At 33.5% G+C, this 72,089-nt stretch overlaps 2 protein-coding genes and 2 long non-coding RNA genes across 4 annotated transcripts; 1 reads left to right on the top strand and 3 right to left on the bottom strand.

The window, feature by feature from the left end:
* Positions 1–31,432: 31,432 nt before the first annotated feature.
* LOC128222246 (uncharacterized) lies at positions 31,433–35,153 on the bottom strand. Its single transcript, XR_008259108.1, has 3 exons — positions 35,029–35,153; positions 33,026–33,228; positions 31,433–31,594 (listed from the first exon to the last, which is right to left on the bottom strand). It is a non-coding gene; the product is annotated as an uncharacterized LOC128222246 (long non-coding RNA).
* A 3,241-nt stretch (positions 35,154–38,394) lies between these two features.
* On the bottom strand, positions 38,395–45,371 carry LOC128222247 (uncharacterized). The gene is made up of 3 exons (XR_008259109.1): positions 45,329–45,371; positions 38,824–38,946; positions 38,395–38,424 (listed from the first exon to the last, which is right to left on the bottom strand). It is a non-coding gene; the product is annotated as an uncharacterized LOC128222247 (long non-coding RNA).
* A 499-nt stretch (positions 45,372–45,870) lies between these two features.
* Positions 45,871–48,639, top strand: LOC128222346 (putative nuclease HARBI1). Its single transcript, XM_052931324.1, has 6 exons — positions 45,871–46,086; positions 46,617–46,756; positions 47,040–47,234; positions 47,695–47,767; positions 48,025–48,206; positions 48,414–48,639. Exons 1-6 carry the CDS (start codon positions 45,871–45,873, stop codon positions 48,637–48,639), a joined length of 1,032 nt encoding a protein of 343 aa, XP_052787284.1.
* Positions 48,640–50,787: 2,148 nt separating this feature from the next.
* Positions 50,788–53,357, bottom strand: LOC128222345 (uncharacterized). The gene is made up of 7 exons (XM_052931323.1): positions 53,236–53,357; positions 52,883–52,946; positions 52,404–52,499; positions 52,037–52,100; positions 51,681–51,767; positions 51,360–51,410; positions 50,788–50,963 (listed from the first exon to the last, which is right to left on the bottom strand). The coding sequence occupies exons 1-7, from the start codon at positions 53,355–53,357 to the stop codon at positions 50,788–50,790; spliced, it is 660 nt and encodes a 219-aa protein (XP_052787283.1).
* Between the last annotated feature and the right edge of the window lie 18,732 nt (positions 53,358–72,089).

Raw genomic sequence — 72,089 nt, 5'->3', positions numbered from 1 at the left:
GGTTGAGATACTACACAACGCTAGCTTGTCTGAGGTTGATATACTAAACTATTCTACCTCGTTTGAGGTTGAGCTACTTAACTAGTCTACCTCGTCTGTTCTGAGGTTCTACATAGGCTACCTTGCCTGGTCTGAGGTTGTGCTACTTCACTTGGCTATCTTGTCTAGTCTGAGGTTGAGCTACTACACAAGTCTACCTTGTATGTGGTTGAGCTATTACACAAGGCTACCTCGTCTTGCCTGGGGTTCAGCTACTTCACTAGGCTACCTCTTCTGATCTGAGGTTCGGCTACTTCACTAGGCTACCTCATCTGGTCAGAGTTTGAGCTACTACACTAGGCTACCTCGTCTGATCTGAGGTTCGGCTTCTTCACTAGGCTACCTCGTCTGGTCAGAGTTTGAGCTACTTCACTAGGCTACCTTGTCTGGTCTGAGGTTGAGGAACTGCACTTGGCTACCTCGTCTGGTCTGACGTTGAAGTACTGCACTTGGCTACCTCGTCTGGTCTGAGGTTCAGCTACTTCACTAGGCTACCTTGTCTGGTCTGAGGTTGAGGAACTGCACTTGGCTACCTCGTCTGGTCTGACGTTGAAGTACTGCACTTGGCTACCTCGTCTGGTCTGAGGTTGAGGTACTACACTAGGCTACCTCGTCTGGTCTGAGGTTGAGGTACTACACTAGGCTACCTAGTCTGGTCTGAGGTTGAGGTACTACACTAGGCTACCTCGTCTGGTCTGAGGTTGAGGTACTACACTAGGCTACCTCGTCTGATCTGAGGTTGAGGTACTACACTAGGCTACCTCGTCTGGTCTGAGGTTGAGGTACTACACTAGGCTACCTCGTCTGGTCTGAGGTTGAGGTACTAAACTAGGCTAACTCGTCTGGTCTGAGGTTGAGGTACTACACTAGGCTACCTCGTCTGGTCTGAGGTTGATGTACTACACTAGGCTACCTCGTCTGGTCTGAGGTTGAGGTACTACACTAGGCTACCTCGTCTGGTCTGAGGTTGTGGTACTACACTAGGCTACCTCGTCTGGTCTGAGGTTGAGGTACTACACTAGGCTACCTCGTCTGGTCTGAGGTTGAGGTACTACACTAGGCTACCTCGTCTGGTCTGAGGTTGAAGTACTGCACTTGGCCACCTCGTCTGGTCTGAGGTTGAGCTACTCCTTTGTGTCTGCTTAGCATATGACCTCCATGTCATGTTTGTAGAAAAAACAACTACGTTATGATTATAATTAATGTAAACGGTTGGAAAATACCTTCTAAATGATTTGTCTTTATTGAAAGATTACCTCATACAGGTGATATGTGATAATTGGTCTTATCAGTTAATTCTGACTACATGTAAAACATTTCAAAGTGATTAATCAATGATTATTATGTTTGTATTGAATGCCTTTTGTTCGCAGCTGCAATTTCAGTCCAGGTTTTGAAATCAAACATAATGATTTATTTTAATTAGATTTGAACTTTGCCCAGACATTTTAAATGTTTGATACTTATAATCTAAATTTGATATAGACTTAGTTCAAACCGGCTCCACTCGGGTCAATATTCTTAACGCATAATTATTTTCAAAAACTGAAATGCAGAAGCGACGTGGCTTAAATAGACATGTACGCTTGGTTTGTGAAAACCAAGCCGTACAAGTGTTTTTTTTTTTAATTTCCATATCTGAAAACGAACCTTAAACACAAAAACTTAAGTTTACAAAAGTAATTTCAAACAAGTCATGTGAAAATATTAAAACGTACAATAATGACTTCCAAAAGTTCCAAAAATATCTACACTGATCTGGTTACTTTTGAACGGCAGCCAAGATCAAATCCAAATGAAGAATCTAGCACGTGATATTATAAATAATTTAATTATACAACTATTTTATGCTAAACGCAAGAAATTTGCTTGTGAAATGTTCCACTACATTCTGCAATAATGCACTGGGACTTTCTTTCAAGTTCTGTTTCTCTATATATGGTTTATTTTAAAACTTCCAAACATGGAATAAATAAAATAGTATAGAACATTCTAATTAATCCAAAGAAAATCTTTCTTCAATGATACAAGGGGAAAGCAAAGATTTTTTCCCTGAATTTAGGTCACCGTGCAGATGAAACTAGATCATTATATGAATACACAATTGTATAGAACAATGAACAATAAAAAAAGTATTAAAACTAAACAGCTAAACATTGACCTCCATTTAAATTATAGTTTATTTTTTGCATAACAATTGTCAGTTGGACAATTTGAAGGTGTCAATGCGTTGAGTTAGGAGTGGCGGTCAACAGGCGGCCCTTAACTCACTTCGATTCGAGTCAGAGACAATAGAAATAATTGGTTGAATATTTTAACAAACATTGTCGTATTTCGCTTTTTAGGATATGCATACATAATGTAATATTTCAGTAATTTTGAAAACATATCGTTGTTTAAGTCTGACGTGCGTGTGGTTCAAAATAACTTGTAAAGATATTAACATATTCCTATACATTCAAACAAACAGAATATAACTAAATCTGGCACGCGATCTTATTCAAACACTAAGGTACCCGATACTTAAACAATGGAATGATATTTGCAAATGTTAACACCTGCCATGCCCATACTTTGGATATTAATGTGGCATTCAAAAAATCAAGATCTTTGACTGATCTTTACAACAATCTTTTGTTTTTAAATATACGAATTGAAATAGTGATAATGCCTTTCAGGCATTCCTGCGTAAAATACCCCCAAACAATTTAAGAAGGGAAACACTTAACAATTTATTTAAATTGAATTCGAAAGTGTACCCAAACACTTACTTATACGGCTATATTGATATTTTTTGTTAAGTGAGTGTTGTCATGTGTCGCTATTTTAGATTGTTGGTTAAAGTGTCTGTAATGTAGTGTCGCTATTTTGTATATTTGTGTTAAGTGTCTGTTGTCATGTGTCGCTATTTTGTATATTTGTGTTAAGTGTCTGTTGTCATGTGTCGCTATTTCAGATGTTTGTGTTAAGTGTTTGTTGCGCTGTGCTGCTATTTTGGATATTTGTGTTAAGTGTGTGTTGTCATGTGTCGCTATTTTAGATTTTTGTGTTAAGTGTCTGTTGTGTTGTGCTGCTATTTTGGATATTTGTGCTAAGTGTCTGTTGTCATGTGTCGCTATTTTGTATATTTGTCTTAAGTCTGTTGTCATGTGACGTTATTTCAGATTTTTGTGTTAAGTGTCTGTTGTCATGTATCGCTATTTCAAATATTGTGTGAAGTGTCTGTTGTCACCTGTCGCTATTTTGGATATTTGTGTTAAGTGTCTGTTGTCATGTGCCGCTATTTTGGTTATTTGTGTGAAGTGTCTGTTGTCATGTCTCGCTATTTTGGTTATTTGTGTGAGGTGTCTGTTGTCTTTTCCCACTTTTTTGGTTTTTGTGTTAAGTGGCTTTATTAATGCCACTATACTGATATGTGTGCTGGGTGGTTGTTGTTTAATGCCGCTATTTTGATGTTTGTGTTAAGTGCCTGTTGTCTTCTGTCTTCTGCCACTATTTGATATTTGTATGAAGTGTATTTTTTCTTGTTCCGCCATTTTGATTTTCCTGTAAAGTGGCTGTTGTTTAATGCCACTCATCTGATATTAGTGTTAAGTGCCTTTTGTTTAATGCCGCTTTTTATTTTTGTGTATAGTGCCTGTTTGAAAATTTAAATGTACGCAAATATACATCTTATAAATTCGTTAGTTTTAAATCGCATTTAGAACGTCATATCAGGTTATTTAGGTTTAGAATTGCAAAATGGTTTCATTATCCTCTTTTCCAATTAGATACGGAATTAATTAAGATACTTAAACTTTATCACATTGATTTCACATTGGTAGCGATAAATTGTTCTAGCAAAATTAATGTAAACAGTATACCCTAATCACATTTAACATTGCACAACACCATGTACATAACAGATTTACCATACACGGCACTTAAAACAGCATACACATGCAACATAGCTTTGTTGAACGGCTGATGACTGCTTGTGTGCTGTTGGTATTTTTTGCAAAAATGTAGATGTATTTTTCTGACCTACTTAAACGTAATATTGTTTATGAACTAATTAAATTGAAGAACAATCGATAACACTGGGCAGCTTATTTGATACTTCTTAAAGGGCAATACTGAAGTCATTAGTAACACCGACAACACACCGGTGTTCCATAACAGAGCTCATTTGGTATTTAACAGCAAACACAATTGAAGTCAGTAGTCGCCTGAGGCACTGGAAAAGCGGTTGTTATTCGAAAAATAGTATAGTTTATAGTCAATTAATAACTGATTTTTAATTGGAGTAGCATAGCATTTTATGTGACAACATTTGAAAACGTTATCAGTGCAAATGAAAATGTCGGATTATTGAAGGCGATTTGAGATATAATCTTTTATATAATTAGGTTCATTGATTTTAATACTGTTGGGAAAGACATCAAAGTAGTCAATACACGGGTTCTAATAATATTTCCTACGCAACACATTCATTTAAAATAAAGTACGAAAAAAAGTAATACTTTAAATCGTTGGTCACTGAATATGAACCGGATATATTGCTTAACCCGTTAAATGTTTTAATGTAAATAAGAATACAAATGAAAACATTAACCGGAAGGTATAAATAAAGGTAAAATGGAAGACATTTCTTGACTTAAATGCGTTCCTTTTGCTTACTTGGCTAATACGACAAGTCAAGATGGAAGATAAGAAAACACGACAATCGAACTGGCTTTGTCTGGTATGGGGTATATCCGAGAGGGACTAAAGACATTTATCGAAGTGAAATCCAAAGACCAATACCACCATTTCGCTACCAATGTTCAGCAACATTGCACTAATGGACAACCCGTCAACTGTAATCAATGCATAGTTAACCAAAACTTATTGTCCACCGCTCATGTTCAATCTTTAAGCAGAAACCAAGGGAAGCGACTGTGTCCTTCAAATGGTACTTGTAGTGACATTTATGACCTAATTGTGGACAACCATTCAAAACTTAACCCGATAATTCACTGGAAGAACACAGATTCTACTAAATGGTGGGATCAAGCCGTCGGCCATTGGGAGGTGACAAAGTGTTATTTTAGCTCCGCTGGTTATGACGACAAAAAGGGGCCTACAGAGGTGGACGCCTCAGGACTGCTTAGTCTATGCATCTTCAGCAAATATTTTCAGAGACACATTGCGCAGATACAAAACTTTGAAAAGATTAGTTGTTATTATCACGCTTTATTTGTTTTTGAGTATTCATGTTACAATCTTGTACCATCGTTATTTGTTACATACTTAAGTTTCCGCCTTTACGAGGATTTATCAAAATTGTATTCGTAGAATGCAAACAAAGAACATCTATAATAGAAGAGGCCTTAATCAAAATAATAACTACTGCAATTTAATATTAAACGAATTAGAAAGTGAGCGAAATAGCCTCTAAGAGACAAAAAAATAAAGCAATATAGCATAATAAATGAAAATCAAACTTATTACGAAACCTCATTAACACCCATTTCGGCTTAAAAATGTCTATAAAAACGCCATGTTTACATATACAATCCAGAGAAGAGACGGAGAAAGTATACAGCAAATATACCATGTTTTGGAATAAAATTTCCCTGATAATTGTATTGTTTTCTTTTCCGTTTGAAGCTGCATTTTTCGAAATTGAACCCAAAGTGTATTTTCTTGTCACATTATATTTTTAATGAGTCATGAAATCATGTTATCGTCTTACGTTGCTTTTTCTCTTTATACTGACTTTAAATCTGTGATTCTCTTATTGGATAAAATCAAATGATGTTTATTTCCGTTCCATGTGAAATATTTAACTTTAATCAGTGCAAACATTTCAGCATAATTAATAACACTTTAAATCAGGTACGAGACATACGCAACACAACATTACACGCTGCCAATTATGAGATGGACACCCAAACTGCCAATGATTGCCTAGACGCCATGATTGCCGTGCTGTCTGACACTAAGGAACTACATATAGATAAGGACGCTCAGATGGCGTGCGCAAATATTAAAAAGGTGATGACAACTTTTAAACGTTTTAAAATGATTTATTCTATAAGTATTAAATGAATATATTCCCCCGGCAACTTATTTTAAATTGACGAAATTTGAAGAGGAATAGAAATCTGTATAAGGCTTGAAGAAGGTGGGCATTAAAACTTGCAAAAAGTAAATCATTATTATATATAGGCCACATTGTTTTTTAAATTGAGTTGAGATTTCTTTTATCTGGGATGAAAACATTCCATATAAAATAAAACTTTAAGCACTCGAACCATTTTCTGTTTCATTTTGATATGGAAAGCTACAGAAACAAGCTCAGTAGCCAAAAGTTTAAACATAAATCCCGTTTAATGGCAGGAACACACAACAAACAATAACAAACAAGCAACAAAGGAATAACAGCACTAAACTCTTTTTAAAACAAAACTGACTTAAAACATTCTTTCGTATAAAATAAGAAGGCGAATAGCCGCGTCAAGCTCAATCATATTCATGATATAATGCGAAAATCTAAAACACACAAAACGTCATTCTTTTGCTCAGATCAAATCAGAATAAAGATTTCTTCTTAATTAACACCGCTCTTACAAACACTTATTATTGAGTATGAGTTTGATAAAATATCCATTATAAGAATTTGGTTAGCGCAATCTTTGCTCTCTACAACTTAAGAAAGGTTCTGTTCAAATGCATACAGAATTCGAATAGTAGAAGATTGGATTAAGTCTACGCTTACTGCCCATGGGTTGCATATAATATATACATGTACATTAAATAAACATTTCCCATATAACAACATTCAAAATCTGCTAATAATGCAGAAAAGTAAGTTAGTGGAGACAAGTGCCTAGTATCTATTCTGCTTTGAATTTCAAGCCCTTATATACAAAACAACATAGTTTTCTTATAATATTTTCGATGAATTTTGAACTATTTGGACTGCGCTAAATATATCGCATTATGTATGAATTGCGTAAGTCATTTTATAATATACATTCTACAAGAAAATGGAATTAATATTAGAATGTATTACAGTTCTACCCCAAAATCACTGCACGCACTGCACGCCTGTTTTTGTAAAAGAAAAAAACTGTCCAATTAAAAAACATTTTCACATCGTGACGACAGTTTATGTAACATCTCATGGTCCTTTGGTTTGCAGCTAAAGACGGGATCTTTGCAAATGTCCACAGACGTTTTAAAACAAGTCAATGCATTTGCTGAGATGAAAACAAATGCCGACGACGCAATACGGGATCTCCAAAAGAATATATCAGACTATGTTAATCAGGCAAAAGACAAAATAAATGTTGTAATGGACGCTGCTGTTCATACTTTAAAGACGACCACAATAGAAGGGGTCGATTTGATTAAAGAGAAACAATATGAAGCTGTAAACTCAGTTAGTGTTGCCATAATTTCTGCAGTAAATGATGTTAATCAGGCCAAAGACGAAATTGATGTTGTAAAGGGTGATGCAGTTCAGACTATAAAGAATACAACTGAAGAAGGCATAGATTCACTTATAAAGAAACAGGGTGAAGCTGTAAACTTTATTAATGTTGCCAGAACTGCTGCAGTAAATGACATGACTAATATACAAACAGAAGCGATTTTGATGAAGTCGGCGATGGCACAAGAATCGGAGAGAAAACAAATCGAAGAAGAAGAGTATTTGCAAAAGGAAAAAGGTAATCTTTAACTATATGTTAACTAAATAATTATGCATTTTAAATACATCACTTATAACAGCAAAGTACATACGAACTTACATTGCTCACCATAAAAAGAGCCCCTGGTAATTTCAATACAATCTACATTAGGCACCTAATCAAAATAAGTTTTTAATTTTATGTATTTTGGGACTTCCTTTCTTCAGAGCTTCAAGAAGACTTGGCCCATTTCTGCGAGAAGAATCACAGAATTTTACCAGTTCATCCCATCTTAGAACACAAGGACTCAAAACTGCTAGACTTTTACCAAATGCCCACAATGAACGTAAACCACCTACCGATGGACCATTCATCAAGTACAGTTGATTCATCGAACGAAGATTCATCAGATTCCAATTGTAAAGAAAGAGAACAATCAGAAGGGAGGAGAGTGAATGGTGATTTGTGTTCTTTTGAAGATATGTTTACACAACCTCAAGGTAAGGACGGTAAATGTGAAATACGCAGCGTTTATATTTCAGCTGACGCCGGAATGGGTAAAACATCTTTCTGTAAATATATTGTACTTGTTTGGTGTGCACTTTACTCAAGGGCAACAAAATTAGTAATTGATAATCTCAGCTCAAGGAACACATTCAAAGATGTTGACGTTTTGAAAAAGTTTACATTCGTGTTTCTTTTGACACTGAGGGATTTTTGTGGAGTTGAATATCAGTACGAAAACATGATTTTTAAACAAATTTTAAACAAGCTCAACAGACGTTTCAGCTTCGATCAAATATTTCTGTTCCAACTACTGAGTAGAAATAAATGTCTCATAATTTTAGACGGGTTAGACGAGTGGAACTTTCAAAAGAAGCCTTTTCCTGAAGGAGGCGACGTACCCTTATGCACATTTCTTTACACCTCGCGACCTTGGAAGTTAACGTATAGCAATTTGTCACAGTCGGCACGGAGGAATATGATCGAAATAGTTGGCATACCAATGGCGCAAGTCCGAACGCTTGTGACAAATGTTACAAAATGCTTTAAAAAAACGGATGTAGAACAGGCAATGTTTTTTTTTTACAAAGTTAAAAGCAATTGAAACAGATAAAACATTTCATTTTCATAGAGACCACTTTGGCGCAACACCTATTATTATTTTGCATTTGCTATGTCTTTGGCATGAGGGGGCTTCGTTTGAAACGTCAATTACAGATACGTATTGCAAAGTGGTTGATATGTTATTTCGTAGGAGCATGGGAAAACAAATGCATTCACACCAGTCATATGACCCACCACTCAAATATCCAGAAAAACTTTTTTTAAGAACACGTCTGCGCATAGTTGTATAGAAAATGAAAAGTGTATGTTAAAATTAGCCGAACTAGCGTTTGTTACCTTTTTTAACCGTAGCAAACCCAACATTCTATGTTTTGACAATTCTCTTAACTGTAACCACCTGTCAGACAAAGAATTCATTCAAGCTGCTGTAAACACTGGTATAATAACCTGCACAAAGGATACAAACTTACCTAACACTGAGAAAAGAGTTTATAGTTTTATTCACTTGTCGTACGAAGAAATGTTATGTGCTGTTCATATAACGACTAGAACGTCGCAAACGGAATTTGAACAACTTAGTATTCAATACATTAGAGAACAGGATAATTCAAAATTTTGTCTTCTTTTTTACCAAACGTTTTTAAATTCGTTTGTGGAATGTGTGGAAGAGCAGCACAGCAATTTGCAAAATTTATGTGGACATTGGGTGCTAAATTTTACGAAAACGGCACCTCTCTGGAGCCTCGAAGGCAATTGTATAATGCAGTATGCATTAACACGCATAGAAATCAAGACTTACTTTTTGCAAACCAAATTCAAGCGATCATCTGCGATGGATATGAGGAAGGTAGACGAACCAATCAAGAATTAAATCCAATGCCAATCCGTAATGTTGTAGTTGAAAAAGGTGTTGCCGACGTTTTACGTTACCAGGCTGTTCATAATAGCTTTATTAGTTATGAGCAAGAAAATACAACGATAAGTATTGATTGGGACTACATAACTTCGGTACATGTAGTAGGAGATAGGGGTGAATTGAATTATTTTCTTAAACATTCAAGTTTGCCGTTATGTAAAAATTTAAGAGTTCTCTGCCTTGAATACGTATCTTGTTGCGACGTAATTGATTTGAGAGGTATTTCATTAGATTACCTCTCGTTGATAAAAGTGAATATATATTTCATAGCACTAGGAAACGTGAAAGAAGTAAACGTAGACTTTGCTCAGGTCTCGAGAAGATTCTTACCAAGAATATTGTTAAATGTGGACACGACTGTAAACAATATGCAACTAAATATCAGCGGCAATTTAACTGATATATCAGCTGATTCAACACCCTCTGTAATGGATTATCCAAATGTCGACTATCAAAGATACATGATGGAAACAAATACAGACAAAGTCATTGCATTTGACCTTGTAGATAGTATGAGCATAGGGTTATATGAGGGAACACTCGCAACGTTGCTCTCTTTAAATACCGCTGTGTGGTTGGACTTATCTGGTAATACTTTTAAGGAAAATACACACACGAATGACTTACAACATTATTATTCTCCCATGCAATCTCATTGCATAAAGCCAACGTGGCAAAGCTTTAAATGCTTTCATTCAGAAATGACTACGGGTTCATTAGAAAGGAACATTTTTATGGTCTTATGCTCACCACATCCTGTTTTTTTTTCCATAACGGTGACAGAGTTTGAGAATGATGGGTACACAGAGGACTTGCAACTAATGGTGGAACTCCTTCAGTCACTTGAGGCAATTCCACAAAAAATATATATTACGCTGGTATTTAGAAAAACAATAGAAATTACTTCATTTGCCAGATTACTTGTTATGGTGCTTTCATCACCCCACCGAGTCAAACTGGAATTAAAAACTATTTTTGTGAGTATATGTTGGACCTATATTGAAAGCGCTGATAACACTTCTGATTTACAAACAAATGGTGCAACACATTCAGTCAATTGCCATAGCTCAAACAAGACACACATTAAATTACATGAATATGTAGAAAAACTGAGTTGGATTTCATTGGAGAAAATACTTGCGATGATGCTAGCATCAACAAATCCTGTTCAGTTGACATTAGAGTATACTGATATTGGAGACGATGGTTATCCTGATGATCTACACCAATTTAGGAAACTCAAGACGGACAGTACAGTGACTACACATGAAAATAAGATAAATGAACAAAGTAGTGATGCTCATACTTCTGGTGAAAAGAAAAGCCAAAACGAGTCTCTAGAGAACTATGCCGGAAATACGAGTCCAAATCGAAGTCTAAAGTCAATTTCAAGTCAAAAATCCAAATTCGTGTTAACTTTTAAACGTGTTCGTATAGGACACGAAACATTCACAAGACTTCTTGAAACATTGTACATGTCTGAGAGAAACTTTGAATTAAGAATAATAATCTCACCGACAAATGTCGAAGAACAAAAAATAAGAATCGGCAACGGTCACAGCGTGTTTATTCGGAAATCCGCGTCTCCATCTTCAGAGATAGATAATGAACATGCTGACACTACCTGCGATATGAAAGATACATGCGATAAGTGCCCTGCATTTAATACATTGAGAGATGACACTGCTTCAAAATTACAAGAATCTGTTTGTTTTGGTCATAAAAACACTCCACGATCATTGTTGGAAAATGTAAATCAAGACCAACGATTTGACTTGACTGGGCCTGAAACGCCAATCTCAATTAAATACATTTTCGGAGATCTCATGGTTACATAAAATATAAAATATACCATCACTAGAAAAACACAAATTGTATAATGTCTTAAGAGTATGAAACACGATATATTTTCTTCTAAAATTTTCCTGTTTTTTTCTTTGATAGTGCCACATATATGCGAGATAGCATAGGGAACGATAATGAATTGTGACTATTTACATGTGACGTTCTTAAAGCATAACAGTTTAAATATAATTATAATATGAACTATTGATATAAAAAACGACGACATTAGATATCAAACGGAACGCTTCATGTACGGCTAACTTCTCACGCTCATTTCTCGGAAACCGAAAGCTTGAAATTCCACATGCACTTCGTACTTGCACATTGTCGATAAGCCGTGCAATATAATTATATATATATATATCAAAGTTATAATATCACTGAAACTGACAATTAGAAAATATATGAATTAAGACGAGCATTTATGAGTCATTTATCCGGTGTTGAACTCCAAATTGGTATGTCTGGTATCCATAACTGTATTCATTGGTGCATATATAACATAATCTGGATATGTAGCATTAAATTCTTAACACATAATTATGTAGGTCTTACTTCATGAATTTCATTTTTATAAAACATGTTGTATAATTCCATAAACCAAGAATTGGCATGTTATATTTAGTTTATAACATATAACTATGTAAGTTTTACTAATGGATGTTCCTTTATTATACCACGTGATGTATATTGGTATAAACAAAGAGTGGGCATGTGCTAATTTAAATAATCGCACAATTATTTCACTTTAATTTCGAGAAACTTGTGTATTATATCACATGATGATTCTATGTATAAACAAAGAGCGGGCATGTAATAATGTAAATAATCGCACATTTATTCAACTTTAATTTCAAGAAAATTGTATATTATACTACATGATGTATTTTTGTATTAACAAACAGCGAGCTTGTACGTATATAAGTAATCGAAATATTACTAAATTTTAGTTTCATCAAACTTGTGTATTATACCACATGATGCATCTCTGTATAAACAAAGAGTGTCCATGTACCTCATTAATCTAATCACAATTTGTTTTCAAAATGTTCTTAATGAAAATTGTGGTTTATTCCACATGATGGATCTTTGTATAAACAAAGAGTGGGCATGTACTTATATAAATGATGTATCTTTGTATAAACAAAGAGTGGGCATGTACTTATATTAATAATCGCACTATTATGTAAGTTTAATTTCATTAAACATGTGTATTATACCACATGATTTATCTTTGTATAAACAAAGAGTGGGCATGTACTTTTATTAATAATCACACAATTACTTAACTTTAATTTCACGAAACGTGTGTATTATACCACATGATGTATTTTTGTTTAAACAAAGAGTGGGCATGCACTTCTATTAATAATGGCACAATTTTGTAAGTTTAATTCCATTAATCTTGTGCAATATACCATATGATGTATCTTTGTATAAACAAAGTGTGGGCATGTACTTCGATTTATAATCGCACAATTATGTAAGTTAGATTTCATTAAACTTGTGCATAATAACACATGATGTATATTTGTATAAACAAAGGGTGCGTACGTACTTATATTAATAATCGCAAAATTATGTAAGTTAAATTTCATTAAACTTGTGTATTATACCACATGATGTATCTTTGTATAAACAAAGAGTGGGCATGTACTTATATTAATAATCGCACATTTTTAAAGTTAAATTTCATTAAACTTGTGTATTAATCCACATGATGTATCTTTGTATAAACAAAGAGTGGGCATGTACTTATATTAATAATCGCACGATTTTCAAAGTTAAATTTCATTTAACTTGTGTATTAAGCCCCGTTATGTATATTTGTATAAACTAAGAGTGGGCATGTACTTATATTAATAATCGCGGGAGTTTGGAAGTTATATTTCAATAAACTTGTGTATTATACCACATGATGTTTTTTTGTATAAAAAAGAGTGGGCATGTACTTATATTTAAAATCGCACAATTTTCCAAGTTTAATTTCATGAAAACTGTGTATTATACCACATGATGTATCTTTGTTTAAACAAAGAGTGGGTATGTACTTATATTAATAATCTCACAATTATATAAGTCAAATTTCATTAATCTTGTGTATTTATCCACATGATGTATCTTTGTATAAACAAAGAGTTGGCATGTACTTATATTAACAATCGCACAATTATATAAGTTAATCTTTATTAAAATTGTGTATTTATCCACATGATGTATCTTTGTATAAACAAAGAGTGGGCATGTTCTAATAATAATAATTGCACAATTTTGAAAGTTAAATTTCATTTAACTTGTGTATTAATCCACATGATGTATCTTTGTATAAACAAAGAGAGGGTATGTACTTATATTAATATTCGCAGAATTATGTAAGTTAAATATCATTTAACTTGTGTATTATACCACATGATGTATCTTTGTATAAACAAAGAGTGGGCATGTACTTATATTAATTATCGCACATTTTTAAAGTTAAATTTCATTAAACTTGTGTATTAATCCACATGATGTATCTTTGTATAAACAAAGAGTGGGCATGTACTTATATTAATAATCGCACATTTTTAAAGTTAAATTTCATTAAACTTGTGTATTAATCCACATGATGTATCTTTGTATAAACAAAGAGTGGGCATGTACTTAAATTAATAATCGCACATTTTTAAAGTTAAATTTCATTAAACTTGTGTATTAATCCACATGATGTATCTTTGTATAAACAAAGAGTGGGCATGTACTTATATTAATAATTGCACAATTGTTGAAGTTGAATTTCATTAAACCTGTGTATTAATCCACATGATGTATCTTTGCATAAACAAAGAGTGGGCATGTACTTACGTTAATAATCGCACACTTTTTGAAGTTGAATTTCATTAAATTTGTGTATTAATCCACATGATGTATCTCAGTATGAACAAAGAGTGGGCATGCACTTATATAAATAATCGCAGACTTTTGTTTATACCACCAGTAAGTTTACTGACCGTTCGTAAACGGTACCTAACAATCCTTGACGAACACCCCTAGTTTTATAGATTGTAAATGTAGTGTGATGTTTTCTGATTTTTGTGTTGTTGGTCCTGGTTTGTGAGTGTGTGTGTGTGTTATATGACATGGACGTTGACCTTTGCGATTGAAAGGGGTTTATGTTTAAATGTTCGAATAGTGGACATTTTTTTGTAGTTTGTCATATAAATATTGTTGTGTTTTAAGTTCGATTATTTAAAAACATGTCCAAAACATTCAGTTTCAATCTTAAAAACATTGCATCCGCAATGACGCACCTGTTAACGCAACGGCAAAACAAAATTAAGAAAATCAGTCAGTTCATGAATGTTAATGTTTATGCATGTTCTAAAAAAGAAAATCAATGCAAAATACTTGTTTTTTATAGGAAGCAGTTTATTTTCTTTGTTTTTATAGCCATATAATACAATGGTATAACAAGGCCTACATCAATAGACTCGAAACACACGTTCTACGATTCATTGCTGTGTTCATAAGCTGATTTCAATTTAATTGACATAGAAATGTTTATTTTGTCAATATGATGAGGGCTCTGAGTACGCACTCAAATATACTGTTATTCAAGTCATAGAATGACAAAGACAAGTGATTAAATGTTTCAACAAACACGCTTCATGTCGCTTTTGTTTCGCTGCGATTTCGCTAAATTCTTTATGTCTTAAATAACAATTTCCAATTTTGTTTTTTTTATTTACTGTTCAATCGGAGTAGAGTGCGTAGCAGTTTGACGATGTGCACAGGAGTAATTTCTTAAAATTTTGAAGCTATTGATATTGTTTGACTGTGGACAGGAATACTAGTAATTCAATACATAAATGGATATTTAAGTATTATTTGAGTGTGATTTTAAAAACATAAACAAACTTAAAAACATAATTATGTATACTGTTATTTGGGGTGCGCTCAGGCGTAAGTATCAATGTTAAAAGAAACTCGCAAACACATTGGCGTTTTACGATGAATTGTGTTCTTACTTTAAATTGAGTTAATTTTATGCTTTATTTAATATTACATAAACATCAAATGGACAAAACTAATTTCAAACAGAGCTTTGCAAAATCAAGCCTACATACTTTCTCATAATTCGCAAACCATCCACGCTTATTATGCTTAATTCAATTATGCAGTGTTTAACTATCCGGTTTAAAATATTTGACTGAAATGTTCGTTTAATGAATGGGTTTTGCTTTATGAATTGCACCGTTCATAGACCTACCAATGTTATGTATATATAATGACATAGTTCTTTATTTCGACACATGTTATTATATAATGGTTCATGATTTGTGACAAATAAGGGGAATATCACGTTAAACAGAGGATGTTTCCATCACTTTATAATTTGCTTTATACATTCTTAAACAAATAACTATCCATACATTGCAGTATGAAAGGGTTGTTAATAATATCAAGTATCAATGGGTGCGCTCAGGCGTTTCTTACTGTTTAAAGGAACTCTCTATCATGTTGCATTTACGCGTACAAGATTTCAATATTATATTGGATCTACCGGGCATGCAAAATTCAAATTGTTAAGCATCGTACACCATCAATAATAATAATGTTAACAGTACTATTGTAAACCTATGTGTCTATTGACTTTGCTTGCTTTATTTTATGAACAAAACCTAATAGAGCATTTTATATACCATATTAATATTTACTAACGACATAGGTTTACTATGAATTGTTTTACAATGACAATAAAAACTACAGAATTTAGCTTAGTGGTCAAAAACAAAATAAAAGAATAACCATATTAAGAGGCCCAAGGCTAGGATCCAAATTTCAATGAATCGGTGTCGCAAAACGCACCAACACTGTTACTGTAAATTTGTAACACATGCATAAGCAAAGATTCATCATGACCGCGTTTGAACGGTCAGTGAAACATAATTTAACTGAAACTCGAATCCACTGGGGCTCATAACCAATTTATATGTACGCAACCTCACGTTTGCTCTCTATTAAACATGTATCAAAAACTACACAACTAAGAATATAAGCTTCATTGGAGTCAGCATCAATAAACAATGAAGAATAAAGTGAAGCTAGTGATGCAAACTGTTTAAGTTAGTACATGCATTCAACGGCCGGTGATTGCTGACATTAACTGCAAACAAATGAATCCGTCCATAGCAGCAGTGAATCGAAATATTTAGTGATGCTGATTAAATGATACTTATATAATGTCTGACTCTATCATTTTCGAACAATCTCCTTTGTTGCGGGCATTAGTATTCTTGCCCATGAGCGCAGAATTACAAGATTGAACCTGCCCGAAGTTATTTAACTGTCCAAAGGCATGATACCCCGATGTTCATTTCCTTCCATTATGATTTTTTTCATTTTGGACTTAACGATATATAATATATATGTCCCTGTTGATTTATTACAGTATTTGTTAAAATTACTTCTGCGGTATAAGCAAATCAAGTTGATTTGATTTAAACATATTTTATTGCCTTTTTTCTTTCAACATGATCGTTATTTACAACAATCATATAGAGTATACAAAAAGCAAATGGGATACACACAAGTTCTAAAACATTAGTAACGTAAAACTTTGGGATTGTGCATGACTAAAGTTCATGCCCGTAACAAAAGGTTATGGCACACTTTGCCTCAACATTGACTTTTTGGCACAATTATGTTTCGTCACTTTTCTAAAAGGTTATAAGCCGGGGAGAATACAAGACATTCATGTAGCCAATGGCTTGCAAAATAATATATTTGATATTTCCTAACAAAACGTGACAGAGTCACTTTAAAAAGTATCGATTACACAGCGGTTCCCAAATACAGCTGATTTGTTTTTTGATAGCGGGCAATATCAGACGTTACTTCAAGATTTCAGATATGGTAGCTGAACGAGTAAAAACTGATATGTTTGTAGGTTGAAGTCAGTTCTTTTCTAACCCAGTTTGTGTTAAAAGACGTGTATATAAGGATCATTAAAATAATCATATTGCATTTTGTTTGCAACAAACTGTGATACAAATTGTAGATGAAATACGTAAGTTATCAACAAATGAACTATTATAGAAAAACGGACTATTAATGGGACATTTAAAACAGCAACTATATTTTATGTAATTATCACATAGTCGTGAACGTAACTGGACATCATCTTTTACAAAAAAAGAAAATCAACAAATTATGAGATCAGCGATACTTTAAATAATAGTTTACTTTTTGATAACCATTGAAATAGCTAAATGTAAAACCTGCATCGATGCACGTTAAATTGATTTAAATAAACAAACCCATTCAGTTGACAAAGATGGAAGATGAGAAAACACGACAGAACAACTGGCTTCGTCTGGTATGGGGACTTTGGTATGTCCGAGAGGGACTTAAGACATTTATCGAAGTGAAATCAAAAGACCAACATCAACATTTTGCGACCAGTGTTCAAAAACAGTGCACTAATGGACAACCTGTCAGTTGTAATCAATGTAAAGTTAACCAAGCCCAATCCAGAAATAAAAGAAGACGACGATGTCCATCAAATGGTGCTTGCAGTGAACTTTATGACCTTATTGTGGACAACCATTCAATGAAAAACCCGAGAATTCACTCGAAGACACAGATTCCACCAAATGGTGGGACCAAGCCGTGGGCCCGTGGGAGGTGACGAAGTGTTATTTCAGCTCCACTGGTTATGATGACAAAAATGGGCCGACAGAGGTTGACGCTTCAGGGCTGCTTAGTATTTGTATCTTCAGCAAATATATTCAGGGGCACATTGCGCAGATACAAAACTTTGAAAAGGTTAGCTTTTATCACCTTGCTATGTCAAATAACGTGTTGCGATTTTGAATTTAATTTGGTGGTATACGTGAATAAGTTCATCTTACAACTTTCAAATATTAGTAACTTCAATATATAAAAATAAATCATTTCCATAATAAGATTAATATGAAATAAGGCACTGCCTTAGACGGCTCTAGGTATGTTATCAACTACAGGCAAAATTGATTTTATATGACATATTATGGCTATGACTACGACCATTTAGATCATTTAGGTGCATCACAAGTAAGGTTAAGGCAATGCAAGGCAAATTTAATATTTTAATGTTTAAGAAAACACATAATTATAAACACAATAAATATTCTTATTAATATACAATATATATATGTGAATATATGTTGTAAACTTGTAATGTATTCACAATATAGCAGTTTAACAGTTCACAACATAATCAGAGCAAGAATGTACTATAATTATGCTTACATTAGCTCATTCATTAGCTCATTCAGTTTAAAACTATATCCTTTGCATACACTTAATTGTTCAGAACGTACTCTGTTAGTTTTAATTTTAACAATGCACGGTATTATAGACAAAGTTAATTGCCCCCTCCCTTGGCAAGGGATTAGTGGCATACTGACCAGATGACTAAAATAAACCATGATGTATTGATCTAGTGATAAGGGAATACTCTGCAAGTAAATGGACAAATCAGCCCTGCATTTGTCAACAAATAAAAAAAAAAGAGCAGTCCTCCCCTAAGCATATCTTTAAGCCCAGCTGGGGGGGGGGGGCTTCAGCCCTAAAGCAGGGCTGAATCTGTGCCTGGGCTAACAAAGTTAGTTCCAGCATTATATGGAGGCGCTTTCACATTACTTTATACGGCTTAAAAATTAACATCCAATAACTTGTGTTTTTGTGCTAATATACAAATATATCTATGAAAATTGGAAATATAATGGAATCAGAACCTGGATTTAGCTAAAGAAAATATGCCATCATATGGTACAAAAACATGAAAGGTAATTCTACAATACTGACAAAAAACATTTCTGCAAGATGTTTAAAACAATTTCAATAATTTATAATATGATAAGAAAGATTTTTAAAGTAAATAAAGAAGTTCTACAAACACTTTCGAAAAAACAACACTAGTGTTTAAATGAAGTTTTTTTCATAAAATTTAACCACTTTCACTTGTAAATCAAAATTAAAAGATATTTATAAGAAATTATGATGCTCTTTTGAGAACACTTTGAGATGCATATGCAATTCTTGTCTCTTAGTTTAAATGTTTCTGATGACGGTACTGAAGTCATCAATCCCAGATCCAATATGCACTCTGGTATACTAGGGTACTGAATTGATCGGTCCCATATGCCAACTCTGGTATCCTGGATAAAACGTTACTGCTGAATACAGTACTGAAGTGATCCTGATGCGACTCTGGAATCCTGGATAAAACGTTACTTGTGATTACGGTACTGAAGAGATCAACCCTGATGCCACTCTGGTATCCTGGATAAAACGTTACTGCTGAATACAGTACTGAAGTGATCAATCCCTGATGCGACTCTGGTATCCTGGATAAAACGTTTCTTGTGAAAACGGTACTGAAGAGATAAATCCCCGATGCCACTCTGGTATCCTGGATAAAACGTTACTGGTGAATACAGTTCTGAAGAGATCAATCCCAGATGCCAATCTGGTATCCTGCGTTACTGGTGAATACGGTACTGAAGTGATGGATCCCGATCTGAAACTGTTAACACCAAATTGAAGTAATACACAAGGGTCAATTTGTTCACATTGACATATATGAAGAGGCTATCACACTAATAAATGAAGTCACCTTTGTTAAAAGTATGTAAATAGGGCCCAAGACCACAATTGTTTTTAGTATATGTTTCATATAAACACTAACCTGGCTTTTCTCTTCAAAACAGTCGTTGCATATAATGTTTTTGCAATTTAAACAGACTTCAAAATCCCTAAAGTTCAATTTCAGGCTGTATGCAACACATACTGAAAGTTTGGCAATGATATCTTTAAACCCTTAAATAATGAGTATTAGCACCTGTGGTGTTTTCTTAAAAGGCAGAAATAGCCATTTCCATCAAATGGTTAGCCACAAACTTTTTAAGAGCCATTGTTTCCCCATGCATTGGAATAATCTGACCAAGTAAAGTTCTCCTTGTAACGTTCAATGGTGTCTATAAAACAGCACCACAAAAATGGCATGCCTACTCTTATAAGATTTGTTCTAAGCAAAATAAGATTTTTCCACTTTATCGGCTTAGCGTTCTATATAAAAAATGGCATAGCGCCAAACTGAAATCCCTCAACTTGTCAAATTTATGTTTTTTTGGTCCAGTTATATACAAAGGTAACAGAAATGTTCAGTTTAAAAAAAAAAAGTGATAATGTGTTTATAGACATTCTAAACACCACTATATGCCAAATTGATTGCTTCCGGGACAAATTGCGCAACAAAAGAAATGGCAAAAAACCACACCAAAACTGAAAGATTCATGACAAGTGCTAGTGTTTTCATGTATGAGGTGGCTACATAATGTAGAAAATGCAGCGATAGCATTAATATGCCCTAGTTTAATTTTTTTTTGCATTAAGTATCTCTTTTGAAGACCAGATTTGGCATTAAAATCAAGAGTACAGCACTTTACCATTGTCTATAAGTTGCTTATTTACACCTGCTTTGCTATAAATCTCACTCTTTGGAATCATTTACACACAAACAAGTACTATATAGTATGAATTAATGAAAAGAAGCAATATTTCTTTAGATATGGATCTCATTATGTTGCTGTGATTGTTTAAGTGGATGTTTTTCTTGTTCATTAACTGAAAATCATATGCACACTATTTAAAATGAAACATCATTCTGCATCATACATGTATGTGTAGTAAGTTTTGCAATTATGTATGTTTGCTTAAAAGAGCAAACAAAATGTGCGAATAGATGCACAATACAGACCAAAGACCAATACAAGTCAGCAGTTTCATTAGAAAATGATATTATCTCAAAGCCGCACCAAAAACGGTATGAAAGAAATTCAATTAGGAAAGAAAGAAACAGTATATCAATGAGCTTATACGATCAGGAATAACTGATATTTGGAACCTCCATGTCAATAGTTAATGGTGTAATAAGCGCTAATCCAATCGGAGCACAGTATTGAAATAAACACCGATCATGATGTCATAACAAGCAAATGTTAATATCAAAGAGCTTAGAGCAAGTAACATACTGGCAATTTATTTCAGGGAAACCTTGACAAAAGTCCGGTTTATTTTCAAACTTATTGCCTCCAGTAATACATAGCGTGGCAATACTAACATGACAATACCTGCATTGCTGAAAATCAGTCCACAGCTGTTATGTAAAAAAACAGGTGGCATGGATGCATTCTGAAATACAAAAAAAGTTTGTAATTTGTGTTAATCTGACATATCCCATTTACAAGTGATTGACACTGAAATCTAATTGTCCTATACTATAGTAAAACAAAATCTTTATGACCAAAGATATTGCTATTGAGCATGAGTACACTGTATGTACATGACTTTTTGTTTTGTATGTCATGTTTCTTTATCCCAATTTATGAAAATATTGTATTACAGGTTCAAGCTTTTTAAGTCCGTTACGCTTGAGATTTATCGAGAAGCTGGGGTCTTGCACCAGTCAATTGTAACCACGGCTCCCCCAGGTCCGGGGGTATCCAGGGGATAGACTGGGAAATGGGCCGTGTGTTTACTTTTCAGGTGTCCCGCAGTGCCGGGTGAATGCGGTGGTTTGGTCTTCGCTATAAATATAGCAGGGAATGGGCCTTACCTAAGGTCCCTGGGGTGATGGGGCATTTGGCGGGGATTTTACCATCTGTTCGTCCCCACAGGGTGTGGATTTTAGCCGGGTTTAGCTGGACCAAATGTCAAAGTCCCCACTATTCCACAGACCTGGGGGAGGGGGGCGTGGTTACAATTGACTGGTGCATGCAGATTTGAGTGAATCGCAGAGGGTGTTTACAGTATTTGCTGTCAACAACACAAATTTCTTTAGGCATCTCATTTAGACTTTTTTACTAATTAACAAGCAGAAATTATGACACAATGGCAATTTTATAACAAACTTGACCATGAGATTGAGTATGAGCAAGCCAATACAGTTTGACTTACCATTTGGGTGAAAAATTACTAAACGGCGATGTAAATTATAAAAATGGAGTTGCACCTATTTTTTTTAGGTGCAGGTCTAAGAAAAGGCATGACGGTCTAAATATAGAGGTGCAGTTGTATATTAAAGATGTGCACCTACATCTTAAATATAAAGGTGCAGTTGTATTTTTGTAAGAGGTGCATCTCCATTTTAAAGTTTTAAAATATATATAGAACAGAACGTATGAATAAAGAATTGCACAGCTTAATAACATACAGGTGCACCTGTAAAGTAAGTGTATTTTAGTAACATTGATGATTCTCTCACAAAGCCATATTGTTTTATGGAAAGGGTACGGCAACTCTCACTCAGTCATGGGGGTTATTTGGCAGGATGGTTCGCCTTCTCCACACCCTGGACTGACTATTTAGTTACAATATTTCACACGATCTGTGGCCCACAGCAAAACCATCAACCCGCATTTGCCGATTTGTCTTTCAATCACAATCTTGCATTCTTAAGGGTTCAGCCTTCCTCTCAACATATTCAGTCACAATCTCTCATCTCCCATAGTGTTGCTTGGCACGAGGGGTCACTCGGCACTATTTTTTTACAATCTTTCAAACAATCTGTGGATCAAAGCAAAACCATTCATCTTTACAGTCACAATAGCTCACAAAGCCATGGTGTTGGACCGTCCATTTATCTTTTCAGTCATAATCTTGCGCTCCGCCATGGTTTTTTTTTGGCAGGACGAGAAACCCCTCCCGCACCCTCCCCTTCCAACTTCTTAATTTAATAACATCTGTCACAAAAAAGTGGTGTTGCATTTCAGTTACCTGGTATTTGGACTGCAGTTGTTGCCAGTCGAGCTATCTGATTGGGGCGATTCGGTCCCTTGGGTGATCTCTTGGTCTGAGAATTATAAAAATGTGCTTGTGTACTCTATGATACATATAATAAACAAACAATCCACTTTTGGTCGTATATTTTTACATATTAAATCTTTTAATATTACATACAATCTTTATCATTCACATGGTGTCGGACCGCAACCGTCCATTGATCTTTCCAGTCATAATCTTGCGCTCCGCCTAGTTTCACTTGGCAGGAGGGGATACCCGTCCCGCACCCTCCCCGACCAACTTCTTAATTTACACAAAAGTGGTGTTGCATGGCACAATAGTTCACCTGTCACACAATTCCTGTATATCTTTATTTATTCAATCTCTCAACCAGCGTTTTGGTAATTGAAAGGTGTTCCCATCCTTTGATCTCAGTCAAAACATCTCACATATCCATTGTTGAGGCTCACAGACGGTACACCCCATCCATCTTTTCAGTGACAATATTTCGCTCAGCCATAGCGATTTCTGAACTGGTCAACCGCATGTCATAAGTATATGAAATTGATATCTATTGTACAGTATGATTAACTGAAAAGTGTTTTTTTTTTACAAAATAATCATACGTACTGTACCTGGCTGATGTGACAAGCTCTGATATGTGTACCGGTATAATCCATGGTCGTTAATAAATCGGTAATCCAACAGGAATTAATTCTTCGCAATTTCTATCCGATCAACGACTGTCACACATCTAAATAGTATCGATATTGTAAAGCCTAAAATGACAACTACTAACTGTCAAGTGTGACCTTCGTATAGAATGGTAAACAATGCGTATGAAAATCTTTAATAAGCAAGTACAATATACTGGTATATCTCAGACAATTTATAGAAATATGTTTTATCTGTCTTTGTGACTTTACCACAAGTATTCATAATAATTGTTTATAAGCATATTTTGAATTATTTTAATAACTAGTGGGGCGCTATTTCGCATCTCATAATTTCATGAGCCTGTTTTCTTCCGTGTCGTCACGCTCTGATGAATTTGGTGTCCGGCATGCACGCGCTCAATATAGGGTATGCACAGAAAAAATACTGGTTCCATCACCTTTACATCTTTTTTCAGGCTGATAGTATGTGAAACTTTTAAACGAAAGTAGTGCTATGTGTGACCGTAATAGGGCTCTGCCGAGCTTCGCTCGGTTTAGAGCCCATATAAAAGTTTCATAGATTATGAATTGAAAAGTATTATCAATATAACATTTGAAGATTACATGATAGCGTAAAATATACATGTATTGTCACTCAAAGTATGAGTAAAATGAGACAATAGTTACAACACCAAACTATAACATCAGACGGAGCATGTACATAAAATCTTCCGGATGCTTTTTAAGAATTAATTATTTTTATGCGTTTCATTGATGTTTGACGTGTCGGAAAAATTACACCTAATTTGCATAAACTAATTTGCATAAACAATTTATTTTGCTTTTATCCAAGAACCGAAAATCATCACTCGATTATTTCAAGTAGTTTGTAGCCTTTCCATGCGTATGAATACATCATCATCTTGGAGACACTTGGAGCTATATTTAAATCACATCAGCAGGAGCAGCAGTTTCCTAACTCAATTCCGGCAAAAACAACTAAACACTACCAAAAAGATCTTTATACAAGTCGAAACTGACAGATCATCAGCCATGTTTACTCTGTGCTGCAGACGATATTTCAGCTTCCAGTTTTCCGCAATCAATTTATTGTCATTTATAATAAAAACAGTACAAGCTCAAAATCTTTAAAAGGTTTATTGTTGAATTGTTCTTTATTTTAACCCCAAATATTTTGTTAAGAAGGAAAATACACAAGTAAACAACTTCCAACTATGACGTGACGTCATAGGCTGTAAATAGAATGTTACCCGGTTATGAATATTAATAAGCTGATTTGCATACACGAATGCTTCATGGCAAAATAAATGAATGTCACATGCGTTGTCTTATTCAATAGGATTTAAGCATTTACTCGCACCTGCTTAAAGTTGTAATTATTAAAATATTATAGAACATGCAATATGTTTTTGTGCTGCTTTATGCACCATGGCTACTCTTGGTATTGCCTTATGACCAGTGTATAAATATTCGTTTTCCATTGACCAAGACATTTAACGGATTCCTACCTCAAAATATTTCCAGATCTTGGTTAAAATTAGGAGCTCAGACTCTTTTAGTGCCAAACTCTGGACTTGTACATTTATACTGCTACAGGCCAAATAAATGTTTAGTTTGGAAAATAGCGTCAAAATGTGGTACTCTATGTGGTCTTTCACTTTAGGACTAGTGGTTAAATCGCCCACTGTATGAAGCAACTGCAATCAAGAAATTCAACGATAACATAATGCTACGATAGAATACCTTGTTTCAAAATCATTGCAATTATAAAAATGCCAATAATTTGAGTTAGAATTTTAATTTCTTTGCAAACAATATGATTAACAATAAAGAGGATACATCATGGACACAAGTTCCGCCTTTTTTTATTAGAAAAACTACTATGCACAGAATATTGCAAATAAATTACTCTATAACTCAAAAATAAAGAGCGAAATATTCGTTTGAGCCAAATAGAAAAATAGGTGTAGCAACATTACAAAACGAAGATCTTAATCATGACGAACTTTTATAAACATGCTCACTTGTAAGTGAAAACAATGATTACAAGCACACGATAGCGTCACATGTTTACAGACAATATCAGTTTCATCGGAAATATACTTATACAGCAAAAAGTTCATGTTTTCAAGAGCCCTTCTATTTCAATGAACATCATTGATATTGTATGATGTTTGAAGCCCCTTTCCATGCAAACGATGTAGCCTCATTGTTTCAAATGCTAATTTATTGTCATGTTTTGCCGAAAAGTTGAGTCAGTGAATCATACTTTCGCATTTTGTTTTAATTGTTTCCTTAATATTTTGCTTTTAATCTGTTATGTAAATATTGAATGAAAATATTACCTGTCTAAGCTTTCCCTGTGCACAAATTTATTTTGCACCGTTAGTTTGTATTATTTAAAGATGACCTTTCAACATGACTTGTTTCACTTTTAATTCAGGTACGAGACATTCGCAACACAACATTACACGCTGCCAATTATGAGGTGGACACCCAAACTGCCAACAATTGCCTAGACGCCATGATTGCCGTGCTGTCAGACACCAGGGAGCTACATATGGATAAGGAAGCTCAGATCAAATGTGCATTTATTCAGAAAGTTAGTACCTAAATAAAGTTTTATTTTTATAAAGGATAAATGTAATTTTATATGATATTTTGACCAAATAAACATGAATTTATCAGTGTTATAAATATGTTCATATATATTGCATGCGGTTGCAATTCATTTTTTGTTATGACATTTTTAAAACATAAAAAACGTCATATTAGTTTGCAAACCAATTTGTGAGTTTATACAGTTCATATTTAAAAACAAATTGGCGGAATTCCGTGACCAACTAATACGTTTTCATTAATAACATAATGCTGTTTGTTTTTGTTTGATTAAAATGTGATTTTACATTAATGTTAAGTTTACACATTTGATGATCAGAACAAAATCAAAATTATAGTTTCCTATATTTAACGCATACCTGAAGTAATGCGTTGTACAGATTACTAAATACTAAATACCCAGTTATTAATTGCAACCTATAATTTAACTTATTACAGCTGAAAATAAGTTCGATTAAATTCCTAAAAATATGTCAAAGCAGACGTATTGTTTCTTGTAAAAGTATTCTCTGTCCATTTGAAATAAGAACAACTTTTCAACAAAAATATATCATAGTTTACGTTACAGTCATTTGTACTTTGCAGCTAAAGTCAGGCCTGTTGCAAATGCCCATAGACATCTTAGAATATGTCAATGCATTTGCATTGAGGAACACAAATGCCGACGACGAAATACGTGATCTCCAAAAGAAAATAGCAGACTATGTTAATCAGGCCAAAGACGAAATGAATGTTGTAAAGTGCGATGCCGTTCAGACTTTAAAGAATACAACGAAAGAGGGCGTAGCATCGATTTTAGAGAAACAAGGAAAAGCTGAAAACTCAATTAATGCTGCAAGAACTAAAGCAGTCAATGCTTTGACTTCGATAAAAACGGAAGCTATTGGCACATTTGTCAATTCTGCTAGGATGCAAGAATTGGAGAAAATAAGGATCGAAGAGGAAGTGTATTCGCAAAAGAAAAATGGTAATATATATACATGTTAACTTAATATGCATTTTAAAAATATCACCTTCAACATAAATGCCCATAAGTAATTACGTTGCTTACCTTACTAATGAGCCCCTGACCGTTACGATACAACTTATATTAGGTACCTAATCGAATTAGATAACTATAGACAACAAAGCATTTTAGTTGCTAAGACGACTTTACATAGAACAGCATCCGGATTAAATTTGCAAATCCGGAATTTTTGCAAACTTATTTTTTTTTTATTTTTCACCCAATGTTTTTTATTTTTGTATTTTTAAAATGTGTTAGGTAATACTAATAAGAGATATTTTTTGTTTCCTGAAATTTAATTTAGAAATATGTTTTTTTGGCATTTAAAGTCAACTTTTCCAATGGGAATCCCATTGGAAAATGGCCTTCCCATTGGAAAATGGCTTTTTCAAGCTTTTCCAATTGGAAAACTGGCTCTATTAAAATTGTGGGAGAATTTGGAACATAATTTTTAAAATTGAAATTGACTGTTTAAGAATATTTTACACTAACTACATGAAAAATAATATATTCATTAAAAATGAAGAACCGATAGATTCATTTAAGGCATTTGTTTTCGAATCCTTCCCATGAGTGAATCTTTCCAATTGGAGGATTCCCACATTCAAAGTGGGAAGGTATGAACATTGGAAAATTCCAATTGGAATATTTGGTTAATGAGAAAATTCCAATTGGAGAATAAAGTTCAGTTTTAAAAAGGGAAATTTCCAATTGGAAGGACAGGTAAGATTTTGTAATGGGAACATGTAGGAAATGGGAATAAAGAAAAATATTGTCATATTAAAGCATTAATTAGCAAAATGACACTTCTTACAATGTCCTTACCTGTCAACTGTCGACTTATCCATATTCCTCATCGCTGTTATACTATACAATGGGTAGCATGACGTCTAACCATCGCATTGCTTCATTAACCCTGTATCAGATACTAGTACAATTTTTTATCCGATTGAAAAAAAGACAAACAAAAAAATCCATCTTTCATCAATGTCACAAAAACGCTGTCGTTAAGCTTGATTACAAACATCTTGCCATTTAACCGATTATTTTCAAGGTTAAAGGCAACTAAAGTTTGGTCAAGAATTAGCGTTAATGAAGTTCTTTGAAGTCGAAGATATAAACTTTTTTAAACTTCTATCTTTGTTAAAGACAACATGATTATGTTCATATATTTACACAAATTATAAAGGAGTCGGAGAGGTGATGGAGATCTATTGTATGAAAAGGCTTAATTTATGGTATTTATGGGTAAATATAGTGAAAGAACGACTCGCCATACTGTCATTATTTCATGTACATTGTGCTATATGAAATTATCCTCGTTCACCAGAGTGATGGTGCCATGCGTACCACATTTGATTTATCACTATCAAACCTCTTGTAAATGAGAATGTGTGAATATGGTGTTGATAAATCAATTAATGGTTTAGAAAATAAACATTTTGAATTTTGAAAAATAGAAGCCTGAACTTGAAGAATACTGCCATGACTGATGAGATGCAATATGCCAGGCCGCAAAAGTTTTATCAGTGAACATATTAACTGACAATTAAGATATTACATTCAAACAGGGAAAAGTAATATGAAAACCTATCGCTGTCGCTAAAGTAATGCACCAGTCAATGGTAAGCATGCCCCCCCCCCCCCAGGTCCGGTGGTTTTGTGTTCGCGCCAAAATAGCGGAGAATTGGCATTGGACCGACTGTGTACCTCAAGGAATTTGGTCGAAGCACTAGCGGTTTAAGCGCTCGGCGTGCGCCACCTCTAAAATAATCTAAGTTTACTGTTTTCATCAATATCGGAGAAACAAAGGTAATTAAATACGCTCATAATGCACCATTTCCGACTACATACATGAGGGAGTAACCCCAAATTCCCGTAAAACAGTTTATGCCATATCAAAAGTTGCACCCCTAAGTTACTACCCCTCTTACATCAATACCTAGATCCGCACCTGCGATGTGCCATGTTTCAGCAACCTGGGAGATTTAATAATCAAAGCGCTGAAAGCGCTGCAAGACTGTCGGTGATGTAACTGACGCAAGCAAACACTACCGCAAAGTTCTTTCAAATGAAACGTGATCAAATGATTTTATACAAATGATGAACACTCTTTAAGGTAGATGAAGAAGGATAAATGTGATTATAATAAGCACAAATATATTGGCCCTACTTAATCATGTATCCAGTGGCCTACAAGATTCTTGATTCAAATTTCCTAATTTTGAACCGCTTTAAATTAGTTAAATGCATATTCATTATGTTAAAATTGCTTCAATTTATGACGTCGCTTATAACAGTTTCAGTAAGCAATTACATTCCTTCATTTCATTAGGGTCTGTTGAAGCCAATGTCTTTAAAATGCAAATACAATACAAACTATACCCAAGATTCAAGGGACATAATAAAAATATAACTTTAAAATGATGCTCTTTCAAGCCTAAAAATGCCTCCCAGAACTTCTATCAACAGAGTCCACATATCTACAAAATTTGTGCTCGAGTTACTTTCTTTGATATAAAAGTGAAAACAAATCTGCATGCTGCTGTGGCATCCTACCATGAAAAAAACTAATATCTTTAAAATTTGTTTTCTAGTTTGTTTTTATTATAAGTGTTAATAAATCTGCATGATGCTGAAGAAAAAAAACTAATGTATTAAATTTCAAACCTGCAGCATTAATTAGCGCCATGTTGTCAAGAATATCTGGACAATTGAATGAAATATGCATGGACCGAAATGACAGCTGGTTTTTCATTGACAAAAGACGCCTTTGAGGCAGTTTTAAGATTATGCTATTCAAAGTATGAGGGTAGTTGGTACAGTTTTCACTCATATTCAGATGATGGCTGATATTTGCTGATAAACATGTATCCTCTTAGCAGCAGGGAATAAGTAAATGACATAGTTTTAATGACCAATATTGGAGATGTGACCTTGACCTCCAAATTCAAAGGGGTCATCTGCTTGTCACCCCAAACCTAAATTTCAAGTTTGAAGGCCATGGGTGCAGACTTTGTCGAGTTGTCACACAGGCAAGCTTTTGCGTTCAATGGTCTGTGACAAATCAATAGGGCTCACCTACTGGTCAGGCCCAACTCCCAAAGTCAAGTTGTTCAAGGGCCATGGGTGCAGGCTTTATTAGTACAACCTATTAGCATTCAAGGTCACTGTGACCTTGACTTTTGATCAAAAAAAATAAAAAAATCAATAGGATCTTCTAATAGTCAGACTTAGCCTCCATGTTGAGTTTGAGGGCCATAGGTACAGGCATTGTCAACTTATCAGTCAGATGTATGGTTTGACACCTTCCTGTTCAAGGTCACTGTGACCTTTGACCATATTATCCCTAAAATCAAAAGGGGTCATCTACTGGTTAAACCAAACTTTCATGTCAAGTTTGACAGTAGGTCTAGGAATTGTCGAGTTATCACCCGGAAAAGCTTTGGTCTACTGTCAGAGAGACGGACGTAGCGGCCAACATGTGCAAAGCAATATACTCCTCTTCTCTGAATGGGCCATAATAAATAGAAATTTATTAAATATTTTTGTTTATTATGTTAATTAACTTACAATACATACAACAAGTACCATTTTGATATTTTCGAATGCTCATTTGGGCATGTACATGGGTTTTGATCTGACTATGAACATGAAACTACATAGTGATGTTCCCTCCTATCAATTCTGAATTTAAATAACCATGAGAAAAAAATAATGTTTTCACTGCACCATGAATAAATATGTCAAACAAAATAAATGTAAAGTTATTCAAGATTAATTTAACACTGTTCTTTTGATGATTTCCGTGCATTCCTGACTGCAGGTTTTTCCCATTTTCCCACACAGTTATTTCATGTTGGCCTTACAAGGTCATATCTTGAGTTGGGTCTTCATTGCTGGACACTATCTCTTTATCTCCACAGAAAACACACTGGTGCAAGTTTCACTGCAACAACTGCAAAAAAAGTTGTATTATATTCTAACTGAACTCTGCATCAATATTCAATTATTTTTTATTGGATTTAGGAAATGTCTTTGTTTTAAAGGGTTCATATAAATTAATGCATTTTTTTCAATTTAATGCATTATCATGCTGGACTCTTTGACATTGATGGTTAAAACAAAGAAGGCATATGATTTGTGTACAGATTAAACATTATTAATTATAAATGTGTTCTTTAATTAATAAACAAGTGGCAACAATTTCCCCAGTTAAAAAAGCTTACATTTGTATATCTGCAGATTAATCATTTGCATTTCTTTTGCTTAAACCATTTAGATGCCACAAAACTATAAGATTTTAGGTGAAAATTGAGCCAAATCAAAACATTTAGTCATTTAAAGCTGCACTCTCACAGATTTACTGTTTTTAAAACTTTTGTATTTTTTGTCTTGGAATGACCTATTTTTTTGCTAAAATATCTGCAAACCAGTGATATAAGACTGACAAAAAATTAGATTGCAGACTTCCATATTTCAGGTCGAAAACAAAGGTTTTATGGCTTAAAGCGTTACTAATGGTTTAAGAAAAATGCATAAAACATTTTGAACTTAAATATAAACATTTTCTGACAAATTTATTGTCAGCAATCTTATATGAATGGTTAACATGCATTTTCACATAAATTGGCCCGTTCCAAGACAAAAAATAAATAAAGTAGTCAAAACATTCAATCTGTAATCTTGAGTGCTGCACTCTCAGTCACAGATTGAAGGTTTTGACAACTTCTTTTACTTTTTGGCTTGGAATAAGCTAATGAAAAGCAGTATGAAAACTGATGAAATAAGACTGCTGACAAAAGATAAGATCATGTTTTTTATATTTACATTTGTAACTATTGGTTTTATGGTTAAAAGCATTACTAACGGTTTACTAATAATGAGATTTTTGGCACAGAACATCATCTTTTGACCGTATTAAAATAAGAAAACAGCGTTCCAATATTTTCAGTTGTCTTTTTTGACTGAATTAATATAAGAAAGCAGCGATCCCCTTTTTCCAGTTGTCTGTTATGTCCAGTGTTCAGAAATTCGCATTTATAAAATAATTCATTACAAGACCAAGAAATAAAAAAAGAGTTGGTAAAACAGACAATCTGTGAGAGTGCAACTTAAACATATGATATGCATTATCAGCCAAGTGCAGACCTACTCACATCCTGGCTACACAACCAGTACATTCATCAGCTTTACTGATTCCAACCAGGCACATTTATATTGGTAGACTAGCATTTTACCATTCTGTGCTGGCCAATTAAGTTCTCATTTGAATTAGAATTCAAAATGTATATACCTTTGTTCATTTTTTTTTGCCAACTCTGTTTCAACTGAACTTCCTAAATGAATGAGAAGTTTCAAAAAATAATTACAATATCTCAGTAAATACCTGCATTTATGTGTTTCTTGTGCAATCTGTCAGCTTTGGTAGGCTCAGGTATCATTTTGTCCACCTCAATACTTGTAATCTTCTAGTCTGATGTACTGCCATCCAATTTTTAAGTCAGGTCAGGCAGCCATTTCAGCTTTGTTCCAGTTGATTGTATCAAATGATGTTAACAATACTAGCCTTGTATCCAGGCACTTCTCAATCTGAAAGTTTACAAAAGAACATGGCCTGTAATATTTAATAAAAAATTCATAATTGTTTACTCCTGGATGATAGGTTCTAAAGTAAACCTTTGAGAAAAGATGCTACTGGTATGGTGCTTGAACCCACGACCATGTGAACACTTGCATGGAGATCTGTCATACTGAGCTAACTGGGTAACTGATTTTTAGGCAGCTCCCAGCTTGGCTCTACAATTGACAGGTGCATTATACATTATAGAGACAATAAATCAAACACTTGAAGCACTAGTCCAAATAATAGTAACTTAACTGATCTTTTTACAAATTTTGAAATGGCATATCCTTCACATACAATTTTTTTGTACCAAAAGTGGGTAGCTATTCCGATTGGGATTCCGGGTCAGATAATTATATATATCTAAAATATGAGTTATGTACACAAAAAATAAAAGCTGACGAATTATTATGAGTTTGATGAGTGTTTTTCTTCATTTCATACTGTCAAAACATAATGATATAAACTGTTATACATGAAGATCACCTGCAAGGCTGCGGTGCATAGATTTACATAGATGTAAAATGGTTGTGTTTAAATGCATTAAATGCTTGTTTTGTGAAAAAAATCTTTGCACTTACATGATAATAACTAAAATACGAATATAAACCTTTAATATCTATTTCAAACATATAATACTTATCTAACTACGATTTCAATATCTTTCAACCCCCACCCTGTTTTGCACAAACCCGATTAGACGTAAGGGATTGGAAGAATCCCATATAACACGTCTATTTTTTTAGACTTTTGAAGCAGATATTTTCTTTTTTGATGGTTGAGACGTTTCAGGTTAAACAACAATTAAAAATGCGAAATGATTTTAGTGAATAATCAACTCTGAATTGAGTGTAACATGAAGATGTTGTAGTGAAGGATTTGCCATCTATATATATACGTTCTTTTTAATCGTAAAAAGAGTCCGTCAACGTACAAATATTTAGACTAAGAGATGTAGATCAGCTAGATGTACCTTCTAGTCCAAATAATTGTACGTTGACTGATTTTTTTACGATTTTTGATACAGCAAATCCTTCACGTACAAATTGTTTTATACGAAAAGTGCGTAGTTATTCCGATCGGGATTCCGGGTTAAAGCATATTGCATCTATAACATATCATAAAAACAAGAAATATTACCAGATAATGATATTTTATATAAATTCCGTAAACAAAAAGTAATATCAAGCAAATAATTATGAGTTTGATGGTTTTTTCTTCATTTCATTCTGTCAAAACATAACAATATATACATGAAGGGCACCTGCAAGGCTGCTGTTCACAATTTTACAACAATCGGAACATTTCGGCCATCAATTGTAACAACATGCCATCTTCGGTAAGCTTCGAGATAGTCAATCCCTGTTGGATACTGGCTGAGGTGTTCAGATTGTTTGGCCAAGGCCGAGTTGTTACGATTGTATTATCTCGAAGCTTGTCAGAGGTGGCCGAATTATTACGATTGGGTCGAGTTGTTCCCCTTGGCATAATTGTTATCTGTGTCAGTCAACTTTCCTTTTAATGAAAAGGTGAATAATGTGTTTTAATGCATTAAATGCTTGTTTTTTGCAAAATAGCTTTGCACTTCCATGGTAAAATATGAATATAAATCTACTTTATTATCCATTTCAACCATAAAATACTTCACTTAATACAATTTCAATATTTTTCAAACACCCCCGCTTTTTGCACAAAACCGTTTAGACGTTAGGGATTGGAAGAATCCCGTATAACACGTCTATTATTTCAGACTAATGTACACGTACCTTCGTGTCCGAAATCGATCACTTCCTGGCAGCTCATTTCTGGATTGTCTCCATCTAAATTTAACATTTTTAGACGCATACATTGATGCCATTTTTGCTTCGATTGATGTTAAAGCGATAGCACTAAATACAGGTCGGTTATTTTGTAGAAGAACGTGTTCGAAGTAACATTCAATTTCATTTCCGCATAATCTACGCCATATTGTGTATGACTTTAAAAACTACACCCTATAGTCCAAAATAACAATAGGCATAACGTTGACACACTGTGATAGGTATAATCCAAATAATTTACTCAAACAAATACAATAGGTCGATTGCTGCTGAAAAAAATCATTTGAAACATAAAAGCTATTTCACAAAATATTACATGACATGAACTCTTTAACCGCGTATGATTTATTTCTTAATAGCTTTCATTCATAAAATAAGTTCTTTGCCGGGGTTTGCCGGGTCAGTCTTGAATGCCGGGATATGTGTGACGTCACACGGGGTGCAAACATGTGGTGTAGCTTACTATTGGATGTAGGGTAAAATGACTTCGTATGTAAATGCTATACTTTCATTATTTTTCATTATTTTGTTCAATAAAACTTACCAAATTGCAACGGTACAACTATACTAAGAGTAACACGCAATGTTTGTCATAAAAAGGCAATAACGCGTTAAATACACATAAGCAGGTACTTGACGCCCCACATTCACGTAAGTAGTTCTGTTGCTACGCAGGTGGTGTGTATTAATATATTCATGTTCAATATGTCGTGTCAGGCGACTAGTCGCGTTTCTGAAATACCGCTCTCTAAAGACTGTCGGCTTGCAGCCGACAGTCTAAAAACGCTTCTGTTTCTGGGGCTGTGATTACGAAGTTCGTAATCACTGCTTCTGCTGCAATAAACCAAGACGATACTTGACTTCTACTACTACAAGTTACCTACATTCATGCATTATTTAGCACGTTATTGCTATGTGTTTCACAAGATTTATACCCTGTGTACTGCTAAGATTTAGCATTTTTAAACATTTATTGTTGAATAAGATTTTAGCTGATAGCTATTTTCTTTTTGTCTGAAGATGATGAAAAACATAATCTTATATATTCAACCTCAAGTCAGTTTCCTAGTCTGAATTTTGAGAGGATACAAAAAGTATTCCTGGTGGGTACAACCTTTAAGGTAAAAGACAGACACAAATACATGCATGCCATATTTTTGAGAGGCTTTGCAGTGGATTTTAGTCTGAATTCCAGGGAATATTGGTCTAAAGTCCAGCGGATTTTGATCTTAATTTCAAGAGATTTTGGTCTGAATTCCAGGGGATTTTCGTTTAAATTCCAGGGGATTTTGGTCTTAATTTCAGGGGATTTTGATATTAGACAAAGGGATTTAATGAAACTAAGCGCAATATCAACATTTATTATTTAAGACTAAATACAGAAATCTGAATGCATATTTACTTATATTTATTTAATGATCTAGAATACATACAATAAAAGAATAATTAATATATTATGAAATTATGATCAATTGTCAATGCATATGATAAATAAATAATACATAAAAAAACAAGACAGAATTTTTACAAATTTTACTCAGCACATTTACTTATTTTAATAAGTGAATTATTATAGCACTGCGCATAGTAATATACTTTTCATTATTAATTTATTAGGTTGGGGATTCCCCCCCCCCCCCCTGGGGAATATATGGCATGCACAAACCAAACTTACACTCTCAATTGTTTCAAATGAACATTATTATTTATTAACTATTTTGATTCAATTAGCATTCACATTTAGTGAAGTCACCATGATTTGCATTTGAATTTTTGCTATTTGTAACATTAGACATACCTTATATACTTCATTTGTACCAAAATTAAACAAATAACGATCTGTATTATAAGATAGCACAATTTGAAAAAAATAGAAAAAAATACTTTTATTACTTAATTAATTGCTTAAACAATAAACATACATTTTTTCCATCCTTTTCTTTTATGAAATTCAAAAGGCATTGCATTACTCTTCATATTGACAAACAAGAAATAAAAATAGTTCATGTATGTAATCGTCTATTTTATTTAATTTAAACAATCATTTGATATCAATATAATTTAGTTCTTACAAATCATGTAAGTAATTTCACTTTCAATAAATTGAGAGTTAATAAACAGTCACATGACAAATTCCTTTTATTGGATCTAATGTCAGATGGAAAGCTATTATTAAGGACCCAAGTGATGTTTGTTAATGCATCTGAACTGCCTAATTGCAGCCAATTAGAAATATTGCGTTGAATGTTACATATTTGGGTTAATTAAGGGCTATAATCCCTGTCCCGACAATTTTGAAGATAGAAAGTTATTGACTGGCTAAAAGAAAAAAATAAATTGAGGAATATAAGCAATGTAATCTTTACAGATATACAAAAATGATTTACAGATACATATTTAGACTTATCGACATGTTACTTAATATCAAAAGGTTCTTACAAATCATTTATAATATTATTCTTCATATATATACACATTATTTAGTAAACAGTACTGTTTCAACAATTCAAACAAATACATAGTTACAAATCAACTGTTGCTGTATTATGGCAAACACTTGGTGTTCCATCAGTACTTTAACTGAACTGGAACCTCAGATCAACCCATAAAGAAATGGAGTCTAGTAACTTCCCACTCGCCTGCCTCTTGGAACAACTGGGCCATGATTTTACCAGTTACCAGTAAGTGTTTTTTTAGACCATCATGTTGGTCAGAAATTTAATCAAACAAATCAAGACTGTCCGTATCTGGAATGTCGGACCAGTTTCAAAACATAGGCCACACTTTTTTTATCCAACTCCTTCCAAATGATTGGTAGTGACATGGACATTCCTCAATCCAACTTCTGCAGTGACTTCATTCATTCCTTTAGTCAAATACGGACAGTGTGAGCTGTTGAGATAGACAGCTCCTGTGGCATCACATTTTATTGTGAAGAATGTCCAGCATAGATGGCTTGTCATCTAATGTAGCTAATATGTCCGCCCGGTTAGCTCAATCGGTAGAGCGTTGGACTCTGAATTGGATAACCCGGGTTCGATTCCCGGGCGGACCAGGTCACCTCTGTTGTGATTGGTTATGAAATCCTTTCTACGACCATTCGCACTGTACCACTGCCCCTGACATGTACAGAAGTTGTCAGTTCCTTGCAGAGGTGAAGGCACCTAGTACTGGTTTTGCCCAGGATAGGTGTGCCGTGGTTGAACTGTCACTCTGGGACCCTTCAATGTGCTCACGCCGGGACCCGGAGTATAAACTACTAACACCACCACCTGGCAGCCTGCTCTGAAGCTTGTCCATAGCCCCATATGTGTCATCCATTATCCCCATTTTAATGATAATCTGAAAATAATCCCAAGCACATTTATATGCATATTTATTATATCATATCCGCTTCTATACACTTATCTTCTCTAGGATGTTCAAACAGGCTTGATGTGACAATACAAAATGTGAAGACAAATAAACAGTGAGATACTACAAGTATATTGAATTTTCTGTCTGATTTAAAATGATTTGTAATATAAACAGGACGGGTGAAACTTCCTATTTGACAAATATCTTTCTTTATTGTCATTTCCAAGCATTTTTTATGATTAGATTATTTAATATTTCACAACTTAAATACTATCAGGAAGTCATAAGATTAACCATCTATATATATAATCATATATATATATTTAATATATAAAAACAAGTCATTATACAATTGATATACACAAATTAAAAAGGTATTTATACTTCTGAAACACTGTTGCACAAGCCACTGGGCACAAAGAGGTTGATGAAGGTTTTCCTGATGCCCTTTGAGGTTTCCCCACAATAATGAGAAAGACGACCTCTGAGAGAGATGGTGGTTATTTCCTGAAACATGAATATTTATACATGTTGTATATAATTTTCAAAAAAGGACACTTGACAATATACAGAATGCTGTACATAAAATTTATAAGTCCTATAAATAAATGCTTTGGAAAAATCCCAGAACGTATAAACAGCAAAACCCAAAACCTCTTGATTTTGTTCTCAATTGGCCAACAGAGGAAGTTATTTTTTTTTTTCAAGAATCCATTAAAACCAGTGATATAAAATTGCTGACAAAAAAATAGATCATGCATTTTTCTTTAACCGTTAGTAATAGTTTTACCCACAAAACATTGGCTTTCAAACGAAAATATGCAAATCTGCGATATGATCTATGTCAGGAGTCTTTTATCATTGGTTTGCAGATACTTACCCAAAAATTTGCTCTTTCCAAGACAAAAAAATAAAAAAAGTTGTAAGAACGGTAAATTTGTGAGAGTGCAGCTGTAATAACAATTAATATATTCTTGTAATGAAGCTGTTATGTGCTAAAAATAGAACCCAATGAAAAATAAGCATATCCTAATAAGCCTAGCTTTATATGAAGTATTTACTGAATCAAATAGACATATAGGCAAATGACTGAAAAGCTTCCAATAATTAAAGCTGCACTTTCACAGATTAAACAACTTTTTAATTTTTGTCTTGGAACATTAGCCAATTTTTGCTGCAATCCATGAAAACCAGTTATATAAGACTGCTGACAGAAAATAAGATCGCTGTTTTTTATATTTAAGTTCATAAACTGATGTTTTATGCATTTTTCTTAAACCGTTAATAAGGGTTTAAGCTCTAAAACATTAATTTTCGAAAATATGAAAATCTAAGATCTGTTTTTATTTATCAACAATCTTACATCAATGGGTTGCAGATATTTACACAAAAATAAAAAAGTTGTAAAAATGGTAAATCTGTGAGAATGCAGCTTTAAGAGTATTTTTTAAACTTATAATGAAAGTCATTTGCATTTATTTAATATAAGCATGAAAACTAATGTGTTATTTATTCTGAACTCCTTTATAAAAATGTAGGACAAAACATCCCATGTCATTTTTGACTAAGAGGACAAAACATGTCCAACCAATTTAGACAGTGTTGACAAAACAACCCAGATCATTTTGACATGGTGGACAAAATAACCAGGAAAATATTGGCAGTTCAAAAAGTTAAGACCCCCCTCCCATCCTACCAACACTTGAAAGATTAAAACTAATTGGTCATTATCAAGATGTGTTTTATTACCCCCAATAAAAACCCTTTTTCACTTAATTTATTAAGTTTAGAAATGTTACTATGGAGAAGGAAGACACAGTGACTTTAATCATAAGGATTTGCTAAAAAACTACAGTATAATATTAAGTTCAGCATTATGATAATCCTTACTTCAAAACACTCTTCTTAAAAAGGTGTTCAAGGCCAAAATCTAATATTCATATTCATTACAGGCTGCTTTGCATGACAATTATTAATTTCAGATATTTGCTTTAACCAATTTATTTTTAATTATAAAAACACCTTCTCATAGTTTTCAGTTTTCATCTTTTTTTTGATATTGACATGTTAATATCAAATGGGCCTCATGTGTTTTTAATATTTACGTTAGTCTTATATTAAAGCTGCAACCTCACAGATTGAATGTTTTGACAACTTTTTTTTTCTATTTTTTTTTTCGAACAAGCGAATTTTTGCGTAAATATCTGCAAACCAGTGATAAAAGACTGCTGACAAAATATCAGATTGCAGCTTTTCATACTTCCGTCCAAAATTGATGTTTTATGCATTTTTCTTAAACTGTTAGTAGCAGTTTAAGCTATAAAACATTAAATTTGGAATGGAAATATCAAAATCTGAAATCTAATCTTTTGTCAGCAGACTTTTATCACATAAGCAGGTATTTACGCAAAGAAATTCTAATACATAAAGTTTAAACAAAAAATAAAAAAGTTGGAAATCAATACATACACAAGTTGACTAACATATATTTTGAATAATAAACCTTAAATTACTTTCCAAAGAAGGCATTTAAGGAAAAGTTACTTACTGAAAACAAGACTGTAACAATGCATGTATTTTAAAGTGAAAACGCACATATTAAATGACTGGTGGATTCTTAAAAATAATAAGATTATGTATTTTAAAAATGAAATCCTTTATACTTTTTACTCTTTCTGTTTCTAAAAAGGATGTAACCCTAAGGCCATCATTAAAAAAATGTTTGTTTGCGGTGCTCCTACCCACAATGTTTGGGGTGGGTAGGTAGGTAGGGATTTTTTTTTTTATTTTTTTTTTAAAGACGACAAAGGCAAATCTATATGACCCTCAGTCTGATGTAAGGGGCATGCATATTTTAGATAACAGCACTGAGAATTCAACGACAGAACCATTTTATTATTTTTCAGATACATGGATACACTTTAATTCTTTCTAGGAAGTCTGTTAATAATGGGTCTCCCAGAGTCCTTCAAAATTGGCCCAAAGAAACGAAATGGGACCCAAAAAAAACAAAAAGAAAGAACGAAAAAAACAAAAACGGCAGCGGTAGCCATAAAAAAGATTGGGTCGGGGCTAATTTCGGTGAGTCGGTCGGAGAACCGCAAACCAACATTTTTTTAATGTTGGCCCAACCAAATCATTTTATTTTTGGCCCTACTATAACACAATCAAGAATTTAGCCCCACATTCCAGAATGCAGGGCTTAAATTGTGTTATCATTTTGACATCATGACATCATTGACAAAATAAGGATTAAAAAATGTTTGTTTCCGCCCAACTGACCCTATTTTAATCCTTCTGATCCTTTTTTGTTTTTGGTGTTTTGATCAATATGTGGTTTTTTAGTAAAGACCTTAATAATACCCTGATATAGGTCAGTTTGCTAAAGAAACAGGGTCCTCAAAAAAACAAAAAAAACAGTTACCGTATGCCTACCTTTTTTGATATTTAAATGGAAACTAAGAATACTTTTTTTTGTCCTAAGCAACAATTTTTTGTTTGAAGCCAGATGTGCATACTGTGTATTTTTTTACTTAATTACATTGTATTGTCTGCGAATTACAAATATCAAATCCTATTTAACAGGATAATGGTTTTGATATTGCTCCCATGTATTATCATTATAAGAAGTGTAGGAATTTTATTCCAGACCATTTGCTATCATTGTTAGATATTTAATTTGTATAAGAAAATGAGGAATAATAAAACCTTTAAAGTTTTTTCCTCAGTTGGTAAGAATTACACCTGTTGTTGTTGTTGGGTTAATAAAAGTCTGCTTGCCTATGGCTCCATTATGGCTTGACCCTGTCATACCCCCTAGTGTGACTGAAACATTTTTGTGAGGCCAAAGGGGGATCCACCTACATTGAATGTCAGTATTTGTTTTAGCTCCACCCCTTTTACTTGACCTGTTATCTGATTGGCTGAATGAATATGCCTTTTAAAGGTTTCTTTATGACTGACAGCCCCCACCCCCCACAGAGAAAGACTGGTCATTTGAGACAATCACAATCATATTTTGAAAAGGGGGCTATATGCATGACTATGAATTGGCTTGTAATTGATTTAAGATAATGATCATTATCTGCAGTTATGCACTTAAATTCATAAAAAATTCATGTTCCTTATACTATGAAAATTTTGGAAGAAATACATGACTGTCAATTTAGAATTGAACTTAATTTCCATGTAAATATCCTTAAATTGTATAACATGTCGAAGGCAAAATGTAGATTTTCACAGTTTGATACAATTGCTAAAAGGCATGTTCATTTTTTCAAGATAATTACATTAATAGAAGGTTTCTACTTTGTGTAAGGTTTTCTGAATTTAAACATTTTTTTTGTCTTCAAGTCTCTTAACATTACCAAATAAAAAGAACTGTCCTTCAGTTTGTATTATGTAGAATAAGATGTAATTTGGAAGTAACTGTAATTTGTTACAAAGATGGTTTAACCAAAACTTAATGAAAATCCCACATTGATTTCGTGCATTTATATATATATATATATATATATACATATATATATATTAATACATATAGCCTGGAATAGTTGTAGCCCGGAATTATAGCTATTCTGGTTTTCCCAACCTAATTCTACGGTACAAACAAAATTAAACCGTTGTAATATACGCACATATCACTTCAGAAACAATAGAGTCATTGGACTGTTACATGAATTTCAATAGCTCGAAATTCACCTTTTATTTGTTACCGGCATGGGAAAACCCAGTTATGTTAATTCCAGGCTATATGTATTAACATAACAGGGTTTTCCCATGCCGGTACAAATAAATAATAAATAAATAATAAATTGTTTCCTAAGTATAATTCCGGGCTACAACTATTAAGAGCATTATACATATACTATCACACTCATCTGATGAATTGGGGATTAAATTTATTTACCAGTACATTATCTTACAGAATGATAGTGATAGTCATTATCAAACTATTATCCTGATTTATAAGTAAGTTGTTGAGTGAAAACTATTTTTAAATTGAGACAATAAGGTGGATGCCATGTTAAGTTATTGAAAGCTTTGAAGATTTTATACAAAAGTTATAAGTTGTCTCAATTTATGATTCCGAAAACCATTAAATTGGCAGGCCTAGCATCATAAGCCACTCACAGACTTTGATGGAATTGGTAAAAGACAAAAAATAAATATTTACTTTCTTAGTGTTGCAATGCAAAAGATACTGGGCCTACTTTCTAACGAGTAAAACATTCTTAATATATTAAGCTTTTTTCCATTTGCCAAATAATGGAAAATTATTTGAACTTGATTTTGAAAAATAATTATTTTTTATCCTGACTATATAATTATTTAGTCTTTAAAACAGACTCTCTTCCTTTTAAACTCTAAAATATCTTTAAAAATAAAATAGAATACATTTAAACCCATTAAGATTTAATTAATTATTTAAACAGGCCAGTCTGCACTGCTTTTTCAGTAAGGATTTTAGTCAAAATCATATCTTCGTAAGAACAAGACAGTACACCATAGGTAATTATGACCCCCCCCCCATAATTATGCATATTATGCATATTTGTGCAGTTGGCCATTAATTTGGGGAATTAGCTGGCACAACTGCGAGATGCCGTTTAAGTTCAGATCACGTTTAATGGTTCACTTTGATTAACAACTCAAGTCCAATTAAGATGTTTAAAAAATTTTTTTTTTATTAATTCCACATTTAAGTTGAATAGTTAACAAAGATAAATCCAAAGACTTATTCAACAATAAACATTCAATAGTCCATGTGATATATTAAGTTATGAATGTAAGTGAATTAATTATATAGTCACAAAAAAGTAGTTCAAAGATATTTCCTTAGTAAAAGAAGAAGTACAAAGTTCCTAGTTTATATGTATCTCTAATGTATATATTTCTCTTCTCTTTTCTAAATGAAAAATATACATACTTATATACCAACTTAAAGAGTGGAAGTCACCAATCAGAATCAAGTGATCAAAAGACAACGATCGAAGATTTTAGAAAGTGTCACCCAAAAACAATTATTGTCAAATATAAAATTTACAACTAGATTAAGTCTGAGATAATTGAGAAGTGTCAAAGTCTCATTCAAAGAGTAAGGTTTATGATTATGATCTAAGATAATTAACTGATAATAATTAAGAACGGCAGTAGAATCTTATCAGAAATGTCAAAACACTCAATTGCAATTACAATGACTGACAAAAGTCTCTTTAGGAAATTATGAAAGTAAATATCATAGAAAAATAAGATGTAACCAAAAAAAAGACAATAATTTTTCTAACAGAATTTGAAAGAGAAAGTCACACGGTGACAAATCATATACATGTATTAGCTAGACAATATACAACGATAAGTGTATTGTATATATTAGTGAGGAAATAAATGCATTAATAAATAAATAAATACAGATTTATACCGGTAAATAGATTTATAAATATAAATATTTTAGGAAAGATAAACATTAGATAAAAAATATTATCAAAGCCTTTCTAAATAGCCATATTGTATTGGCTGGTGGGGTTACTCAAAATTACCGTGCATGGTCCGCTTACAACCAATTAAATATTTTCAAAAGGTCTGAGAAAGATTCATACAATCTTTGATATGATGTCAGTTTTTTTTACATGGCATGGCTTGACTTGATCAATATATATTTTATATTATATGACTTGCACCATTCAAATGACTTTTCATATATATATATAAGTTTTGTGTGATAATAGATCTTTGATCTAAATTTGTGATTCAAAACTTAAAGATATATATATATATATATATATATATATATATATATATATATATATATATATATATATATATATATATATATATTCGGAATCACACTTTACACACAAGACATGTTGAAATGGATTATTGTACTCACTGTTTTTTAATTTAAGTTTATTCATCAAACTCTGTCACTCTAGCTGTCTCTGTATTATCAGTATCACACATCAACTAAAAAAATAAATAATAAGAATTATAACAAGAAAGGTTCAAGTAGTTAAAAAATATATGGGCTGTCATTGGATATACTATAACAATTTACCATGATTCCATGAAATATTTTTACAAACTAGCAAACCCGAACTCTTTAGTATTTTTTTACATCTTTGTGAGATTTTGCATAAAGCATCTATCTAATTCTTTGTTAATTTACCACATTAAAATTAAAATATATTGATTAACTGTACTTTTATTTATTTTATGAATATCTTACATGTTGTGCACCAGTCAATTGTAACCACGGCGCCCCCAGGTCTGGGGCCCGTTTCAATAAAGATCGTAAGGCTTAAGATCGTAACTTTCTGACGTAACTCTGTTTTTGGCGTAAATTGCGTTTCAATAAGAATATCTTAAGGAAATTATCTTAAATTCTGGTCGTAACTTTACGGGAGCACCTAGCCTCTCTTAAGAAGCGTAAATATGGCGGCAGCGTTTGGCGTTCTTTACATGGCAAGAAATAATAATGGGATTGAGAGGACGTTTCCGGCAAGGTTAACCCTAGCCGATGTCCGTGAAGATATTGTCGTCTCCCGGTATCGGTTGGGGAGTGCAGAGATACTCGAGCTTTTGGCCTTGATATCGGAGGATGTTTCCCCACAGACGAATCGCGGGCACTCGATTTCGGCAGAGACCAAGGTAAACACTTGAGGATAAACTTATTCATTTGAATAGTTTTAGTGTTTCGTTGGATTAAAACAATAATTGGGTAAGCTCCCTTAGTTCGGTTGCTAAGAAAAGAAAATGGCGGAGTACACCGGCGATTCAAGACCACCACGACTAAACAACAAAAAAAGACGAAAAGTCCATCCAATTCGGTTTTGTTTGTTAACACACCTAATTCAGGCATTTACACAGTTTGGCACTTGGATTAATGAAGTGTATTGTACTTGTGTATTTGCTGATAACTACGGATGCAAGTACGTTTGGAATTTTTAAAAGAACATCACTAATTTTCGGATGGAATATTCGGATGGGAAATACAACAGCATTCTGACAACTGTTGACCTCATGTACATGACTGTTGTCTCTATTTACCAGGGAAAGTATACTACGTAGATATTTATTGTTTTTAACATGTAAATATATATGTTGACTTAAAGGAAGTCTAGGCAAGTTGGCAACTCATTGTTTTGAAAAATTTATTTGATCCATTTTTGTAATTCCAGCTTTTGCTGACACTTCGGTTCCTCGGCAAAGGGGATTTCTATTCAGAGGTTGGTGACCTGCACGGTGTGTCAAGGTCATCCATGAGTAGGCACCTCCATGAAGTTGTTGCGGCCATCAACAATAAGATGAAAAATATAAGGCAAGTCCACATTTAGTCTTGAACGTTACATTAACTTGCATGAAACTAACAAGCATGGTATTGAAATGAATGCTGGAAATGCATTAAGCTCAAGAAAAATTGGCTGCCTACATTAATGCTTCAAATGGCAATATGGCAGATTTAAAAAAGGGAAGAATAAGTGAATTTAAAATAGAATTATTAGTGGCTTGTCAGTTACTTTCTACACCCATGACTGTCATAGTTAAATTCATATTTATTGAGAAACATGAAATATACTGGTATTTTTGTTTTTTTTAAACAGGTTTCCAACGACTTTGGAAGAGAGGCGAGAAGCCAGTTTGGGATTCTACACACTTTGTGGCATTCCAAGAGTTCTGGGAGCTGTTGATGGGACGTTAGTGCCTATCATAGCTCCCCATGACAATGAGGAAGTATATGTTTGCAGAAAAGGTTACCACGCCCTGAACATACAGGCTGTTGTCAATTCAAATATGAGGTTTGTATTTGTAAATGGATATTAAACATCATAAGACAAAAATGAGCGATGAGTTTAATCTTTTGTACATGGTCTAAATATACTGATTGTACAATATGTTTTTTGAGACCATAAACCATACTATCCATTAAGAATGATATTATATAAAAAGAAAAAAAGGCATTTTTCAGACAATTGATATTTATTGTGAGTGGTCGTATTACTGAAATGAAGGCATTGATCACAAAAGCAGCCGGTTCTGTCAACACCGTCAATTTGTGATAGTGCAGCTTTAATCTCTGCAAGCATGATTTTTAATTGAAGGACAACACAATGCTTACCCTTTAAATTATTTAATATATCTACTTTATAATGTTACAATCACATCGCGGTAGACATAAAGAAAATCAATAATTTTGGAGTTAAAATTATTTTCATTGTTTTTAATACAATACAGTAAAGACCATTTGTTTTATTGTAGGTTCAATGATGTTGTGGCCAGATGGCCTGGATCTGCAAATGATGCAGGCATTTTTGATAACTGTGGTTTGAAGGTAAAACCTTTATATTTGTCACCCAGAATTTCTGTTTTAATAATGAGACTGTAAATGAAATATAAAGTTAAGAAGCGTTATATGGCACCATTGTAATGTGATGTTTATAGAAATTTTGAAAGCATGGAATACAATGTAACATACTTGTACAAACTTTTTGTATGTATTGATTAAAATGCTCAATGTTTATATTTGGTGATATTATAATGACAAAAGAACAAGCACTATTATTTGATTGATGTATTATTTATTTTAAGAGACACCTAGAGCTGAACGATGTAGGGATGTTGTTGGGTGATAGCGGCTATCCATTACGCCACTACCTCATGACCCCAGTTCTTCGGCCACAAGGGATACAACAAACAGCTTACAATGTTGCTCATGCAAGGGGGAGGGTCGTTGTGGAACGAGCCTTTGGACTATTAAAGTCAAGGTTCAGGTAAATGATGGAATGAGCTAGATCATCAATATATGTATATTTCTGTAAACAACACTCCGCTAAATATATTGTTTCTTACAATGTGCATATTTTTGACAAACTTGAAAATATTGGATATAAAGTAATAATTGACTTGCGTAAATTATTTGACCAAAGTGATTAATAGGTCGAATAAAAACATGTTTAAAAATAAAACATGCATTTTAGGTGTTTGCACAAGACTGGGGGCTGTCTGATGTTTTCCCCTGACAAATGCGCACAGATTGTCACAGCCTGCATCCACCTGCATAATTTATGTCTAGACCGGCATGTGCCAATGCCAGGAACAGTTCTGAGACAGGACGGTCAAGATATGGACCAGCAGCCACTTGCTGTACCAGCACCAAACCACAGCGGGGTGCTTCAGCGGAACATTCTTATAAATCGATATTGAACTGTTAATTGGTTTATTTTTTATATGGGCAATTTAATTAATAAGAAGAGTTTAACTACTCAATACAGTGTTGGCACTATATTTACACCAGTTTTTTTGCTCGATTATTCGAAGAATAAGGAGGGCTATACTATTTGCCCCGGCTTCGGCGTCTTGTTAAAGTTTTAGGGCAAGTTGGGATTTTCACTTATAAGTCCAATACCCTTCATTAAAGTTTTAGGGCGGGTTAAAGTTTTGGGACATTAAGTTATTATATCGCTCTTGTTTTTGTTAGGTAAGTGTATGTGCTTTCTTAAATGTGCACTAACGTTGGCCTCTTAGCTTCTTCATTAACATTTTTGAAGGTTGTCTACACACATATTCCATTGACCAAAAATTCACTAGTAACATGTTCAATTATTTATTCTGTAATATAACATGGTAGATATATCACAGCTATACATATCACAGAAGATGTAAAATGTTAACAGCAACAGCATTAAGGAATAACTCAATAGATAATATACTATTTACAACACACACTGAGAAACACATTTGCCACAAATTCTCGACTTCATGTTCATTATTTATAAAGATGAAAATATCATTTCTAATTCTGATGTGATTTTTTAATATGAGGTTACTTCATAGAAATTTTGTTATTTAAGATATGAACATGAATCTTGAAAGTTGAAATATTATTGCAAAAATTAAAGTTTAAAAATGAAACATACCTGTTGAGTTCAAATTTTGAGACAAATGTAAACTTTCAACAATCATGAAGGGGTTAGTATTGTTCATTTTAGTTCAAGATCTTATTATATTTCACCTATTGAGCACCAAAACAAGTACTAGATACAGCCTATATTGTCTTCAGGTATTCACAAGATGATATACATTGCAATTGTACACTGAAACAAACATTTTTTTCTTTGTTTTATATGCCTAGATCTAGATTATAAGTCAATAACTAATAATTCTTTAGAAAATTCAACAAATATTTTGGAGCACATATAAAAATTCCTAACAAGAAGTGTTCCATGCTTGTGTGTGAGACATTTGATTTGGAAACAATAGTGGGCTTTCATTTCAAAACCGTTAAAGAAAGCAAACTTTGTTTATATAAAGATGCATTAAGACTTATTTTGTACCATAACATAGTCTAAGGGTTTCAGTTTAGTCATTGAGCTTATAAATTGTGTAATACATAAAAATGTTTTGCATGAGTTGCCATTAACTACAGAAAGTTATGAAACAGGTAAGTGAAAACTTCAAAGTGAACCTTAAAGCTCTCACAGATATACCATTTTAACAAGTTTATTTTTTATTTTTTGTCTTGGATAGGGCAAATCTTTGTTTAAATGTCTGAAAGCCAATGATAAAAGATTGCTAACAAAAGATCAGAATGCAGATTGTCATATTTCCGGTTGACAATTGATGTTTTATGGCTGTTACTTATTGTTTAAAAAAATGAATAAAACATCAGATTTTTTTATTTGAATATAAGATATTGTGATCTTATATTTTATCAGCTTTCTTATATAGATGGTTTCTTTGGATGTTCACAACAATGGCTTGTTCCAAGACAAAAAATATCATAGTACTCAAAACTTTCAATCTGTTAGAGTGCAACTTTAATATCAAGTTAAATTACACTAGTGTAAAACTAGTTAAATTATGATGGTTGTATTGCACTTGAAAAATAAGCAAAAGCATGTATTAAAGGAAATGAAAAAAATGTTTTTAGGTTATCACATTGGTTGATGACAATGTTAGACATAACTAAATTGCACTCTTTTTCTGGAGAAATATTTTCAAACAGATCATACAGCAGAACTTGTAAGCTTGAAGAGGTTATCATTGACATGTATATGCACTTATGAAATGTAATGGGATTTTTCCCGAGTTTTTATGATAGTATTAAATGAAATAAACTGTAATGTAACATGAAAGGGAGTGAAAGTAATTTGATTGAAATTCATTTAAAAGAACATATTATAGTTAAATTTTTAGTATGTATGCCATAATGACATTCTAGCAAGTAAAGTTAACCATGTACATTATGATATAGAAATAATATGTACACATTTATATTATGTTTATCATAAATATTAACAACCAATAAACTATTTTCACTCCCTTTCATTCAAGTATTCACTGTCTTTAAATTTAAAAAAATGTCTTGTTCAGATGTTTTTCTGACAGAATTTGGACTTCTGTCCTCTTCAAGCTCACAAGTTCTGCAAGGTTGAAATTAATCATTGCCAGGAACTCGTTTTGTTTCTTTTGCTCTTCAAGCATCTGATGAGCAATGTCATTTCTTTTTGGTGGTGTAGGTCTTGATTCTGTTTTGGGATAAAAGACAAATATATAATCATACACAAGTAGAATGATGTTGTTGAATTTCTTTACTTATTTAATTTTACTATTAAAAATAGTCCTTGAATGCTATTATAAATAATTTGAAAAAATATGTTAATTCAATAGAGGTTCAGCAAGGTTATAAAAATGGTATAATGCTCCTAAAAAGGGTGGGAATGGTCTAGTGGTGTAGGTGTCCCTCTATGCCAAAGAAACTCTTGGTTCAATAACCACCAGGGGTACATTATCGTGGCTTCCCAAAATAGAAATGAACTTGTCTGTGTTTTTTTCTATACGCTATTAGCTTTCATTGCAAAAAAATGTTGTGTTGTTTTTTCCCAGCATTACTTATTAAAAAAATGTTGACTTATCAAAATAACCTGTGTTACTGTCTTCTTTGCCATTGGCCTCTACCTCAGTGATACTTATGTCTGAAACAGTAAAAAAAATTCTTAGAACTTCAAAAAAAATCACTATGACATTTTTCTTTAAATGTCTATAAGAAAGATGTTTTGAGAGATTATATGTAAAGATACGTTTATTTCATTATAAATAACTTGACCATACAGATTGTAGTCATATTTAAAAGGACAAAAGTCCTATGTGTACACTTAATTACATATTTCTTTATTGTTAATAAAATTGTTGTTTATGTTTATGATTTTGTTATTGAACTAAATTCATTCAACTGACAAAATTACCATGATGCGTTGAACTGTTGGCGGTGAAAGTTGACCCTGAAGGCTCAGATGGCCTATACTTTTTGACAGCAGGAGGCTTGCATGAGTCTGAAATTTCATAATAATAAATTATATCTGATTTATAAGTTGATATGCATTCAGTCAATAAACTTTCCAACAAAATGTATGGCATGACCTAAATTATAATGACTGGTACTTTGGTATACAAGAGTTGAAGTTTATTGATAAAAAATGCATACAATTCTTGTAAGCCTCCGCTGATCTTAAAATGCTTATATGAATGTACAAAATAATGAATGCATTATGTACTTTTATTTGTACATACATTATATTTCACTCAATATATGCAAATTTACCTTCGAAAACATCCACTCCACCAGCAACCCCTGTTACCATTTCCTCGGGGATTACACTCAGGATCTAAATGCAAAAACAATTGTGTAACAATAAGTAACTATTTTGCTGAATCTGACCATTATGACTTATTTCTAGAATGAAGGTACATACCATTTCCGTAGACAGGAACAAGACAATTTAGGCAATAAATTTCCAGTGTTAACATGAAAAATGATAATGAAAATTGTCCGACTTAAAATAAATAATGCTTATACGCCCACCACATTGCCAAATATATTCTATGAAGTGATAAGCTAACTACAAGGTCAATCAAAACATGTATGTGCAATAAATACATTGTATCCAAGAAGAACATCAGTGTCTCACCTTCATCTCTACATCAGTTGGCTCTTGGGGCGCAGGACCCCCACCTGTCCCGGCAGCAAAATGCCTCCGCTTTATCTCGTTCTTCTTTGCTGCAGACTGAAAACATTTTTAAAAATATATACATCCATACCATCATTAACCAGTTTTAAAAAAAAACGTGCATATATATCAACTGTAAAAGACACAACCAAAATTATAATCGAATACCAGGGGCAGATCCAGGAGTTGACGTTAGAGGGTGTGTAACTTAGAGGCCAAACATTTTGACATGCGCCCCAACCTATGAACTGACAGAATACTGCATTAACTATTTGCATGTGTGTTTGAGGTTACCAACTCAATGCCATTGTAACAATTTGTAGTAAGTGCGCATTTTTTGTATGTTTTATAAAGGTAGATTTAGACGATTTTAAAAAGAGGGGGGGGGGGGGGGGGGGGGGGGCAACCTCATCCCTCTAAATCGGCTTGTGAATACATACCTTTAAATCCGTCCACTTCTTTTTTAACTGATCAATAGTCCTCCCCGGCCCTACTGCACTGATCCTGAATGAAATAAAAACAAAAACGATAATTCATAACAACATTTCGAAAATATTAATTGAATAATTGAGTAGATCTAGTGCGATTAAATATTAGGTGGCAAGATGCATTTCTAAACAGATCAATATCCGAAATAAAACAGTGACATAACTAGGGAATGAAATGTTCATTTCGAATCGATACAGCTTATGTTTAAGTAAACTGGAATCATAACCTTAGGTTTAAAATTAATCCTTCCACGTACTTTTTTAAAAAGAAACTGAAAGTAAAACTGAAAGTAGCAAATCCTTACTCTTCACGCAATTCTTCCCATTTTGTATGGCGCCCTTGCTTTGTAACAGTAGGGCCAAGTCCCCCATACAAAAACGAGTAATTATTTACGCAGAAGTCGACTAAAGTCGACTCCTCGTCCATGCTCCAATTCGTTTGACGATCTCTTTTCATTGCCATTTGTATATCTGGTTCAATGTTGACATACGACAATATTGATAACGGAAGTGACGTTTCACTACTTTCACTTTTCGCCGAAAAGAAAACGCGGAGCACTTACGATAATTGTTACGACAGCTTTATTGAAACGCCCGTAAAAATATCGTAACTAAATATTTACGCCAGCGTAACTTTACGACTAAGATATCTTATTGAAACGGGGCCCTGGGGAATAGCGGGGACTTTGACTTTCGGTCCAGCCAACCCTGGGTCTAATTCTAATCCCCCTCCCCTGCGGGGACGAACTGATGGTAAAACCCCGGCCAAATGCCCCCGCACACCAGAGACTCTATATTAGGCCCAATCTCGGCTAAATTTGGCTCAAAGACAAAACCACCGCGGTCACCCGGCCCTGCATTGCCACATAGAAAGTAAAAACACGGCCCATTTCCCCGACTATTCCCGGTATACCCTCGGACCTGGGGGGGGGAGCGTGGTTACAATTGACTGGTGCATTGGTTATAATAACTGAGAGGCCTCAAAGATGCTCACATGACTGTGACATTTTGACCTTTTAGCAGATTAGAACAAAGAAAGGATTTTTAAGAAATATACTCAATGAAACATAGTGAAACTTTATTCAGGGGCTATACACCGTATGATGAAATGGCGAAAGAAGAGAAAATTGTCGAAAACTGACATGAACTTGGTATCAATGTGTACAATGCATTGAAACTAACTAACTGAAGTACCACATAGTTTAAAATTAATTGATTTTTCACATTTTTTTCCATTAAAAAAGATTACTAGGTGGGTATACGTAGTATAATTAATTTTTATGTGTGATTGGCTAGTCGATGTTATCACTTAATGTTACCATTAGCTAGATCTGTATATATTAAATTAAATAGACAAATGTAAACTTTCGTAGCAGTGGATACAACACTGGACTGCAATTTTGGTGACCACAGTTTGAACCCGGTCTCTGTTATTTTTTCTTTACATTTTGATATTTTTTTTAACAATTATGATATCAAAAGGATAAACATTTTATTGAATAATTGTCCTGTATACTGGGACTGACCCTACTGTTTATATAGTCCATTGGTTAATGAAAATAGATTAAAAAAGAGAAAAAATAATTGTAAAGTGTGTGTTTAAGGTAGCACTACCCTAATGAAAACCTCCACTTGAAATGCTTCATTTTAATGCTTTATCCTTTATTGTTAAGCACATACCTACACATCTTTTGTGGGTTCATGTGAGCAGTTCAACTTCAAAGCAACCCAGAAGCATCTTTTTATTTTCCATTTCTTTAGCTTACATTTTCCAACAGTAGTTTTATTAAAAAATAGTTATTTTCTTATACCGAAGGTAAAACATACTGTTTTTTATGCATAATGTTCCAAAAAGGTTAAAGATATTTCATATTGATAAGGAACAGGTCATGAGTATTTTTTTGAACTTGTTGATTTCGCTGTAAAATGACATTCACAAGGACCCATTTTTTATGCTGTCAAAACATTGTGTTAAAATCTTAATTACTATTTAAGTACAGTTTGATTATATTTGTTGATTTGACAGTAAAATTCTTCTAAATTTTAAAACCAGGAAATGATACGCATAATAATAAGAAATTATCAAGCTGATCATAGTTTGAAATGATGCCCATAAGGGGTATTCCACCTTTAAATATACATGCAGTTTAAAAAACCTTAAAAGCTTAGTAAAGATATTACTTAAACGTTGTTCCTCTATGCTGTTATTACATATGCCTAACAAAAAATAAAACAGCTTTCCTTGTTTAAGGTGTGGGGGATAGCAGAGACTTTGTCTGAAATAGCTCATTTTGAACTAGTTTAATACTCTTTAGTCAACTATATTAAATTATTAAATAAGTAAATTCTTACACAATTTTAGTGGGAAATGCACCATCTCTATCCCCCCTTGCTACAATAATGCACCAGTCAATTGTAACCATGCCCCCTCTCAAAGTCCGGGGAATAGCCTGGACTTCTACTTTCGGTCCAGCCAACCCAGCTAAATCTTAGTAGACCAAAGAATTGTACGTTTACGGATTTTTTTTTACGTTTTTTGATATGGCAAATCCTTCACGTACAAGTTGTTTAGTATCAAAAGTGGGTAGTTATTCCGATCGGGATTCCGGGTTAAAGCATTTAACATCTCATAAATATCATAAAACAAGAAATATTACCGGATTATGTTATTTAATATCAGTTCCATACATAAAAATGTCATATCCTACGAATAATTATGAGTTTGACGTGTTTTTTTCATTTCTTGCTGTCAAAACATAGCGATATATACATGAAGGGCACCTGCAAGGCTTCAGGGCACAATTTTTAAACAATCGGAACATTTCGGCCATGGCTGAGTTGTTACGATTGTATTTACGAGGTCTATCTAGAAGCATGTCAGTGGTGGCCGAGTTATTACGATTGGGTCGAGTTGTTCCGCTTGGCATAATTGTTGTCTGTGTCTGTCAACTTTCGTTTTATTGGAAAGGTAAATAATGTGTTTTAATGCAAAATAACTTTTCACTTACATGGTAAAATATGAATATAAACCTTTATGATCAATTTAAACCATAAAATACTTCACTTAATACAATTTCAATATTTTTCAAAACACCCCCGGTTTTTGCACAAACCCGTTTAGACGTTACTGGCTAAGGTCACAAATCCGAACACTTTCTGATGTTTTTTACAATTATCTTGGAGAGTTTATGTTGTAGTAAGTTAAACTTTCGTATGAAACATCTTTGGTTCATGTAAAAACAGCTGTACAGATTCACGATCTCGTAAATATTATGTCGAAAATCGTTCATTTTATGGACAGTAAATCACCCTTCAAATTACACTATGGAGGGCACAAATACCGAACACTTGAAAAGCGAAAATACATGGTCATACAATTATAATTAAAAAGTATGCTATATTAAATAAACACTTAGCTGCAAAGTGATTTGTTGTTTCCGAGGTTTTTTCAAAACATTTGCTTCAAATGTAAACCGTGATTTCTATTTATACATATCTTAACTGCAAAACCTAAAGATGTGCATGCGCCCTCTGATGTCATTCCCCCATGTGCTACATTTTGATCTTTCAACGTATAAACATTGAATGGCAATTTTTAACAAAAATACTTAACAAAACAAGATGAAACTTCATAAGTGTGACCAAGGCAAGCCTCTGTATTGATCTAGGTCATCAAATAATCGATCACGGTAAACAAACGCGTGTTTTAGCCGGTGTTTGGGATTTGTGCCCTGTTCGGAAATGTACCGTCAACCAGTAAGGATTGGAAGAATGTATTACACGTCTATAATTTTAGACTGGGGGGGGGGGGGTAGCTACAATAATGAGCGATTAGGGATACTTTTTTATTATTTTGACATTTCATGTGTACAGTATCCCTATAACTGCCATAGTCTAAAAATCGTCAAAAGACTCATTGACGATCATTTAGGTGGACTATGGGGGGGGGGGGGGGGTAGCTACAATAATGAGCGATCAGGGATACTTTTTTATTATTTTGACATTTCATGTGTATCCCTGTAACCAGTCTACCATAGTCTAAAAATTGTCAAAAGACTGGTTGACGGCCATTTAGGTGGACTATATGGGGGGGGGGTGCAACCACTGGGACACCATTTTTTATTATTTTGATATTTCTTAAAATACTCGTTGACGGCTATTTAGGCAGAGTATCCCCACTCCCTGTCGAAGTGTGGATAAGAAGAGGCCTGTTTCAAGTGAACGTTCTTTACGAGATGTCCTACTTCTTGACTGTCTATATATTAAAAAATCAAGACAAAAAATTAAACGGAAAAAATAAATGACTTACCAATGGGTGTTTGAGATATCAATTTGGCACCACATTAGTGCCATTCATCGCTCTTCAAAGCTCCATAAAACAAAATCATTCGTCTAACACGGTAAGTGTTATATGGGAAACGAAATCGAATATTTAGGGTATGTGTTATATGGGAAACGAAATCGAATATTTAGGGGATTCGATTTTGGTAAACGTAAATCGTTCTGAAGGGCGGTGCAAAAGCACGGTTACCGGTACCCGGTATTTGCAATCACTTTCCGATAGGACTGCTATAGTTAATATTATAATTGTACGATGGCTGTTGTGGAGTTATAATTATTGAATATGCTCTTACTTTAAACTAAATGCCTTCATTTGATAACAAAGGTTATAGTTATCCAAATTGTATCCAATTATATATTTTGGCAGATAAGGCGATAAACCGAAACTTGAACCATTTTAGTCAATTGCACACTTCAATAAGGCTAAAGATTTTATAAAAAATAAATAAACAAAAAATGAAAATGACTTTCAAATGACCCCCGTATAGTCAACAAAACTATATGGGATTCAGTTTTGATAACTCAACAAATATTATAAAGTCATATTACACCAGACAGTTGATTCAGTTTTGGTTAAATGCAATTTATGGGTATACGATTACTATATGGGAGTCAGTTTTGGATAAATGCAATTAATGGGTATACAATTACTATATGGGAGTCAGTTTTGGTTAAATGCAATTTATGGGTCTTTAATTACTATATGGGAGTCAGTTTTGGTTAACTGCAATTTATATGTATACGATTACTATATGGGAGTCAGTTTTGGTGAACTGCAATTTATGGGTATACGATTGCTATATGGGAGCCAGTTTTGGTGAACTGCAATTTATGGGTATACGATTACTATATGGGAGTCAGTTTTGGTGAACTGCAATTTATGGGTATACGATTACTATATGGGAGTCAGTTTTGGTGAACTGCAATTTATGGGTATACAATTACTATATGGGAGTCAGTTTTGGTGAACTGCAATTTATGGGTATACAATTACTATAAGGGAGTCAGTTTTGGTTAACTGCAATTTATGGGTATACAATTACTATATGGGAGTCAGTTTTGGTGAACTGCAATTTATGGGTATACAATTACTATATTTGATCCAGTTTTTGCATCTCTACTGTAGGCTAGGCATTGAACGCACGTTACAATGAACAGCTATAATGATAAAACGGGATCCCTTACCGTCAACTGTTCGTTTTATTATAATGCTCTCGGTTTAGAGATATCAAAACTGGATCCCATATAAAGTAATGCTACATACATACAATGCAATTAACCAAAACTGAATCCCTTTTAGTCAGTTAAGTCAACTGTGTATTTCAATATGTTTTCACTGCCTAAGGATATCAAGCCTGGATCCATCTAGTAGTTTAATACCCATACATTTATGTTGCAAAAATGCAATTAACCAAAACTGAATCCCTTACAGTCAGTTGCGTCAACTGTTCATTTCAATGTGCGTTCATTGCGTAGCATACAGTAGAGATGCCAAAACTGGATCCCATTTAGTAACTGTATACCTATAAATTGCATTTAACCAAAACTGACTCCCATATAGTAATCGTATACCCATAAATTGAAGTTCACCAAAACTGACTCCCTTATAGTAATCGTATACCCATAAATTGCAGTTAACCAAAACTGACTCCCATATAGCAATCGTATACCCATAAATTGCAGTTAACCAAAACTGACTCCCATATAGTAATTGTATAACCATAAATTGCAGTTAACCAAAACTGACTCCCATATAGTAATTGTATACCCATAAATTGCAGTTCACCAAAACTGATTCCCTTATAGTAATTGTATAACCATAAATTGCAGTTCACCAAAACTGACTCCCGTATAGTAATTGTATACCCATAAATTGCAGTTCACCAAAACTGACTCCCGTATAGTAATTGTATACCCATAAATTGCAGTTCACCAAAACTGACTCCCATATAGTAATTGTATACCCATAAATTGCAGTTAACCAAAACTGACTCCCATATAGTAATTGTATACCCATAAATTGCAGTTCACCAAAACTGACTCCCATATAGTAATTGTATACCCATAAATTGCAGTTCACCAAAACTGACTCCCATATAGTAATTGTATACCCATAAATTGCAGTTCACCAAAACTGACTCCCTTATAGTAATTGTATACCCATAAATTGCAGTTCACCAAAACTGACTCCCGTATAGTAATTGTATACCCATAAATTGCAGTTCACCAAAACTGACTCCCGTATAGTAATTGTATACCCATAAATTGCAGTTCACCAAAACTGACTCCCATATAGTAATTGTATACCCATAAATTGCAGTTAACCAAAACTGACTCCCATATAGTAATTGTATACCCATAAATTGCAGTTCACCAAAACTGACTCCCATATAGTAATTGTATACCCATAAATTGCAGTTCACCAAAACTGACTCCCATATAGTAATTGTATACCCATAAATTGCAGTTCACCAAAACTGACTCCCTTATAGTAATTGTATACCCATAAATTGCAGTTCACCAAAACTGACTCCCTTATAGTAATTGACTCCCATATAGTAATTGTATACCCATAAATTGCATTTAACCAAAACTGACTCCCTTATAGTAATTGTATACCCATATATTGCATTTAACAAACACTGAATCCTTTTTATCAACGGTCTTATGTTATATGATTATATATTCGTTGAGTTACCAAAACTGGTTCCCATATAGTAAGGATTTTCTTTTTTACCAAAACTGACTCCCATATAGTCAACACTTCGTTTCAATATAGTAATCATATTACTTTTTTTTTAATTACGGCCAATATATATCAAAACTGCTTCCCATATAGTTATCTTATACCCATAGACAGCTTTAAACCATTATGTAGCAAATAAGTCATTTTACGACATTATCCATTTTTGAATCCCCTCTATCATTGAATAATGAGAAAACGTCTCCCATATAACCTCCACCAATATTTAGGGGATTCGATTTTGGTTAACGTAAATCGTTCTGAAGGGCGGTGCAAAAGCACGGTTACCGGTACCCGGTCTTTGCAATCACTTTTCGATAGGACTGCTATAGTTAATATTATAATTGTACGATGGCTGTTGTGGAGTTAAAATTATTAAATATGCTCTTACTTTAAACTAAATGCCTTTATTTGATAACAAAGGTTATAGTTATCCAAATTGTATCCAATTATATATTTTGGCAGATAAGGTGATAAACCGAAACTGGATCCATTTTAGTCAATTGCACACTTCAATAAGGCTAAAGTTTTTATAAAAATAAATAAACAAAAATTGAAAATGACTTTCAACTGACCCCCGTATAGTCAACAAAACTATATGGGATTCAGTTTTGATAACTCAACAAATATTATAAAGTCATATTACACCAGACAGTTGATTAGGGATTCAGTTTTGGTTAAATGCAATTTATGGGTATACTGCAATTTATGGGTATACAATTACTATATGGGAGTCAGTTTTGGTTAAATGCAATTTATGGGTATACGATTAATATATGGGAGTCAGTTTTGGTGAACTGCAATCGATGGGTATACAATTAATATATGGGAGTCAGTTTTGGTGAACTGCAATTTATGGGTATACAATTACTATATGGGAGTCAGTTTTGGTTAAATGCAATTTATGGGTATACGATTAATATATGGGAGTCAGTTTTGGTGAACTGCAATTGATGGGTATACAATTAATATATGGGAGTCAGTTTTGGTGAACTGCAATTTATGGGTATACAATTACTATATGGGAGTCAGTTTTGGTGAACTGCAATTTATGGGTATACAATTACCATAAGGGAGTCAGTTTTGGTGAACTGCAATTTATGGGTATACAATTAATATAAGGGAGTCAGTTTTGGTTAACTGCAATTTATGGGTATACAATTACTATATGGGAGTCAGTTTTGGTGAACTGCAATTTATGGGTATACAATTAATATAAGGGAGTCAGTTTTAGTTAACTGCAATTTATGGGTATACAATTACTATAAGGGAGTCAGTTTTGGTGAACTGCAATTTATGGGTATACAATTACTATAAGGGAGGCAGTTTTGGTGAACTACAATTTATGGGTATACAATTACTATAAGGGAGTCAGTTTTGGTGAACTGCAATTTATGGGTATACAATTACTATATGGGAGTCAGTTTTGGTGAACTGCAATTTATGGGTATACAATTACTATAAGGGAGTCAGTTTTGGTGAACTGCAATTTATGTGTATACAATTACTATATGGGAGTCAGTTTTGGTGAACTGCAATTTATGGGTATACAATTACTATATGGGAGTCAGTTTTGGTGAACTGCAATTTATGGGTATACAATTACTATATGGGAGTCAGTTTTGGTGAACTGCAATTTATGGGTATACAATTACTATATGGGAGTCAGTTTTGGTGAACTGCACTTTATGGGTATACAATTACTATAAGGGAGTCAGTTTTGGTGAACTGCAATTTATGGGTATACAATTACTATATGGGAGTCAGTTTTGGTTAACCATATAACCTCTGCCGTCTAACACATCCCCGACATCTTAACGCAGATGGTATTGATTACTGTGAAATGTTTGTGTTAAACCGGTTTGAAGGTACATTCACTCGAGTAATAAAGATGCACTCTTAAGTACTCCCAGATAATGTTTACCACAATTAATAATATTGTTTCAATATTCCTAAAAGGATGAATAAATGTCGAAAACAATGGTTCTTATGAAGGATATCGAGTAAAATTTGAAAGAAATGAGCATTACACACGGTATTTCTACCTTATGAGACTATAATCTTTTAGCATTTACCAATCATTTAATATTTTTTGCGCTTTCTGCTATTAAAAACACGGTTACAATCTTGTTATCAGTAATAAATATTATCAATAAATGCATTATTTAGTATGTAGTTAAAGGTTTATCAGTCACAATTGATGTTTGTTATATATGTGTATGTATTGTCACTATTGATTTTGAATAACAGTGTCACTAAACAAAAAATAATTAATTTACGCAATTTCACAACCTAAAAGGTTGTCCTGTTTTTTCCAGTTCTTCTGGATTACCCTGTATCCCCTACCTCGAAACGAAAAGTTAACTTGGACGACATCGGTACGTTGTGGTTTGGGGGGGGGGGGTCACCCCCCCTCCCTCTGGCCACTAGTGCAATTGCAAAAATTAATTTTGATGCGTGAGGGATATACTTAAGCGACGATGTTAACCATTGCTTCAATATTTATGCATGCATATGTACTTGTTGGCATTTTGGGTGCCTCATTTCTACCTCAAAAATGCTCAACCAGGTATGAGTTTATTGTATAAGTTATAGCTCGTAGTTTGTAAAATGTGGTTCTTTAGCAGATTTGTTTTAAATACGAAATAAAAGGTGTTGCTTCCAAGGTATGCATGATCAAAATATCCATAAATTATGTATGAGTCCCTTTTGATGAGTGGTTATGCTATTTATTTGTCCTTGACGTAACAAGCGTAGGTTCACCCCTAATTAAAACAAGACTTTATTTTCATACTTTCATTGTATTTTGTTCTGCAATTTCAGTATCAAAGAGTTAACTAATTATTTCAGACACATTACCTGGAAAATGATTATTTGGTGCCAATGAGGTACGAGTCCCTTTAAGAATGGCAAAGTGTTTTTACAATCAGCTAGATAACAAGTTCAATTTTTTCCACATATACAAGATGATTTACAAGTAATCATCATATGTGTATTTTTGCTTCACTGCTTTCTTGTAGGATGACTAGCTTATATACTACTACCGAGTATGTAGTAAAGTGACACCTTGGCATTAATTACCAATAGCGTTTATTTTGTAATGCAAAATTCACCAGCCTTATATTTTTGTACAGTTCGATATTTTTTTCTAAAACATATACTAGTATTACTGTTTGAGGAAGGCATTTCGTGGGCACATGATGCATGCAAAGTATTTGGTTTAGGAGTTAAAACGTCTTTAATATGGTTATTAAAATAATTCAACTAGGGGTTGAAAAGTCTTTGATATAGGAGTTAAAAAGTCCAAACAGGTAGGGGTTGAAAAGTCTTTGAAATAGGGGTTTAGAAGTCTAAGGGTTCTTTTTTAGAAGGGTTGAAAAGCCTCTTGGGGTTGAAAGGTCCTGCTCCCCTGCAGAACAGTGTGTATGAAATAAACTATTATCTTGGGTAAAACATTTCATATGGATTTCCATCAATTATTTACATCTTCATTAAAAATCAAGAAAATGTAAAGGTACTGACCACCGAAAACTTATAGCTTTGGTCCCAAGCGTAAAACTTATAGCTTTGGTCCCAAAATGAATAAGTTCTTAGTCGTTTGTAACCACAACTTAATCGATTAAAAATGACGTCTGAGGAGATGAAACTAGTGTTAAGATATTTAAAAATTGGAATTTGTGTCACTGGTTGAGTAAGAATACTTCAGGTAATTTTTGATATGATTTATTGCATTCAAATTCATTAAAAGATGCTTAAATCTTATCGCTAAGATATCGGCACAGAAGTATTAGCTTGGAATTGGATGGATACAATATCAGGACACAGGTAAACAATTAAACAAAATTTCAAATATATTCCTAAGGCCACTCCTTTTTTTATTTTTTGGTTTACAATAATTTTTGGGAAAAATGTCCACCGGGCGGTCGAAAAAAAAAAAAAAAAAAAAAAGGTTAAAAGTCACAAAACATACTCTTAAAGGGTAAAAATCAGAGAACAACATAAAAACATTGAAAATTTATATCATTTACATGACATTTTAAATTTTTAAACTGCTATTAATGCATGTTTTAATACACTCAAAGTTTCAAATTTCTAATTAAACATACAGTTTAAATCTTACATACTGTGCATATAAAACATCAATGAAATTGAATATAAAACATGTTTACATGTATAAACTACACTTTTTATCAAAGATACATTGAATATCACTCAGCAAGACATTTGTTAAGCTTCAAGGGTATGCTAAAGCAAAAGTGAATGCAGAACACTAAACTGAACAATATTCAATAGAAAAAAAAGAGAAGGCAATTTTACGCATTAAAATACAAAAAATTGCACTGTATTAAAACAATACATAATATTTTCTAAACATTGTTTCAGTTATTTCAATATTGGAAAATGCCAATAAAGTGAAATAATTACCAATTTTGTAAATAAGGAAGTAACATTTTATGAAGACATTTGAGCTTTAACATTGTGAAAGCAATTCCTGAAAAACTAAAAACCAAACTAGACCTAGATTTGAGTTTTAATAACCTTTACCATGGTGGGTCCTAGTTGTGTGTAACCCGATCAATGCTAAGTTCGGATATTTTCGGACCGGGATATTTACCATGGGATGTTCACCAAATCCATTTCAAATTCAAATCTTGCATCAAATTACCACATCAGTACATAAAAATCACATAACAAAATAATAAATCTAGCATGTGACTTAACTTTATGTACCAATGATAGTAACAGAGAAATCCATAATTATGTATCGGATATTTTCATCTTCTCCCAACTCCGCCATTTTGTGTATACACGAGTTCACAGGGCATCTATACTTCATGCTTGTTTATTTTTCATTTTAAAGAGTATTCCTTGGTTACAACAAGAAATCTCATTAATAGTGAAATATCAAGTTCATTACAAATTGAAATGGACTTATTCAAAATAGTTTTCCGTGTAGTTTTATCTAAATGTTTTGCACACAACTCATGGCATTAGTATTAAAATGTCATCGAGACATGTGTTCAACTCTTTCATTGTTTTTACTCTACTATTAACCCAAACATGAATAAACATGTAATCTAGAATAAACACAAGCTTTACATGACTCAATAACAAGTATTTCCAAACCATTTTGTGATTTCAAATCCATAAACACCATCGACCGAACTTGTGAAATTAGGTCACCGGTATCAACTTAGATATTTTACTTTCGATTTCACCACTCACACTTAGTGCAATGTTATTTGATATTTAACCATAAAATGTTATAAAATGTTTTTCTCACACATAATTTACAGATATTTGTGTCTACTAATTCGATGGCAGCCGCTGACAATTTTATTTTTTATCTATTAACAACAATATTTTCATGACCTAAATTGGCGGGGAATAACAACAATCACGTGACAGTTATTGTTTGTGTCGGCTGTTAAATTTGCCAATGTTTATTGCTATTGTTATTTTAACAACTCCTGCATATTTTAATTAATTATTTCATACAAAGAATGACTGCTATCGTCAATTCCGCCATTGCCATCGGCGCTGCCATAACAGTTGACTGGCTCACATGCTATCACTATAAATTGGCAAATACGGCCACGGAACAACAAACCAGTCTAGATCTACTGCATTCGTACTCTTATCTGTGCGTTTTTCTTTCCTTTCGCACCAAAATCAATACGATCGGGAAAATAATTTTGAAAAAATAGTGAAATTCATTTTTTTTTTTTTTTGTACTTTTCGGAAAATTAGACCCGCCGGTTTTGTAAACCAATTTATATAAAAGTAGTGGCCTAAATAAATAAAAAAAAATAGGTATTCTTTTAAGAGATTTAGGAAAGTTGAAATATTTTCCCATTCAAATTTATTGCCAGAACCTCCAATTGGATTAAGCCCATTGCCAATGTTACCAATTGGAAGATTCTAATGGGACAATGTTCCAATTGGAGTTTTCCAATTTCCTGACTTTTCCCATATTGAATTGTGGGAAATATCCAATTGGAAAAATTGGTCGACGGGATTTATTTTTACAAAAAATGATAAAAAGTACTATAAACGCACTTTTTCTAGATAAAATTTTAACCATTAATGATAATGATTGTTATCAATCACTAATTCCATTTTTGAAAATGTGGGAGAATTTCCCAACAAAAAATGTTTTCCAATTTACTTTAAATGCAGAAAAAACATATTTCTAAATTAAATTTCAGGAAACAAAAAATATCTCTTATTATTATTACCTAACACATTTTAAAAATACAAAAATAAAAATAAAACATTGGGTGAAAAACAAAGAAAATAAGTTTGCAAAAAATCCGGATTTGCAAACTTAATCCAAGTCAAGTCAAGTCAAGTCAATATTTATTTATTGTCGGGTACTATCATCAACAGTTTAACATAAGCTATGAATAGCTTTTGACCGACATTATAAATAAATAGCATAATTTATGTAACTAATATATCACACACATCAGTTCATGCAAATAATAATATTCAGTATGTACACTTGAAACAAATAAATAATTCTTATAGTAAAATCACATAAACATATTTGGCAGTTGAAAGACATTAGACTATATATAGAATGTAGGTAGATTAGCATAATTTATAGCATAAGTTAGTCGAAAATACGAATCACAAGGTAATACGACAATGCATTTAGCATGGGAAATAAAACAAAAGAAGTCACAATTTATTAACATGAATTAAATCAAAGACACATTGAAAGAGACCAGCTGCCTAGTCAGTCTAAGCTCGCGAGGTCCCATCCAACATATCTTTGATTAAGACATTTTACAGCAGGTTATATGACAGCATTCTTATATGCAAAATGAGCATTTGCAGTTATCTCCGCTCCATGCCCGGACTAAACTCTTGAAATGATTAAAATTAGTTTCTTCCCTAAAACGTTGTGGAAGGGAGTTCCAGAGTTTAGGGGCACCGGAGCGGAAAGAATTGCACCCATATGTTGTAGTTCTTACAGTTGGGATAGCAGCCATCATCTTATATCTAAAGTTAAAGGAATGTTCTTTTATTACCACTACGTCATGTAGATACATTGGACCCTGCTTGTGGATAATTTTATGGGTTTCTATAGCAATGGACCTTAACCTTCTAAGCTTGAGAGTTGGCAACATTGATTTAGATAAAAGTGTTGGGTAATCAGATGTGTAATCATTGAATATGAATCTGAGGGCTCGTTCTTGTACTTTTTCAAGCTTCTTAGTATGCACCTCGCCACAAAAATGCCAAGTAATTGGACAGAAATTGAAACTTGATAGGATAAATGAGTAATATATGTTTAATTTTCCTAGTTTACAAAGGTTATGACCTATTCGCTTTAAAACATTAAGCTGTCTTGAGGCTTTCTTGCAAATGCTTGAAATATGGACATCAAATTTAAGTTTGAAGTCTATTGTGACACCCAATTCTGTTATAGTATAGATATTAAATTTGCTGGTTATGTTCCAATCAAATTTAAGAATTCTGTTTTTACTTATTTGTATTTGTTTGGTTTCTATTTATTCAGAGCTTCAAGAAGACTTGGCCCATTTCTACCAGAGGATTCACGGGAGTCTACCTCTGCATCCCATCTTAGAACACAACGACTCAAAACTGGTAGACTTTTACCAAATGCCTACAATGAACATAAGGTACCATTTGGACGAGAATGCGACTCGTACAGAAGATTCAACAGAAAAAGCTTCTTCAGAAAGAGATACGGAAATAGACAGGACAAATAATGACGATTTGTGTTCTTTTAAAGATATGTTTACTCAGCCTCAAGGTAAGGACGGTAAATGTGACATACACAACGTTTACATTTCAGCTGACGCCGGAGTGGGTAAATCATCTTTCTGTAAATATATTGTTCTTGTTTGGAGTGCCCTTTACTTTGGTGCAGATACATTGGAAAGCTTTATTGGTAACTTACGCTTTAGAAAGACGTTCAAAGATGTTGACTTTTTGAAAACGTTTCCGTTCGTGTTTCTTTTGACGCTGAGGGATTTTCAAGGTATAGAATACGAATACGAAAACATGATTTGTAAACAAATTTTAAACAAGCTCAACAGACGTTACCGCTACGATATAATGTTTTTGTTCCAACTACTGAGTAGAAATAAATGTCTCATAATTTTAGACGGATTAGACGAGTGGTACTTTCCAAACAGACCTTTCCCTGAAGGGGGTGACATACATTTATGTACGTTTCTTTACACCTCGCGACCTTGGAAGTTGACGTATAGCAATTTGTCACTGTCAGCAAAGAGGAATATGGATGAAATGGTTGGCATACCACGGGCGCTAGTCAGAACGTTAGCGACAAATGTTACAGATTGCTTTAAAAAAAACGGAATTATAACACGCGATGTAGAAGCCTTTTTAAGAATATTATATTCAAGCGATATACAAACAGTCTTTCAAAGTGCCAGATCCGAAATCAACGATATTCTTGCAATACCAATTGTTGTTTTGCAGTTGCTATGTCTTTGGCACGAGGGGGCTTCGTTTGGAAAGTCAATTACCGAAACATATTGCAAAATGGTCAATATGTTACTCCATAGGAGCATGCGAAAGCAAAACCATCCACACGAGCAATACGATCTACCAATGAAAGATCCAGTAAGTCTTCCGAATGTTTTTAAGAACGTCTCAGCAAATAGCTGTATACAACATGAACAGTTTTTGTTACAATTGGCAGAACTAGCTTGCATAACACTTCTAAGCGCTAGCAAACAAAACAACTTATGTTTTGACAATTCGGTAAAATGTAAACTATTTTCAAACGAAGATAACATTAAATTCGCCTTGAACACTGGTATTTTAACATGCACAAAACAATCAAATATGGCTAACACTGAGAAAAGAGTTTATAGTTTTATTCACAAGTCGTACCAAGAAATGTTATGTGCTGTTTATATTACAACTCGAACCACAGAAAAAGAATTAAAACAACTTATTGAATACAATGGAGGAGAATACGTGCTTTCAGAACAGTCCAATAGTGAACGGGAACTCATGAATTTGTCAAACATTTTTAAATTTGTTTGTGGTATGTGTGGAAGATCAGCACAACTATTTGCAAAATGTATATGGAACTTGGCATCCGTTTTCAACAAGGCATTTCTATGGCCACATAGAGATATACAGTTTTTGTCAGAGCAAATTAAAACATTGATCTGCAAAGGATACGAAGAAGGTAAACGAAACGATCAACAGTTGACTCCAATGCCAATCCAAAAGTTCGATGTTAACGAAAATCAAATGGACACTACATGGAAACGTCGTGGAGTAAAAAATGCTGTTTGGTATAGCTTCGTTAACGACAATGGGCTCGAACAAAAGAATACAAATATTGATATTGATTGGGCATACATAACGTCAATATCTCTAAATGGAAATGAATATAGCATGATGAATTTATGTAAACATTTAAAAGTTCTCTGCCTTGTCAACGTAACGTTTTGCGAAGGAATTGATTTGAGTAGAATTTCATTAGATTCATTGTGGTTGGAAGGAGTAAATGCAGAGTACATATCACTTGGAATGGTTTGTGAAGTCATGATCTTGTTTGAGATACTCATTAAAGGAAACTTGTCACCCAGAATTCTGATAAATGAGGAAACACATGTGAACAATATGTTTCTTAGATACTACACCAGGAACGTTTTATTCAGACCACAATGTTATCCGACGTTATTTGTAGTTGACAGCCAAATTGAATGTCAAAGATTGGCTTTGAAAACAATTAAACACACATCAATTGATTTTGACAATGTAGACAATTTGAGCATTTGGTCATTTGAGCGAACAATTGCGCTGTTGCTCTCACTACCAACCATTTTGAGGTTGGACATAGATGGGATAACTTTAAGGAAAGATAAAAATACTAATGACTTACAATATATTTATGATCTCATACAGTCTAAATACCTTTACCCAACGGAGAAAACATTGATAATGCACCAAAAATACTCCACTTTGGATTCAGTTGAAAGGACTATTTTCATGGCGTTATCCTCACCACATACTGTTACTTTAACAATGCGTGTGTTGGAGGTTGAGTATGAGTGTGCAACAAATGATTTACAACAAATGGTGAAACTCATTCAGTTAAATGCAACAGCTCCACAGAAGAAACACTTAAATTTTGGCTTCACTTTTGCGTTCTCTTCACCTTCAACGGAGAATGTACTTGTCATGCTGCTGTCATCACCGCACCCAGTTGAACTGAAATGTAGAACGATCGGAAATGCAAACGTTGGTTGCACTTATGATCTACAAAAAAGGTGAAACTCATTCAGTCAAAGGCAACAGCTCCACAGAAGAAACACCTATCAATTGAATACGGTTTTCGGTCAAACGCAAAAATATTTCAAAGAATAATTGTGATAATGCTGTCATCACCGCACCCAGTTACACTGAAATGTGAGAGTATTTTTTATATGGGAAATTGCGATAGTACAACTAATCTACAACAAATGGTGCAACTCATTCAGACAAGTGACACAGCTCCACAAAAGAAACGGCTTACATTATCAGATTTCTGTCGTTTGAATTGTAATTCATTTGAGGAAATACTTGTAATGGTGCTATCATCACCGCACCCAGTTACATTTGAATCTCACCATTCCGACTACGATGTTGATCAGAACAATAATCTACAACAAATGGTGCAACTCATTCAGTCAATGGACGCAGCTCCACAGAAGAAACACCTAACATTGGGAAAGAAATTAAGGTTAACCGCTACTTCATTTGAGAGAGTACTTGTGATGCTGTTATCATCACCGCACCCAGCTACACTGAATTGTTTGGATACCGAATTTAAAAATGTTGATAGCACTAACGATCTACAGCAAATGGTGCAACTCATTCAGTCTTGTGTCAATGCTCCGCAGATGAAACACATTGTATTAGGAGAGTTTAAATTCAACAACAGATATATATTTTTGGAGAGAATACTTGTGATGATGTTATGCTCACTACATCATGTTCAGTTAACATTTGAAAATAGAAATATTGAGTTTGTTAATGACACCGAAGACCTACAACAACCGGGGGAACACATTTCGAACATTACCACGAGTACACACGTAAAAACAAACAGTGGACAAAGCAATGCTAATGAAAATTCCCTTGAAAAGGAAAAACAAAAAAAATCTGGAGAGAATGGGGCTGGACATACGTATTCAAAAGAAACCTTTGAACATGTTCTGAAGGCAGGGGCAGTTTTTACCTCCGATCTTGCTGTAACGTTGCGTTTTCGACTTTTTTTCATAGAAATCGAAACATTAACAACAATTCTTGAAACAGTGTATATGTCTGACAGAAACTTTGAATTAATTGTGATACACAAACTGACGAACAGTAAACCATCATATGGTTGTTTTTACGATTTTGAAGGTGATGTTGATGAGGATGATGGATGGAAAACATTTGGCAATATCCGAGTACTTTCTGAGCATTATAAAAACTCTCTACGATCCATGATGGAATCTCTAAAACAAGACCCACGGTTCGACGTGAATGGGCCGAATACAATAGATGTGAAGGTTAAAGATTTGAGTCGGGAAAAACTCTGGCATGAAGATATGGTTAGATATACCATCACTAAAACAGCACCACGCGTATAATGTCTGACAAAATACGATCAATATTCTTCAAAAATAGTCTGGTTTCCGGTTGATATGATATTCAAGCCTTTTTTTCAGAGATCATAAAATGACATGATTGTGAAAAGCAAAATTTGGAAAATGGACCAATGTTTATCTGATTACTCGTCAAATATTAAAAACTGAAACTGAAACGGTACATGTACATATACATGCAAACCGTGTATTTTTTATAATGGTTCATTTTGGCGAAAAAAAAGAAATATTATAGTAAATTTGTTAACAATACACTTGAGGAATTTACATAATTTTATGAATTTTATATCATCATTGGGATTGATATTCATAATATCCATAAATTTCAGAACATTAGGATATCGGTAAAATTGTCTGTCAATAAATCTTATTCTATATCTAGCAAAATAGCTACGTTCTAATAAATAATGAAATTTATCACCAA

Source organism: Mya arenaria, chromosome 16 (genome assembly GCF_026914265.1).
Source record: "Mya arenaria isolate MELC-2E11 chromosome 16, ASM2691426v1".
In the NCBI taxonomy this organism is placed as follows: domain Eukaryota; kingdom Metazoa; phylum Mollusca; class Bivalvia; order Myida; family Myidae; genus Mya; species Mya arenaria.
This window is presented reverse-complemented; position numbering and strand designations above follow the sequence as displayed.

Excerpts from the sequence above, each read along its gene's own strand:
- LOC128222346 (XM_052931324.1), top strand. The coding sequence starts at position 45,871 with ATGGCGGCAGCGTTTGGCGTTCTTTACATGGCAAGAAATAATAATGGG. Across the intron at positions 47,235-47,694 it reads GTTGTCAATTCAAATATGAG|GTTCAATGATGTTGTGGCCA; the intron begins GTTTGTATTTGT and ends GTTTTATTGTAG. Across the intron at positions 48,207-48,413 it reads CTATTAAAGTCAAGGTTCAG|GTGTTTGCACAAGACTGGGG; the intron begins GTAAATGATGGA and ends CATGCATTTTAG.
- LOC128222345 (XM_052931323.1), bottom strand. The coding sequence starts at position 53,357 with ATGGACGAGGAGTCGACTTTAGTCGACTTCTGCGTAAATAATTACTCG. Across the intron at positions 52,101-52,403 it reads CAACTGATGTAGAGATGAAG|ATCCTGAGTGTAATCCCCGA; the intron begins GTGAGACACTGA and ends TTTTGCATTTAG. Across the intron at positions 51,768-52,036 it reads TGGAGTGGATGTTTTCGAAG|ACTCATGCAAGCCTCCTGCT; the intron begins GTAAATTTGCAT and ends ATGAAATTTCAG.